General features: G+C 40.8%; 2 protein-coding genes and 1 pseudogene across 2 annotated transcripts; 1 reads left to right on the forward strand and 2 right to left on the reverse strand.

Annotated features, from left to right (window-relative positions):
* Positions 1-17,884: 17,884 nt before the first annotated feature.
* On the forward strand, positions 17,885-18,591 carry LOC139736111 (putative nuclease HARBI1; annotated as a pseudogene).
* Positions 18,592-20,718: 2,127 nt separating this feature from the next.
* On the reverse strand, positions 20,719-34,265 carry LOC139736123 (uncharacterized). Its single transcript, XM_071646854.1, has 7 exons — positions 34,137-34,265; positions 33,079-33,225; positions 31,705-31,818; positions 29,591-29,702; positions 24,651-24,759; positions 22,001-22,058; positions 20,719-21,229 (listed from the first exon to the last, which is right to left on the reverse strand). The coding sequence occupies exons 1-7, from the start codon at positions 34,263-34,265 to the stop codon at positions 21,047-21,049; spliced, it is 852 nt and encodes a 283-aa protein (XP_071502955.1). The 3' UTR covers positions 20,719-21,046.
* Positions 34,266-43,128: 8,863 nt separating this feature from the next.
* LOC139736112 (uncharacterized) lies at positions 43,129-50,091 on the reverse strand. The gene is made up of 5 exons (XM_071646843.1): positions 49,842-50,091; positions 49,037-49,192; positions 47,858-47,950; positions 47,399-47,558; positions 43,129-46,494 (listed from the first exon to the last, which is right to left on the reverse strand). The coding sequence occupies exons 1-5, from the start codon at positions 49,989-49,991 to the stop codon at positions 45,878-45,880; spliced, it is 1,176 nt and encodes a 391-aa protein (XP_071502944.1). The 5' UTR covers positions 49,992-50,091; the 3' UTR covers positions 43,129-45,877.
* Between the last annotated feature and the right edge of the window lie 21,998 nt (positions 50,092-72,089).

The raw sequence follows: 72,089 nt of genomic DNA on the forward strand, positions 1-72,089 counted from the left end.
CGCATCCTAAATCCGATGTGTTATGTTTGTCTGTTTTACGGTAATGGCGTGGTGGCAGCGCTCGGATCGTTTTCCACCCATCAACCAAGGCTTGCAGGCCACATATGGCCGACACATCAACAGTTAGATACAGTAGCTGTCGTGATTTTTGCGATTTGAACTGGCTGTTCATCACCTCCATCAGCGTTAAGCCCCCGTTCCACTATCACGATTTGGACCCCGATCTGTCCCGATCTAGCAGATCGGGAGAGAGCGGCAAAAGCGTACGGGGATCGGAAGCATCGTAGCAGCAGCGTGTGGAGGTCGGGGTTGGAGCGGGCAGTTTTTCAGATCGGGAAGAAATTTTGAACCGGTTCAAAATTTCTTCCCGATCTCCCCGATCAAAATTGACATATTTTTAATCGTACGGCAAGCGGGGAGAGCGAAGTGACAGCGTAAACGCAGCGGGGAGAGCGTAATGACGGCGTAAACGCAGCGGGAAGAGCGTAACAAGGTCTTTCTGAGCGTAGTAACATCGGCACAAGAACGGGAAGTAATTTTAGCTGTAATTTTCGAAGAAGAAGAAGAGATGAAGAAAAAGAAGAGAAGAAAGCAGCGAAGCAGCTACCCAAAAGGCGAAGAAAGAGAGACTGCACGTGATGCTGAAAGAGGAGGAAGAGGACATAGCAGAATTTTGAAGAATATGAAATCATCTACAACTGGAGGAAGACGGACTATAAAAGCAAGGACATCAAGAAAAATCCTTTGAAAAATCAGCACGTCTTTGTTTATACAATGCATTGCTGCAAAAGAACCGTGAGTTGAGGAGGCTCTTCAAGTTCAAGTTCAAGTTGATTTATTTCACTTCCAACAAACAAATAATAAAAAATACAAAGAAACGCTCATATACACAGACGTCATGAAATCAGTACCACAATGCGATGAACAGATTAACATTGTAAAAGAGATACAGGCAAATTATCAACAGAGATACAAATAACAGTTACGTCACTGTGGTAAATGCATACAAAATATTGCTGGAAATGGAGGGGACTGCTAAAAAGCAGAGCTTGTAGTATTAGAATGCAGTCCCCTCATAGAGAAAAATATATAATTGCAAAAAACAACAACAACAAATTTCCCTAAGCGGTAGCAAAAAAAAAAAAAAAAGACAGACAGAGTAATACACACATATGCACACAAACGGACGCACATTAACAAACACATGGCGGCTCTCTTGTAAGGAAAAACTTGATGAGAGGATAGAAAGATATAGTAGTGAAGAAGGTAGTAAGTCCGAGGTGGACAAGGGGGGGGGGGGGGGGGGGGGGGAGGAGGGGAGAGGAGAGGGAAATGGTGGGTCATAACCAGGGCACTGGAGGCACAGAAGCACGGGCTCGCTGATGAAGAAAAGTGAGAATAACGAAGCAACAACAACTTTGAAAATCAAAAGTAAAAAAAGAAGAATGAATCTTCGAGGTCCACAGTATATTTCTTCGGTTCTGCATGCTAATAAGTTGACTGACTGCTGACCCACAGTCGAATCGGGGTACATCGGGGCACATCGGGCACTTTCCAGGTCTCTGAACGGGGTAACAGCGTGATAAGATCGTATAGACCGTTCAGAGCGTAGATACAGCGTGCATTGATCGGATAACATCGGCAACATCGCACTGAAGCGGGGTTCCCACTATCGTGCGATCCATTGCGAACGCCACGATTGGACATTCGTAACTGATCGTGGAAAATTTGTTGAACTCGTCTGAAATTTCACGTTTGGATACGAAGTTATGCGAGTCAATACGTGTTGGTACGCTTGGATGCGATATGGTCACGATTGATCTATTTCAAGCGATACGATCTGTCACGATCTGATCTACCGTTCAAATACGATCGGACAGAATTGTCCTGATTGAGTTCACGATTGGTACCGATCTAACATGACCATGACGATCAGGATCCCCGATCTGGTACGTGCAGCAACGTACTGATACGTTCCAATACGAATACCGCGAACCAATACGGGCTGCTGAGATAAGATACGATATCTTTTACGATTGGGATCAGAAGCGACCCCCATTTAAGGCGCGATTGGACCCGAATGGGAATATTATAGTCCGGCTGACGATGGATTTCATTGTTTCCCTTAAATTATGCAGAGTGATTAGGCCTATTAATTTTATCCACAACCATTGATGATGGCAAGGCTTGACAGGTTGACGATGATGACAACGTAACCTTTGCAGTATTGCTAATGACGATTATGTTATCAGAGAGAAAGCAGCACCCAGGCCAGCCATAACCTCAGATATTCCCTCGTCTAATATTAAACGTAAAGAAATTAATAGATTATTAAATCGACATGCTCACCCTCCCCCCTCACAAAAAATTAAATAACGAACCCAAATACATAAGATCAGATGATTGCCCCTCTTCCCCAGAAAAAAAAAACCCAGCAAGACAAAATGACCTTTCTCATCAATATATGAAGAAAATAATTATATGATGAAATGGAAGCCAAGAAAGAGGATTGGATCATTTTGAATGATATGTAACATAGTATTATGTGTTATATACGCTCGATATAAGAATGTTGGCCGAATGGATAGTATTGCTTATGTGTTCGATTTCATATTCGCAAAGTGTATGTATCATATGCCTTTTTATTTCAAAATGTCGTTATCTCATGAGTTATCAAAAGTTTGGTCTATTCGGCTTGATTTAGTGTTTTACTTAATGTTTAACATAACTGATACACACACATAACAGAATAGTGACTCCCTAATCAAAATGATGTCACTTTTTAACAGAAAAGGAGGTTTTACGCAAAATCGTTTCGCAGGGGTATATTGCTACACTTATTGAACTAGAGAGGGGCCGTCAAAGGCGGCAGACCCACGCCTAAGTACAAAGTCGGGGTAAACATAATGTGCATTCGGTCATCTACCAGAATTCGGCCACTTAATTGCCAGTGTGCTTTATCACCAGCCAGTGAGTTCTACCAAAGATCGTACACTGAAGTGTACGATCTTTGGTTCTACAGTCACATCACACGCAAATCACATAATTACACATACGGTATTAACACTCATTCACGTACAGGAAAGTCCTTAAGTCTCCTCCAAAAATCCATCGAAAATCCCAAATTCCACCGTCAAAAGTGCAGAATCGGAACTTTTCCAAGCGCGCGCGAATTAAGTCCAGTTTTAAGAGTATTGTCTACGCGACGGGTCGCGGAAAAAGCGCTAAAAATCGAGAAATACGCCGTTTTCTTGCGGGATATTTTGATTATAGCAAGCCGAGAGTGTGATGATATCAAAGGTCGTATGAGTGTACGATCTTTGATGGTATCCACAAAAGCAAAAAAGAAAAACAAAATTTACGTACCCCCTAGGCAATTACCCCTATGATTAGTGTCTACGGGAATTATTCAATGCAAGGGTTGAATGCAAATGTCTACTGCACCAGTATTCGGCCACCAACGAGCGCCGCAACGTCCCCGGTGCAATTTTGCACCAACAGTGTAGAGCGCGATGCATTTTCAGCGGCCTTGCACACGCATTGACATTGAGCACGCATATCGTGCAGTGTGACTGCGACCGAGCAAAATGCTCCTCCAACGAAAAAAACAATCAATGTTAATTTGAAAAATCATCAAATATCAAAGGTCGTATGAGTGTACGATCTTTGATGGTATCCACAAAAGCAAAAAAGAAAAACAAAATTTACGTACCCCCTAGGCAATTACCCCTATGATTAGTGTCTACGGGAATTATTCAATGCAAGGGTTGAATGCAAATGTCTACTGCACCAGTATTAGCCCACCAACGAGCGCCGCAACGTCCCCGGTGCAATTTTGCACCAACAGTGTAGAGCGCGATGCATTTTCAGCGGCCTTGCACACGCATTGACATTGAGCGCGCATATCGTGCAGTGTGACTGCGACCGAGCAAAATGCTCCTCCAACGAAAAAAACAATCAATGTTGATTTGAAAAATCATCAAAATACGGGCCAGTTTGTGATGACGGAGAACGAACTTTCATAAATCTAGAAGGACATAGTCCCTCAAATAGGCCTAAACGTAAATTTCGGAATTCTTACGAACATTTGAGCAGCGAAGTCGGATCGTTGGGGAGTTTATGTCTTCGTATGGTAGCGGAAAATCGCAAAGTGAGAAACGGGAAATTTTCGGAATGGTCACTATACCATGGGGTCAAAACTTCAAGGTCACACAGAATTTGCAAGGGTCAACCGATTATCACCAAAATCTAATCGATTCTTTCCTGTCATTATCCAAACATTCCCTGAACATTTCGTGCAAATCCGTTTTCCCGTTCTCTTGTTATCTTGTACACAAACAAACAAACAAACAAACAAACAAACATACAAACAAACAAACAAACAAACAAACAAACAAACAAACAAAAAAAAACAAAAAAACAAACAAACAAACAAACAAACAAACAAACATACGGAACCCTTTACATAACCCCCTGCCGATTTTCATCGGCGTGGGTAATAACTAACTGTGAAAACTGATAAGAGTGATCTTCATTGTCATAATCATACGAGTGATCTCACATCCACGACAATGGCCACTTTTACATTTGCAGTAATAATGAGAATTGAAAATGACCATTTCCTCTAAAATTGTGCTCTACCAAACATACAAACAATACATTGAAAAGTGTCAAAATAGATGTAAAGGGGTCAAACGATGGCTGATGAAACAACAACTCTTAAAGGGGACCTCCGGATGATTTTCAGACTTTTACATTTGAACAGCTATAAATCAGTTAAACTGAGTACAGAATTTCAGAATTTATAGTGATTGGGATAAGGAATGAGAATGTTTTCAAAATTTATAACAAATTGCAATGAACAAGGATGATGACATGCCAGCCTCACCATAAGCATGATAAGAATGCATGAGTTGGGGCTCAAGGAAGCAGAACAAAAGAAGAAGGCATGCATTGATTTTTCACAGGTGAACTTGTTGAGCAAGTGGTATTGTAATGGAATTACACTGCTACATTTATGAAATATATGAGGCTCTGATGTCATCAACACTGTTCAGTGTAATTTGTTTAAGATTTTCAATTTATTGGTTTCTCTGCTCAAGGACCACAATAAATTCCACGAATCTATACATGGAGCTGTTGATTTATGTACTTCATGATGTGAAATTATGAAAATCGTCCGGAATGCCCCTTTAATTACTATGTACAATACACAAACAGCAGGATACTGCACCACCCCCCAAAAATACTGTGTAATATACTTTTAAAAATTAACCATTTGCCTTTGATATGTACCCATTCAAGCACGATTCATTAACATATTCTCATCTTTGTACTGACATTAGTCAATACGTGCAGACATACAATTGCCATTTTATTTTTGCTCATTTTTTGTTTTCGTTACAAAAGTTATCCCATATCCTGTTTTGTGTGTCTGTATAATGGTAATAGCAACTCATTAATGAAAACATCATTAACATAATGTATGAAAACATCTAAAAATCTGTAATACAACTTTAATTCTATGAAATCATTAAAAATTAATTTTGATAATGTACCTTTAAAATTACGACAATTAAACCCCACACCGTCATACAATTTAACGTTTGGAAATGATAATCTAAAGATGCAGGCTACCACCTATATATCAGAATACAAAATAAATCAATTTATGAGTAAAATAAGGGCAAATGGGCAAAAAATTATAATAATTATAAGCGGAAGCGAAGTGAAAAAGTCGATCCCGATCGACACGATTAAGAAGCACGATTAGAAGAGATTTGCTGCGTTTGGATACGATCCTAGACGATCTGATGCGATGATCACGATCAAAAACTAATCGTGTTAATCGTAGAAAATTTTTGAACCGTCCAAAATTTTCCTACGATTAACGCGATTGCCACGATTGACCTTAAGATCTGATACAATCCGATAAGACCATCACGCTTGCTGCACGATTAAGACCACGATTTCAATCGTGGGGCCAATCGTGATAGTGGGAACCCCGCTTAACAGCGTAGCTACATCGTTCTATTTAAAAGCGTACCGGCAGCGGCAGAGATCGCGATGTCTAATTCCCGATCATCGTAGTAAGAGCGTAGCAAGCACTTGGTAGTCGTAACTGCAGCGTACTTAGAGCGTTCTAACATCGTACTGTGTCCAGATCGGCTCAAGTTTTACCCGATCCTTCCCGACCTGAGAAAATCGTCAAATCGTAGCGAGAACGGCATAGTGGAACGGGGGCTTTAGCGACACACAGGTAACGCTTTGATAGCCCCACGTATACATACGATACGATGGCGCGGTCAGCTGCGGATGCGCCCGCACAATGGCGCTTATGTCGGGACGAGACTCCCGAGTCCTTCCTAGCGTGGAAGAGTAGTCTCATGAGCACACTTCGTGCATACCCGGAATTCTCTCCATTCCTAGCGGAGGGGGTTTCTTGGAAAAGGAAGTCGAAGGCAAATCGTTTGCGCGGTTTCGTCGATGATTCCTCTGACTTGTCTGGCGGCAAGACAGCCGCGCAGAAAGTTCAATTGCTAGAATTGATGCTAGGTCAAATTTCAGCTTTCTGCCCAATCATTTCTCGAGGTTCGATTGTCAATAATTCAACTTCCCTGGCAGACATTTGGCACCTGGTTTGCATCCACTATGGGTTTGATAGACAGGTAGTTGATCATGACATACCGGTACGTAACTGTGATTTTGTTGATGGTGAATCTGTTGCCAGTGATGATGAACCAGTTAATGATGTTGGGCCATTAGAGGATTATAATGATAGTGAACTGAGAATCATTGATGAGTCTGAATACGAGATTGGGCCCAGAGCAAATAAAGAAAGCAATCATGATTGGTTGAATGTGAGAAGTGTAGATAATGGGATAAGTTATGCCAGATCTAGTCACAATTTGGATGAGTCACAAAGTGAACTGACTAGCAGTACCAGTTGGGATATGTCTGTTGGACGTGTTGTACGTGTAGCTCTACCCATTGGTTGCACAGGATATAGATCTGTTGCAGACTGTGATCATGATCATACCGCTGTTCCCCCTTATGGTCTAGGCCAACATGGCACGTACACTGACAAGAGGTTGGTAGTAGATAAAGTCGAGCTCCCTGATGACATTCCCAATATTCCTGGTGATCATAAGCATGTGGAGAGTGTGTCAGTGTTAGATGAGGGTATTCTCGGATATTCTCATGGTCTTGAACTCGCTCTTGGATACGACTGCCCTTGTCACATGTTGGCACATTTTGGTTTGTCAGAAATCAGTAATGTTGAGTTTACTGCCAATGTTGACAACTGTTTTTGTTGTGTTGGGCCAGTAGAGAAGGGTGAAACTGTCAAAGAAGCGGAGTTTTGTGGTAGCGTCCCTGTATTGCAGGCTCAGTTCTCTTCTTCTTGTGTCGATGAGTCCCAGTGTTCTGTAATGCTGCACTCTAGGCGTACACACACTCGGCATTCACACTCACGCAACATGCACGCTGTATTTGGTAGCGAACATCACGATTTCGCCATCACGCAGAACACCGGTCCAGCCAATGCCTTGAGCACACATCATCCAGATCTGTACGTGGACCAGCCATTTCCACGTCAGCCATCACCGCTCGATAGTCCACCCCCCACACTGGGTGCTACTCACAAGCACGTTACGGCAGACGGCCAGCTCTATCCGTGTGTTGATGCTCCCCAGCCCCACACAGACCAGGTCCAGCTCATTGCAGTTCCTGATCATCCTTGTCTCTGGGATACACGTCCACAACATCTCTGGCGCAAAGCAGCGCAGTCGTTCCTTGATGACGCGCACATCTTCATGTACCAGCCAACCAGTCCCGTCCACCCCACCCCCATTATGGTCGATGTCGAGGGAACTCAACTTCAGCTTGATATGAATCAGGCTCCTCCAGGCCGCCCTCCTGACACCCCCGCTGATGGGACCCACCTTCAGCTCGATGTGAATCGGGCCCCTACAAACTGTCCTGATTACCCTGCTGATGGGACCCACCTTCGGCTCGATGTGAATCGGTCTCCTCTAGGCCGCCCTCCTGACACCCCCGCTGATGGGACCCACCTTCAGCTCGATGTGAATCGGGCCCCTACAAACTGTCCTGATTACCCTGCTGATGGGACCCACCTTCGGCTCGATGTGAATCGGTCTCCTCTAGGCCGCCCTCCTGACACCCCCGCTGATGGGACCCACCTTCAGCTCGATGTGAATCGGGCCCCTACAAACTGTCCTGATTACCCTGCTGATGGGACCCACCTTCGGCTCGATGTGAATCGGTCTCCTCTAGGCCGCCCTCCTGACACCCCAGCTGATGGGACCCACCTTCAACTCGATGTGAATCGGGCTCCTACAAACCCTCCTCCTGATACCCCCGCTGATGGGACCCACCTTCAGCTTGATGTGAATCGGGCTCCTTCAGACCGCCCTCCTGATATTCCTGCTGATGGGACCCTCCGTCAGCTCGATGTGAATCGGGCTCCTACAGGCCGCCCTCCCGATACCCCCGGCTGCCAGCAGACAAGCGGTTCTTACTCCACCCCTCCTGTTCCTGACACCATTGCGACCCTTTCTCCAAGCCGCCCCCCTGATGTCCTTGACTATCACCCTGCCTGTGGTGCTACCTTTGTTGCTGTCAAGGGTAGCTGTTGTGGAACCTACCTCATGTGTGACAACATGTCATCTCCTCCAGGTCGTCCTCCGGACATTCTGCAAAATGACATCACCACCACTGCAGCACTAGGGTTGCTGTTACTGTATCTTTGCATACCAATGAAGATGCCTGAGATCATCTGCACTATCTTGCCACAATATCTCGTAAGTGTCTCGGTGCTAACTCAATCCATGTTTGCTGCCTTGCACTGATCATTGTACAGCATGTTTCTGGCACTGGACTGTTAACACATGTTTTAGTTGCAGGCTTTGCCTTTTTGCTTTGAAATGTTAACGCATTTATCAGAAACGATGATGTATTTTTGCATATTTTTGATAGTTATGGTAGCCTGCCGGCTGTTTTGTATGTTGATTCATTTCTTCATACCACTTTTGACTGAGCAGACAGTTTTGTTGAAATCCTTCTTGCTTGTTTAATACACATGCATATGGTGCTCGGATTTATATATTATGTGTATGTAGGTTCTACATATTTACCAATCATTTCCTGTTTGTACTGAGTGTTGGTAAAGTATGACTTTATCATTTGTGCAGGTTGTCGGAATTTTTGTGTGTACTTTGTTTTATTGTCTCTTACGCTCATACTCGTACACTTGAAAAGAACTTTCTGTGAATTTGTTGATGGTTTGTTTAGAATATTACAGCACTACTGTAATGTTGTTAATGGGATTTTTTTTTTCTCCAATGGGAGGTATTTTATTGACCACTGTATTTTTGAAGGCTTTAGTGATATAAGTATTTTGGTGTATCGTTTATGTACATGTCGTATGCTGTGATGATACAGTTTTGATTAGTTTTATGTCTGTGGTTATTTTTTCTAATTCACATTCCTGAATAGTTCAGGGGAAGGGATATGGAACGTGCTAAAAGAAGGGAAGAGCGTATAGCTAACAATGCACTTATAGACGAAATACAGTGTACTTGTTTTATGGGGGCAAATATGTATAGAAGTTCGGGTAGTGAAAGAACAGATGAGATAAGGGAAGTAGTGTGTGTGGATAGGACCAATGAAGATATTATGACAGAAGAATAAAGAGAAGTTATGATGTGTATACAGAAGCCACAGTGTTTTGATAGGACAGAAGATTATAGAGAAGTTATGTTGTATTGATAGGATAAAATGATTAAGTTATATGTTATTAGAGGGAAAGAATGATGTTATGATTTAATGGATAGTATACAGTAATTGACTACTGTCATAGGACAAAAGAATGTCAGATGTGGTGAGGTACAATGTAATGACAGGACAGAGTAATGTACAGAAATTTTAGTGTAATGAAAGAAAATGCTGAAAGTTGTATGGATGAGAAGAAGGGAGATAATTTTATGAGTTATTCGCAGTTTTTTGATGCATTCTGAATATGTTAAAGTGTAGTATACAGCACTTACAATACATAAGTGTATGTTGTATTATATTTTGGAGATATACAATGGTTCGGTGAATGTAGGGTTTTTTATTTAGGGGTTCCAGTTTGGGCTTACTGGATTGATAAAAACAGTTCGCATACTATCCCCTCTCCTTTTATGGAATACGGTGTTAGATGTTGTGTGATGGTACATGTGTATTGTGATGTTAGCGCTACACTCGTACTACGGTCAATCCTTGTTTTTTTGGTTTGATTGGCTAATTATATAAATTGTCAGAAGATAGTAGATATTGGATGCATACAAGTACTGCTTGAGTTATTTTGAACGTGTCTGTATAGTATGTATGGCAGTACACCTGTAGCAGGGCTCGACCTTAGCGGGAGCCCGGGGACCATTGGCTCCCCAGAATCGCTACGGGCTCCCCAGAAATGTATGAAAAAAGCCCGGCTGGCTCCTTAGGTTTTTTTGCCGTATAGCCTCAAGTTTCAAGACAGAATCATATTCTATGTACACACTCACACTATTGTCGAGCGCGAGCGGCCCCGGCGCGCGCAGCGAGCCCTGACGCTCGAAGTTATTATCCCTGCAATTGCAATATAGACTACACACTGTACATGTTTCATTCTCCAGCCGGCCCACGTTGCCCGCATGTGTGTGTGTCTGTGTGTACCCGACATGTGTGTGTTCGTATCTTCTATTATAGAATAATGTGCGCACATACAATTCGCTGCTTGCGTACTGTGTACACCGAACGGAACTTCGCGCGCCTGAATCCCTGTCGCCTACGGACCCTGGATGTTTACATCGATCGCCGTGGTATCCCCATGTGTGGCCGGCTGGGGAGCGTGAGTATAAGAGCTTAGCTACACACTGTAGCCAGCTGCCACTATAAACAGTACCCTATTTCGTTTTGAGTCGGGGTATAAGCGCTCCGTTGTGCAATGTCTGCTTCTTTTTCTCTAATTCTTCCGCTTTTCCCTTGCCTCCCAAGTACGAAATGATTTTTAGAGTGTTGTGTGTGTTTTTTTTGTAACGTTATTGCATCATTTTTCTGCAAGGAAGAGGTGAGTTTCTGTTCGTGTATTGATGTGCACTGCAGTATATGTGCAGGTGAAAAGCGTTCGAACTTTCTTTCCCCGAGTATCGTGGAAACTCGATGTATTTCTAGGCCTATTAAAGGAGATCTCATATTATAACAGAATACTTATAACAAACTATTTTCCGGTCAAAATGAATTAATTTCCTTTGTTTTGTATCGTTTATTGACGATCCCAAGGATCTCGTCGCAATACAGAGTTTCCAATGACTAAATGTGTATTAATTTTCGCGTAGCTTTCGGTGCTGCAAACTTTTGCTAGGGCCTAATCTAACCCAGGGACGCTCCGTGTACACAGTTATACTCCGTGTTGTTTGGGGCTGGTCGCAGTTATGGCCTAATCCTACTACTAAAATTATCGTTCTATTTCTGCCGTTTCTCACACCTCGTTTGGTACGATTTCTTCCATTTTATATCACTTTATCCGTTTCCTTTATACTTTGAAATATCTAAACGTAATTCTTTCAAGTGTCTCGCACTGTTATTTTCGTAACGGCGATTTCTCCCCTTTGCTGCAATACTTTTTCGAATCGAAGCGACGCGTGTTGTCTTTTCTAAATATTTGTGTTGTTGGGAGGTGTTGATACTTTGTATTTGTTATTAATTTTCCTCGGTTTTTATCTCGAGGGACCGTGCGTGTTTCTTAATGTTGATAGGAAAAGGCTAAAATGATCTGAGTGATGTCTGATGGTGATTATGAAAACTATGCTGGTATAAAAAGACGGCTTACAAGTGAATGCTGAGCTTACGTGCCGTTCGTTTTATTTCACTTTCCCTCTTATTCTTCTTTCCCCCTTACCCTTCTTTCCCCTCCAAAGAATGATAAACAAAGAAATTACATACACACAACAAAAAGATCCACGATCTACCAATCTTCGTAAAGTTGAATCTAAATATTCAATATCAGCAAAGAATAAGGGGAAAGCATGAATTACAATAAATTTAGAGCGAAGAGATTGTGAAATACTGAATACATGCGCCCAGTCTCTTCGGCTCAAAGAAACTGACACCCACCCCTCTCCTCTTGTGGAAATTTCCACAAAAGCAGGTGCCACACCCAGGTGCGTGGCAGACGAAAGAATGCGCGCACTGGAATAAACAGCGTGTAAATATCCTGGAAATATCGATCGAAGAACCAGCTCATTGGTTGAATTAAAGGAATCATTGCAAAGATATCGTGATTCTATAGCCTTTCTTTTGGCGCATTATAGCAGGAAACATCAAACAGTCGAATATAGTGTACTTAATCGAATATCTTATGTTCCCTGAACAATAAAAACGGATCGATTAATCAGTCAATTAAAAAGGCAATCACAGAAATACTTTAAAGGTCTCGTATGCCCAGACAAATTCACTATGAGTAGGTCCAATGAGATGCAGTCATCACCTGGTTAGACAGCAAAATCATGACAATTAATTTCAGTTCATGGTCATCATACCGTAACTGCTTATTACTTATCAAAGTTTTGGCTATCAACATTCGTTCGTGGGTGTTTTTTGTTTGTTTTGTATGTTTTTCCTCGTGAAAGACGTAATGACTTCTTCGTATCGAATGTAAACTGCATGTTTACCGTAAACAAGCCATCGGCTCAGCTATGGCGCATTCGATCCATCGGACTTGCAGTAACCTCTTAGGCAGGAGCACATGGCGCATTCCTTTAAACTTGAAAGTACAACCACGTGTTTGCACATTGGCGCAACCACACACAGCGCGGCATTTTGCGATCATCGTTACAGCAGACTTTCCGATTCCAGTCAGGGTAAAAGAAATTGGAAAGCTGGTACTTTCGGAAAATACTGATGTTTAAAATCCAGTAATATTAAAAAGCCTGAAAACAACGCATGATTATGTTTTATAGTAAACAATAGTTGGAAACACCGAACAGAGTTTTGCATTCACTCACACAGAAGCTTTCTTGAGAAGATGAAAGCATTCCCCCTCCCCTGCTAGATAGTGGAAGCTTCCATAACCAGCCCAGCAAGTTTCTGGAGGTACATACATGCACTTGTAGTCTTGTATACATGCATTGAGAGAAAGCAATCAATCAACGCTGAACATTGCGTAGTTTGGATTCTTTATCGCGCTGGTGACCAGCTCGATACGTCGGCATGTGTCGTAATGTTATGTTAAAGAGCTTGTAGGCCTTAAAGTCGACGAGTTTAATTCAAAATGGCAAAAAGAGGGAGATGGGAAAAATAAAGATTCTGGTGGAAAATATGGATTTTGGAGCTGCTGAGTACGGATTTGTGCTTCCAAAGGTTGGCAGCTCTGCTGATCAATCAACATGTGGTGTTACATAATATTGTTTCTAACCCAAACCTTGCAGCTAAAAAAGAAGAAGAACCGAGAAAGAAAGACAATATGAACAGACCAGGGTAAGAAATTACACAAGGGAATGGGAGAGGGACCACACAAAACACCTACACACACACACACGCAGGTGCACGGCAGGCACAGGTACACCACACACACACACACACACACACACACACACACACGCACGCACACACACACACTGTGACTGTGCTGAAACCTGTTAGAGATTAAGAACAAGGTATCTCAGGCTTGTGTCTGTGGAGAAATGCATGTTATATCTAAATGAAATCTTCACCAGGTTAATACATGTTGTAACAGACCTCGGTACTGCTGATTGTGACTGAGGGAAACGTGGCTCTCTAAAACTCAATTTGGCTCCCTAAAAAGGTCCCTGAGGAGCCCGGCTGGCTTCCTAGAAAAAAAGTTAAGGTCGAGCCCTGTGTAGTTCAGAATATAGTACCTCACAAGTTTTTTAGTATTTTTATAGTTTATACAATAGGCCTGTATATACGTGAAAGGTAAAAGATGACATATTAAAGAAAGTTTGGTGAAGTAAAAGGTTGCTTTGATGCCAACATCATACACGTGTGATTTTACACGTCTTATGTGAGGTTGTGGAACACGTGACATTATATTTATTGTTAGTTATTTCTAATAGAAAGTTCTGTCTCAAAAGCAGCACATGTTTGCACTACGTACAGTACATATTGCTTTTAGTTTGTTGGAGTACAAAGTGTTCCCATATGTATTCATTATTCATGGTATGCACATGTTTGCACCATTCCCAAGAGAGGAAGGAAAAACAGAAAGAAAGAAAGTAGTCACGCCAGTATATATTGTGTGTTGTTTAGACGCCCTCTAGAGGCGACTGTATTGTAACCATGTTACAGCCTGGATCTCCAATAAAGTGGAGTGTTCTTTTCGCATCCTAAATCCGATGTGTTATGTTTGTCTGTTTTACGGTAATGGCGGAGAGGTGGCCGCTAAGGCAGGTTTGACTGTATTTTGATCTGATACTTGCCATACAGGCGAATCCACTGCTATTTTACTGCCGACTACAGGTATGTTTGAAAAATACATGTAGAAACAACGGGTCAGCAAGAACAGAACCGCTAGTCTATCAATCTTCAAAACGGAGAATCTGAAAATGTTGCAAGAAAACAAGACGCAACCTTGGTACATGTACACATGAGATAGATTAATCCTTGATGTATGTTGTTTTCATGTTTGAAAGTGTTCTCCCTACTTCTTCCGCCCTGTGAGTTGCATGTCCTTTTTAACATACGTTCTTTAATCACTGAAACAAAGCCACATGATCTTGCCAGCGATGAACCCCTGCTGGGATGGCGTGCTGCTTGGCGTGTTGGGACACCTACTCCCCACTACCTTTCGCTAAAGGAAAAATTTTATGGTTGTTTGCATTGTCATGTAAATTGTGTGAATGTGTGAATGAGATACTTTTGCATCATAATTTAAGTCCAAGTCTCAATTTTGAAATATGAACACATGAATACGCCATAGGACATAAAGGCAAGTATGATTTATTGCATCTGATGAAGCACGTTTCTCCACATTAGTATTTCTGGGGCTGGGGACAAATGAATAAAAACCCTACACAAACAAATAAAATCGTTAAAGACTGCGATGTTTGCACACACAACTAGGCACCAATGCACAGTGCACTACAGGTACAAAATATAAATACATGTACAATGTAATATGTTGATGTCCAGGTAATGTTACGGGGGGGGGGGGGGGAATCGCGTCTGGGACATACAATACATGTACATTGTACAATGTATAATACTTTTTTTTTCTCTCTCTCTCTTTCTTTTTTTTTTCTTTTTTCATTCTTTTTGAACATTTTGACTAGTTCTCTACCTGATTCTGAAGTCCCTAGACTGTGTCTAAAGGCTTTGATGAGGACTGATCAAGTTAGAGTAGGCAAAGGGTAAACAAAGCATGCCTTACTGAAATTTACATTCTTGATAAAATTTTGATTCTCAAGAAATCTCCTTACCTACACATGGCACGTTATGGTGACATTCTGTAATATCATAATGAAAGAATAACAAAATTTTCCACGATATTTCACGGTGATCTCATCAGGACAAACGAAAAACATTGTGTGTAGGTTTACAGTACACACTATGCAATAGATCACACTCAACATCCTGCAATGCACCTTGACAAAGACCAGCAAATAAAGTGGATCGAAGATTTGTCAACCGGCCTCCTGAACTTGCACCAAAACTTTGCTATACATAATATAGGGTGAGCTTCAGTCACTTCTGCTGGGGTCTGAGGGCTTTTCATCTTTGTCATGGTTTGCAAAGTTGGACGATACACTTTGATGAACTTGGTGATTCATTTGGATTTTGTAACTTTGATAAAGGACATTTCATGCAAATCAACAAACATTCTGTGATCTTTGGCCATTTTTACACCTTGTAGGTAGTGTATTTTCGTCTTTTTCTCTGGAAAAAGGTTTGAAGACGGTAAGATACATGTACATCATTGCCCCAAATCAATAATATATGTAGGCCTACAGTGAATGGTTATCGTAAAGGCATAATTTACCATTTGCAGATGAAAACAAAAACCCAGCTTTAATGCTTCAAAATAGTTCTAAAATGTGAGCTAGGGATAGAAACAATCAATGTGAAAATTTGAATCAGTATTATCAATGTTAAGTACAGATGTACATGTATAGTTAAATATACAAAATGTGAACAATAGTTATAATAATAAGACGGTAAGATACATGTACATCATTGCCCCAAATCAATAATATATGTAGGCCTACAGTGAATGGTTATCGTAAAGGCATAATTTACCATTTGCAGATGAAAACAAAAACCCAGCTTTAATGCTTCAAAATAGTTCTAAAATGTGAGCTAGGGATAGAAACAATCAATGTGAAAATTTGAATCAGTATTATCAATGTTAAGTACAGATGTACATGTATAGTTATATATACAAAATGTGAACAATAGTTATAATAAAAAGATTCTAGACTAAACCATCTACAGTTATGGTTTATAGGGAAAAAAGAGATATCTCCGTATATTTTAGCCTTTATTGCAACTTTTTTACATGGTATGATGTTTTGTGATAAACTGACCTCCACACATGTATGAGATCGTGATATCTCAAACATATTTAAAATCTATGCTCCCAATGGTAAACAGGACCTTTAACCATCTGAAGTGTATAAATGCTATGGAGAATGACGATGCATATCTTATAGGAAACAAGTTAAAATTGTAGCAACTGATGTGTACACAACAGAACTAAGTAAGCATTGTTTTTTTAAGAGCCAACATGGTACTGCAGACTCCCCAAAACAAATTTACTCCAGAAGAGAAAGTCAGTTTGGATAGAATGCAAAGAAAGCATCAGCTTACATACATATGTAAATTTGAGCAAAATGAGACATTAAAGAGACCGACTGAGCCTAGCTCTCATCTGAATAGCGCAACACTTGCCCGACTTTTGGCCACGATTTTGTCGTGGCAAGTCGTGCCATTTTGGGGCACAAACTGGAGGTTCCGCACTGTTCAAGACTAGTTCACACATATTGTACTTCACGACGAGTTCACGAATAGTTCACGAATGCGTGCCCATCAGTGTCCACATTGACACGAACTGGCACGACGAGTTCACGCATAGTTTGCGCATAGTTTACGCACTTCCCGCATTGGCACGACGAGTTTGCACAATTCAGACGGTGTCGTGCCGACTTGGGCACGCCATATAAAAAGGGGGCCTCCCCAACCCCTGGTCATTTTTGGATTGGCTGTGGAAGAGACAACATGCTGAATGCCAGAGACACAATCATTGCAGAGAAGAGAAGATGCCTATACCTGGCAGCTGCTCTAGCCAATGTCGAAGAGCAGCAGAAAAGGCTGGAAGAGGCAGAAGAGCAAGAAAAGGTAACCCCACCTCGAAGAAAGACACAAAGGATAGTGTGGGTCAGGGAATGGTTGACCAGAAGGCACGAGTTTGGACAGTATGACAGTCTACTGACTGAACTCCACAAGGAAGATCAAAGGGGCTACAAAAAATTACCTCAGAATCACACCTGACCTGTTCCAAGAGACGGTTGAGAAGTTAACTCCTTGCCTCCAGAAGCAGTCCACCTTCATGAGGGAACGGCTTCAAGTTGGACTCAAGCTGGCTGCCACCCTCCGCTTCCTAGCCACTGGAAATTCCTATCCAAGTCTGCAGTACAGCTTCTGGGTTGAAGCAAGTACCATGTGCAAGTTCATACCGGAAATGTGTAAAGCCATCATCGCGGTCTACAAGGACAAAGTGCTGAGCTGCCCCAAAACTGAAGAGGAGTAGAAGGAAGTTGCTGCCAGGTTCAGCTCCAGATGGAACTACCACAACTGTCTGGGGGCTGTGGACGGCAAGCACATCGCCATGAAGAAGCCACCCAATGCTGGCTCTTACTACTACAACTACAAGGGCTTCCACAGCATTGTGCTGATGGCAGTGGCAGAATACAATGTTACCTACAAGTTCCTCTATGCGGTTGTTGGGGCAGAGGGTGGTGCGTCGGATGGAGGAACATGGAGTAACTGTTCCCTGCATGATGCTGTAGAAGGGAACAGAGCTGGAGTGCCTCAACCAGAACCACTCCCTAATGATGACCAGCCAGTGCCCTATCACTTCGTAGGGGATGACGCCTTTGCTCTCCGAACCTGGATGATGAAACCATTCTCCCAACGGTCACAGGTCCTACGAGAACGCATACAGCTACAGGCTGTCTCGTGCCCGACATGTCGTGGAGAATGCCTTTGGAATTCTGTGTCAAAGGTTTCGGTGCTTCTTGATGACGACGCAGCAGCACCCCGACACCATCAACCTGATCACCATGTGCGCCTGTGTCCTGCACAACCTCATCCTCATCAGATACCCACACGTAATTTCAGAAGTGGACCGCGAATATCCGGACACACATGATCTGATCCCTGGTGGATGGAGGACTGACCGACACCTGCAGGGGCTGCTGCCTCTAACCGGCCATCATACCCACAAGGATGCAAAGGATCAGCGAGACTACTTGTCACATCATGTCCCCTGCTGGTGCTGTCCCTTGGCAAGAAAGAATGGTAGTAGCTCCATGAGCTGCATCCACAGTTGTTCCATTTTTGAAATTAAAGAAACGAAACTCCCCCCCCCAAAAAAAAAAGAAAGAAAGTACTGAAGGAATAGAAAATAAAAGACATAAAGAAAGGAAGTCAGAAAAAATTAAAACACTGAAAAGAAATCATGAGAAAAGATGATTCCCCCCACCCCCCCAATAAAAGAAAAAAACAACAAAACTCCCCTCCCAAACTTCCCCCCTCCCAAAAAAAAGACAGAAAAAGGAAACAAAACAAAAAAAAACTGAAAAAGAAACGAAAAAAGAAACGAAAACAAACAAAAGAAAAAAAACAAAAAAGAAAGAAAAAAATGGACAACGAAAAAAAAATCCCCTCCCGCACAAAAAAAGGAAACAAAAAAAAAACTAAAAAAGAAAAAAGAAACAAAAACAAACAAAAGAAAAAAAGAAAAAGAAACGAAAAAGAGAAAAAGAAACTAAAAAAAAGAAAAAAAAGAAGAAACAAAAAAAGACACGAAAAAAGAAACGGAAAAGAAGAGAAAAAAATAAAAAGAAACGGAGATATGAAAACGAACAATAAAAGAAAAGAAGTCCCCTCCCCCACTCACCCCCCAAAAAAGAAAAAAGAAACGAAGAAATGGAAGTAAACGAAAAGAAAAACGAAAAGAAAAACGGAAAAGAAACGCAAGAAACGAAGGATTTCGTTTTTGGGGGGGTGAGGGGAACTGTTCGTGAACTGCTCGTGAACTCGTCGTGAATTGCTCGTGCCATGCGCAAACTGTTCGTGAAGTGCGTAAACTAGTCGTGAACTGCTCGTACCATCAATGCGTGAAGTACACGTGACCGTGTCAGTGGGAAGGCATGGCCACGCTGCGATGCACACCAATACGTGAACATGTCGTGAACTACTCGTGAACTCGACGTGAGCTATTCGTGAACTATTCGTGGCAGTTCGTGACAGTCGTGGCATGGCGCGCACTGCCACGCACTGGCATGCATCCTCCCGCCTCGTCCCAACGAGTTCACGACGAGTTCACAAACAGTTTGCACATAGTTCACGACTCGGTCGCGAAATTTTGTCGTGACCAAAATTTTGAATCTCGTCCCGACATGGCACGCAGTCACGACGGGTTTACGCACACTTCATGCCAGTTTACGACTAGTTTGCGCACTGGCACGACTCAAGTCGTGCCAATGCGTGCCACAGAGAATCATGCAAGTGTCAGCCTAGCTTTACTGATAGGGCCTTGGGGCCCGTGCCCTCCCCCCCCCCCCCCCCCCCCCTCCCCGCCCACCACCCCAGGGTTAGCATGGTACCCATTTGAACCAATTTAGATCCTTTATAAATTATACCCTATTGCATCACTCGCTTATCACTCCTAACTGATCTTGCACATGAAATCTTATGCAAGTTTCTTTGAAGATGTTTTTTGTAAACCAAAACAGTTATACAAAACATGTTCTTTACACATCTTAATTAAGAACAGAAATTCGTCATAGATTAAATTAACATGCTATACAAGCAGTTTTGGCCTATTCCTTCATTAAGTAAATAGGGAGTTCACTGTAGGAGGTGCTGTACTTAATGAGATCACAATTGTAATCTTGCATGCCATATTATGGAACCATAACATTATGATCTTTGCACAATTTTACTCAGAATTTCACATTTATTACATTACATTCACAGTGGTTCTCTTTGGTGTAAACTTTGATGAAATTTTCATTGTGAGACTAGTTATGATCATATTCATTGAAACATCAGCTGTGCATAATTATGTGAGTATCCTTTTGACCCATTCCTTGTAAGATTATAAAATCTCTAAAACCCTTTGCACAGATTCATCAGGTTCCTGTGTAATGGGATACCTGTCCACATGCAAAAGGAAATTCCTACCTGGCAAGGATTCAGAAAGTATTTGTCATAAACCCAAGGAAGCTCTTGACAGGAAAGCTAGGCAAACTCTCAGCAGAGGGCTTTATGCCACTGTTGGCAGTGACCCAACTTGAAGAGGAATGGGTGACAAGGCAGGTGAGGCTTGACAGGGGCGGAGCTGTTGAAGGCTAGAGGGGGCCTCGGGGGGTGTTGTAAGAGAGTGTCTCAAACAACCCAATAACGAATTGCTAATAACTGGAAAACATCCTCCTCTTTGATGATGCAGACAATGAAGATAACAAGAAAGATGACGATGACAGTGTTGCAGCCAATGATAATATAGGTAGAGATGATGAATGACACAATGATGGAAGTGATGGATTGTGTTGGAAGGGGGAAAACGATGTCACCATGCAACATTAAGACGTTTGCTATTGCTTCAAATTATTGTTCTCACTATGTCCACATCAGCAATAAATTGTTCCCAGCTATTGAACATCATTGTCCGGAGAGGTAGTGCCAATGGCAATTATCATCATCATCATCATGACAGCAGGATGAGAATGGCAGCTACATGTGCAATGTTGTTACACAATTGCAGTTATCTCGAGGTCTTTGTTATATGATGGACTTCATACTTGGTCATGTTTGCATTTAACCACTCATCAATGAAGTGCTTGCAGCTTCTGGTCATTTTTCTCTGATCATCCCCTCTACTGGTCATATCAGTTCTCTCATCAGTCTTGTCACTATTTCCACACAGAGATGAGTGAGATATCACTTCCTGTAAGGAATCAGAGGAAAGGTAGTGGCTGATATATTACAATTATAGGTCTCCAAACAAATCTTTACAACCACTGGATACAGACATACAAAACATGTACACATGCCCATAAAACATACTTGTAAATATAACAAAATATAAAACAAAACAAACATGGACACAAACTCATTGCTTCTCAATCTCTATTACATTTCATCTGATATAACAAAAGATTGATAAAATAAATAGATGAATAGCTCTATATTTCAATAATGAAATACTGCAAGACCAGACATTTTTGCATGTGTGAAAGCTTTGCAAATCTTGTACGGAGCCAAGATTCACGAAATGAAAATGCATGCAAAAGAGTTTGTCTACACAATGCAGTGAATGCCAGTGAAAAGTTTCATGCTGCGAATGTTTCTGGCTTTGCAGAACACAATAAACATGAATGCCTCATAAGTTCAACAAAATGAAAACAAAAATATTCCTTCATCATAACTTCTATATTTGGAATAAATCAAAACCAAAACACTGTTATTATCAGAGAGATGATGAAATAATCAAGTAACTACACACAACAATTAGGGAATAAATCCTATTAACACACAAATATAAAGTCAATTAATAGTAGCAATATGCTCTTTCAGCCTACTGTGTTCAAAAAAAGAAGAAATTAGTTATTTGCTGAGGGAGTGATTAGTGCACTTAATGTACATATGTGCTACACGTTTTGAAGAATACACGTCAAATTGTAGAGAAGACTGAACAATTATTCTTCTGAAAACTCACCAGTCCAGAAGGATTTGTTGCTACTTCATGGAGTTTGTCACTCAGGTACTCCTTTGTACTTTGGTAAAATAGTGAAAAAAGAAATTACATTGAATTATACCAGTACATGCTGTGTAACATCCAAACAAAACATCTATAGTTATTCAATTCTGTCTATGCTTACTACATGTTATAGTGACATTAATGAACACATGCATTAATGAACACATGCATCAATGTCAAGATAAAACATAAATCTCTCTTTTGTTTCATCAGCTTTCCCTGCAATTTCAAGTATGTACATTGTACTTGCGTACATCATATGTGTATTTATATTTTTGTGTAAATTTGCTATTCTACATCCCCTCCAAAAACACAGAAAAGAAATACAGTGACCATGTCACTTAACCCTAACTGCACTGGGGGGGGGGGGGGGGGGGGGGGGGGGGCCTGGGAGGCCCCCCTCCATACTTTTAGTGATTGCATCGCGACCGCTGGGAATTTCGGATTCTCACTTCATGACTTTTCCCCCTGAAGTCTTGCGCACATTTTGATACCACATTTGTCCATATCGGACCTACCTAGGGGGTGTTATGGGCCAATTAGTATGCGCATGTCCTTAAAACGGCTAATCGCTGCATATATTTGTGTACAGTTACATACTGTCAATAGACCATGGCTTGCATTACTTTATAAATTTTGCTCAGGAATTGGTTTTCCACTTGGTTCATGCTTCTATATTGTTCTGAAATAAATTGGGCAAAGTTTAGAAACAATGATAAGGAATATAAAACAATACAAAACATAAGAGATAAAAACAATACAAAACAAAACAAAAAAGTTGTTTCTTTCTCGTTTTTTTTTCTCTCTCTGAGGGGGAAATTGAGTTTTATCCACATAGATGATTCAAATAACTCTTATCCTTCCACATGATTTACTGGGCACTCTTAGAAAACAATAAAATACATAACAAATGTAGACAGTAAAAACAAAAGAAATAAAAACATTGGAAAAAAAAAAGAATAACAGTGATATTTTAATAATTCTGTAAAGTTAATTTCAGAAATGTTTTATGAGTATGGCAAATAACTTGTTTGATTTTTCTCACATTTCTATACTTTTTGTATTCATTGATTGTTCTTATATTTTGCACGCAAAATCACATATAAGCTAATTTTGATTTAAAATATCATAAATTTACATAAATTTGCATAAATTATACTTCAAGTTTACAATATCAGGGACATTAGAATACAGTTGAAAAGTATGGTAGTGCCCATGGGTCCTGTAAAAGGATAATTTTACTTCCAGTTTCATTTTAGTACGTCATACATTTCAAAAGTATGCAAAAATTCATAAGTAGTAAATTTGCACATTAATAGTTTATGCAAATCTGCTGTACTTATAGGAATAGATAAGAATTGATTTATTTCACATTTGGGAAACATAATTCTTCATTATTACACAGTTTTCACGTAATTTTGTTTAGGCTGAAATTATGACAATATCCCCCAAATACATAAAATACGCATTATGAATCATTAATTAGCTAATTATGCAAAAAAATTGCATAATTGATTAAAATAAATTACACCATCAGATTCAGCACGCGAAGATCTATCAGCATGCAAATTTTCAAGTTCATCGGACATTGCGTTTCCGAGATCAAAGGGGAGGGGGGCCTCCCAGGCCCCCCCCCCCCCCCCCCCCCAGTATTTTCATGGAGCCAAATAGCCCAGTACAGTAAGGGTTAAAGCAACTAACATCATTCATATAAAAATGCAAAAAATTCTAAAATCACTATAAACAATTTTGTCCACATTTAAGCGAACGGGCAAATTGAGCCCGAATTTGGCAAAGGTACAATAAAGAATAATGCTATCTTATGATTACCTTGATAAATTGTTATGGCCAACTGTAGAAAAGGTTGCCTTTCTTGTAAGCTAATATCTGAAGTCATCAAAATGTTTTTTTTTCCAACCAGAATCACTATGACCAAATGTAAAACACGTCACCAATGACCTGGTGAGATGAATTTAGTGAATAATACCATTTTTATTGAAAGCATATTCCAGATTACACAGATTCACAATAACTGTATACATGTATTAACCATGTAAATGTCAAATACTGAATCAAAATGAAATGCTGTCATTTCATTATGTCAACTAAATGAGCAGTAATCTTAATGTACGTGAGGCCTAAATATTGAAACTAAAGATGACTTGCACATGAGGGTTATCCCCTTCATGCAAACTAAGAAGTCTGGATTTTTTCCGTGTATCAATTGGTCAACATTTACCAATAGCAAACAAGAAAATATAGTTTGTGCTGTACAACGTTTACAGAGATTTGCAAGTCTTGAGGAAAACAGGTTAAATGCTAATATGAAAATTCTTTATTTTGACACTTAAGAGCCCAAGATCTGATTATCAATCAATAGGGCCCTTAACACATTGCTCTAAGCAGTTTACATCAATTGTGTTTTCTTATTCAACAGACAAAAGTTCAATATTGTCCTGACAGAAACATTTCTCCCCTCCATGGGAAGCAAATTTTACCCTAATGCTTCTTACAACACTGGTGAAATCATTCAGCAATGCACAATGAAAACCTAAAAGGTGCTCCCTTCAAACTCCTGGATAGAGAAGCACAACTTTAACTGCCTCACCTCTCCAATGAATACGTCTGAGACAGATGGTGATGAAAATGTTCATGAAATATGGTGGCATCAATCTTCATCTTCAGGTCATGAAAACTCTCTGTTGGAACACTGCATTCTGTAAGAATGTAAGCACAGCAGTGAGAACTTCTCTTTTTGTTTCACAATGCTCTTGTGAGACATGGAACAGTAGTAGCCTTTTATTCAAAATATGTGGTGGTGGGTAAAAGAAGTACACAAGTCCTCAATAAAAGCACTAATTTCCTTGTGCAGGTAATTAGTCCAATTCATCCTTGAATATAACATAATTATTCCTGGCATCCCCATTCAGTAGCTCCACAATACATGCTACTGCAGAAACATCATACAGCTGCACTGTACTTGACTTGCTCTTCATCAAGAATGACATGAAACCACATTATGAAAAGCATATTAGACACTTTGACTGAAAAAAATCTCCTAGAACAGAATTTGTTTTGTTTTCATTTGGTGTGAAATATCCCTACAAAATCATAAAGGCAGTCTCAGAAAGCCAAGAGTCCTGAAAACATCCACAAGGATGTGAGCAGTAAGAGAGGAAAGTTGAGACAAGGCAATCGCCAAATTGTGTCTCGCCCATTCGCGTACAAGGAATTAATATTTTTTATAACTCCCAGAAGTTAATCGACCTGCTTATGACCTTTGACCTTGTGGTGACCTTCAACACCCTAAGGGACATTTACCGTCCAAGTTTGGTCACAAACGGACAAAGGGATCAAAAGTAACGAGCCATAATCGAAATGCGCCATAAAAACTTAACATTGGGCCCTAAAAATTTGTTGACCCCTTTCTGTGACCTTTGACCTTGTGACGACCTTTAACTCCCCAAGGGACATCTACCGTCCAAGTTTGGTCACAAATGGACATAGGGATCAAAAGTTATGAGCCACAATCAAAACGCGCCCTAAAAACATAACATTGGGCCCTAAAAGTTTGTTGACCCCTGTCTGTGACCTTTGACCTTGTGACGACCTTCACCTCCCCAAGGGACATCTTCCATCCAAGTTTGGTCACAAACGGACAAAGGGATCAAAAGTTATGAGCCATAAACGAAATGCGCCCTAAAAACTTAACATTGGGCCCTAAAAGTTCGTTGAACCCCGTCTGTGACCTTTGACCTCGTGACGACCTTCACCTCCCCAAGGGACATCTTCCATCCAAGTTTGGTCACAAACGGACAAAGGGATCAAAAGTTATGAGCCATAAACTAAATGCGCCCTAAAAACTTAACATTGGGCCCTAAAAGTTTGACCCCCGTCTGTAACCTTTGACCTTGTGGTTACCTTCAACTTCCCAAGAGACATCTACCATCACCAAAGTTTGATTGCCATTGTGGCAACATGTGCTGAGTTACGTGTGATATGAGAGTCTTGCAAGTAAACTTTAACGTATGACCTCAAATGACCTTTGACCTTATCATGTGACCTGTTACGGCACCATAACATGAAGGTACCCCCAGTGCATCCATCACCCAAGTTTGATTGCCATTGTGGCAACATGTGCTGAGTTACGTGTGATAAGAGAGTCTTGCAAGTAAACGTTAACGTATGACCTCAAATGACCTTTGACCTTATCATGTGACCTGTTACGGCACCATAACATGAAGGTACCCCCAGTGCATCCATCACCCAAGTTTGATTGCCATTGTAGAAACATGTGTCGAGTTACGTGTGATAAGAGAGTCTTGCAAGTAAACTTTAACGTATGACCTCAAATGACCTTTGACCTTATCCTGTGACCTCCAACGGCACCATAACATGAAGGTACCCCCAGTGCATCTATGACCCAAGTTAGGTTGTAATCCAAGCAACTTATGTGAAGTTATTAGTCAAAAGAGAGTCTTGCAGGTAAACTTTAACATAGAAAAGAGTCTTGCACATACTCTTTAATAAATGACCTCAAATGACCTTTGACATCATCACATGACCTCCGACAACACCATAACATGAAGATACCCCTAGTGCTTCTATCACCCAAGTGTGGCTGCCATTGCTGTAACAGTTGCCAAGTTATGCATCATAAGAGAGTCTTGCAGGTAAACTTTAACATTTGTGACGGACGACGGACGGACGCTGTTGCGACACGGATTGTCGCCCCGTCACGGATTGTCGCCCGGGCTCGGGGTGGTTCCTCCGGTGTTAAGCTTTGGTGGGATGGGTATGACTGGTAAGTTATGCGTATGTGTGTGTGTGTGTGTGTGTGTGCGTGTGCATGTGCGTCTGTGTGCGTGTGTGTGTGTGTGTGATGTGAGCTGCATGATATGTTATGTGTATGATTTGTTGTGTGTGTGTGTGTGTGTTTGTGTGTGCGTTTGGAGTATAATAATACAATATGTAGAAACTGTGCATGTGTGGTGGTTACATAGTGGTCGTGGTTTGTTTGTCTGTGTGTATACGTGTGCCTGTATGTTTACGTGTGTATGTGGAATATAGTGGCGCTACTGTGGCAATACAAACGCCTTCAGAGTGTATGAGCACGTGTTTAAAGAATTCACACCAGCGTTGATCTAAAAATAGTATGGGTGTGTCAACCAAATATCAGCGGTGAGGTGGGCTAGGCGAGAGAGAGACCGAGAGAAAATACATACGAGGGAGGTACCCTCCCCAAATGTTATTTGTCTTTGTTCATTTTTCCCTGCAGTCATTTTCTTCCATCAGTCTTATAAACTAGAACGTCCATACCACTATTCTTTGTCCCAGAATAGGTTTGGCATGCTTTATGCATGAGCGAATAATTTCCACACGCCGTAAAAAATTTGTCAATCGTTACTTGATTTTAGCACAAACGAACTGCCATTGCACACCACTAATACATACGTAATACAAACAAACACCAACAAACACTCAAACAAACCTCATAATGCAAACAAACCAACTCAACACTTTTTTCCTTGATATTTATTGATTTCATTCAAATCATTCATAAATCGACCCATTCTGGGTACAACATGAACAAAAAAAGTTACAAATGGCAATTCGAAACAAAAGCAAATCCATGTGTCAATTTATACCACAAATAATCTCACTTAGACCAACCCTACTAATAGACCAACCCTACTAATAATTTCTTCACGAGAAAGTTTTGACATGTATAGGGCCCTACCAAACCTATATTCCTTGAATATATTGGTTTGGATCATGTAACACCTTCTTACTTAAAAGGGCATATATGTACATTAAAAAAAACACACAAATATATTACACAAATCTAGAATGAAATCAGTCATAAAAAACCCCACCACCCCCTCCCCTCCCAAACCGAAACAAATCTAGGGCCTACATCTATCCTAAATATTAAATCCTACCAACATCCGTCATACCATTTATAACTATCCTTCTTCAAATCCAATCCCCAACCCACCAACCCCTGATTAAACAAAACCTAAATCATCCCACACCCACATTCACCGACCCAAATACACACATACATACACACACACACAAAGGTTCGTTATTCCGAAGTTTCGTTTCTTCCGAGGCTTCATTTATCCGAAACACACAATTCCCTATACCTAGTGGTTCGTTGATCCAAAAATGAAATTCGGAATAACGAACCTTCGGAATAATGACCCTTCGGACGAATGAGCCTTCGGACGAATGAGCCTTCAGAATAACAAACTTTTGCAATATCGAAATGTAACCCCCTTCCCACATACCGACGCACACCCGAACCGATACCACATCCTTCCTGATGAAACGATTTCCCAATGTTGATAAATAAGACATAATGGACCGTATGCAGAAAAGCAGCATCCGCCCGCACGCAAGCTCCACTCCGAATTCATATACAAATCTGCCAAACAAACTCATCAAATTCAAGGCTGCAGATAAAATCAATATCAATGTTTATGCCAGCAACAGCTTACTAGGTATCCCTCCCCACGCGCAGCTAAAAAACACATACGCAAAAAACTGACATAATAAACACATTCTTCCATCACACACACACACACACACACACACACACACACACACACACGCACAAACGGACACTAAATTATCATGTGCACGCGCACATACACACTTCCTTGAAACCTCACCATGACTTTTTACATGGCATGTTTGCATGGATGTAGCCATGTAAGTTATGCGTTAGTATTTCAATGATTATGTCCAGAACGATATTACCCAGCAAAATGTGCTTCGAGGGCGGGCGACAATCCGTGTAGGGGGCGACAATCCGTGCCGCCAACGCCCATCACGGATTGTCGCCCCGAGCAGGAGGCGACAATCCGTGTCGCAACAGACGCCATTTGGATCCCTTAGTCTCGCCTTCACCTCCGGTGGGCGAGACAAAAAGGGGGTGTTTCTGTTGTTTGTTTGTTTGTTTTTTGCTATTAATTTGTTCCAAGCAGAATATCTTAGAGAGGGAGGGAAGAGAAAAAAAAAGAGAAAAAGAACTCTCTCTTACAATACTATTTCTCTCTCCAACTCCTTACATAAGATAATTACACTCAGAACTAACTGAGTTACACTCAATACACTCAGAAGTAATTGTCAGCAAAAGTACCCTTTTTCTCAACTTCCCAATAGTACAGTGTAACCCATCCTCCTCCATCCTAGCAGTCTTTTCAAGGACTAATACCACTGGTGGAACCAGCAAAAGATTTTATCAAGAAAATGAGATATATGTATAATTATCTACAAAGGAAGTTTCAGGCAAGTTATTTAACAAAATCAAAATTCAAATGATAGGTAGCATTTCCATACAGCAGAATGTAGCAGCAATTTACCTCAGTTTTTACTCAGGGAATTGAAACAGTTTACAAAGAATAGCTGACACACACAAACACAATTACTATTGGTATAACAACTGTTGCTGGTGTTGATGTTGGTCAAGTCTGAGTTAATTCACAACATCAATTCTAGATTCCCAAAGTAACATTGTAGGTCTAGACCTGCTATAATTACCTTTGAGGGTAGATGACCCAGTTTTTACCCTCTCAACTGTCTCTGAGGTGAGTTCTTTCATCTTGAGGAGCGTCTCCTTTACTGCTATGGTATGCGCACACACGGAAGCATCCTGAGACAAAAGCAATTCAAATTGCAAATATAAAAGCATCCATAGGGGGAATATACAGAACTACCAAGTCTCACGCATTGTGAGTGAGACTCAAGCATTTAGGGTCTGTCTCACGATCTCACGCATGACACCCATTTTTCTCACACATTGGGAGCATAGCTGAAAGGATTAAAGTAAGAGTTGCAATTGAAGGCATATTTCCCTTTTGTCTTTCAAAATAAGTAAAAAATAGTCACTTCAGTATGCACCAGCATGCACCATTAAGAGCTAAAAACTGATAAAGCTCCCAACCGTGGGAGGGCGGACACCTCCCTCCCACACCCTCCCTTGCTCAGTCGCTTCGCTCCATCGCTCACGCACGTGCGCGCGCACCGAGATGCCGAGTCATGAAAATCTCACTCATAAATTTTTTTTGAACTTGGCATCTATGGGTGTACACAAGGGGAATTCGTTCCAAAGGGGAAATTTTTGATTCCCCTTAACCTGTTGATGGACTGATTTTGCTACAACACGCATTTCCCATAGACACCTGCCCGAGTATACTCGGGACTCGTCCTCAACGGGTTATGGTTTTGACAATGTTTTTCAAAGCCTTATCTTTGATCTGGTGCCTCAGGACTACTCCACAGTAGGGCACAGATGGCATAGTGTGAATAGATTGAAGACTCTACCATCAATACAATTTAGGGGAGATTGGCAGGGATGCAAAAAAATGAGTGTATATATTGGATGTGCATTGAAAATGGATATATATATATATAATATATATACACTAAAGAAGTACCCCCCCCCCCAATTGAAACGGTGTAACTTATGAATGAAAATGTTCTGAGCTAAATAATTTCCAAGGGGGTATTTCTACACTTATTGGCTAACTTCTGTGTGAAAATGAGTGATATGTTGAGTCATGCACGAGTGACCACACATTAAACACAAAATGGTCACTTTTCAAAAGTCATAAAAGTGGGTGTCTGTGAATATCTAAGTGTTGTTGTTGTTTTATCATCCATTGTTTGACCCCTTATGCTACATTAATGTAGATTTTAGTATTTCTTAATTGCTCCATCTAAGCAGTGTGCTTACTCAATCACAATAGAACAACTCCCTTACACAACATGTTTTGTTGAATGGTGGTAACAATATCTGTTAATTTTGTAAATAAACTGAATGAATTTTGCAGCAAAGAGAGTATTGAACTAGCCATTTCCCCCTAAAATTGTGCTCACCTAACCTTAAAAACACATGAAAAGTGCTAGGATGATGTGAGGGGGTCAAAAGATAGATGATAAAACAACATCTCTTAAACATATACCAGAAAACATGTTCTACAGACCCTAAAAATGACTCTTGTAACTTTCGAAAAGTGACCACTTTGTCTTTAATGGGTGGTCACTCATTCATGGCTAAACCGATCTCTCTCAGTTTGATGTGGAAGTTGGCCGATAAGTGTAGAAATACCCCTGCCACATAATTTTGCTCAAAACATTTTTGTTAAGTTATGCCATTTTGATTGGAGGGGGGAGTGACTTCTTCTTGTGTGTATATATCTATACATATAAATTTACACATATGCAGGGCTCGACATTAGCGATGGATTGGTGTCAAGCCACCCAATTTATATTTTGTTGACCCATCAGTCAACTAAGATTCAAAATGGATTGTTACTTTTGCTTTTAGTGTGGGCCACGGAAATTTCAGATTAGAAGATTTTAGTGACCCGAACGGGCCACCAGCCAAAAAAGTTAATAGTGTTGAGCCTTGACAATATAATACATATTAATATATACATACATAATCATATCACTTTTTGTGATTAATACAAGAATAAGAAATGTGATAATTCAAATCAATTTGGGCAAAGTTTGATGAGATATGCAGCTACAGCAAATATCAGGACAAAATGAATAAATCCAAACATAAACTAGTAAAATTGTCAATTTATTTTCTTGTGTAACAGCCACTACTGGAATGAAATAATACTCTCTGCCAGCTAAGCTCTTACCTCATTTAGCATGTCCATGCCAGTTGTTCCATCAGGAAGGGGTGGGAGATGGTTATATTGGTCCAGCACCAGACTGTACAGCTCAGCACTGATGAATGGATTTTGAAGCAGAATCTGGAAAAAGGTTCGGGAAATCAGTCATTCGATAGAAATACCAACATGTTACTTCCGAAGTTCATGTTAAAGTTGATTTCAACAAATGCGGATTAGAGTAAACTCAAGACCCCCAAAATGCTGTGAGCTTAATCAGAGTGGACATGAAATAAGCTCAAGTTTAAGTAGCTTTCATGAAACAGTGATATTGATTGCAGTGATACAAGCTAAATAGATTAAACAATGCACATGAAATATTGTATCATGATAATCACAATGTTAGTGGATAATTTAGCAACTTCAAACCCCTCCTCCATAAAAGTTACATCGCTACATTACTACAAGGCTACAATACTTTCATGCTACAGAAATAGCATATTCTTTTTGAAACAATCTTAAATGAGTACATTAACTAAAGGAAGATTTGCATTCAGGTCTGTGGTAGACTTCTGAGATAATGGCACCATCACCTTATCTAGTGTAGTTTGCATGTTGTGTAACCAAAATCAATGTGGTGTGAAAAACATAGTCATGCAACTTTAAAAATCAAAAACTTTCTGAACATCATGTCCACTTTTGATGATGCAAATTCTACCAATATTTGCTTCCATAGTCTTGCCATAATTTATCAGAACCATTAAACATAGAGTGGGAATTCCCACACATATGTATACCAGTACATGTACAAAGAAACATCTACATACATACTATGACTTTCTGCAGAAATATAAAATATTCAAAATCATAAGGATGTTTGACAGTTATCAGACTTATTTTAGCTTTGTTTGCTGTTGTTATTATCTACCAGGACTAATAAGCATTTTCACTTGAACAAAATCTTTTCCTTTTGACATTTTACAGAGAATATCTGGTTCAAATATGGAAGCAAAAATTTTACAAAGTATTTTTCCTTCTATCATAGTAGTACAGCACAACTGCATTGTATGTCCATCTGAGTGCAAAACCAGTGCCAGAGGACTTAAACCCCAGGCCTCAGACTGACAGTCTGTTGTCTTATTCACTGAGCCACAACAGCTCCACATTGTAGCCACGTGTAATTTGCATGTGACTTTGACTAATATAATCATCATTTTGCAGAAACATTTGAAAGCTCAAAATTATGACTCTTTTTTTTTCATTCTTTCCTTCGATCATGGTGTTTTGATGAAAATATTAATGTTCTGTTTGTTTGAGTTTGCTCTCTTCTTTAAAGGCCACTTGAACATGGAGTAGAGTTTGGCCTCTGATGGGTCCCGAACCTTTCATCATTTGCTATTTTACCTTAAGAAGGAGTCTCCTGGATTGAGAAAGCTGCTCAAACATTGTAGGATTGGGTCCTGGTGCAACCCTAGGCTGTGCATGAATAATGCGCAGTCCTTTGCTGAACTGGGTGACAGCAGCTGGCTTGCTACTAAGCTTTTTGTGAACCTGTATTGATCAGTATGGTAAAAAATTATTTTTTCAAACAGAGATCAGTACACACAAAGAGCATAACAAAACCATGATTTGATTAAGCTTTCCCACAGTACAGTCAAACCTGCCTTAGCGGCCACCTGTCTATAGCGGCCACCTGTCTATAGCAGCCTCTGCAAAATCCCCCCGAGAGTGTTAAAGACCCTGTGTATAGCAGTGACCTCTCTAACGCGGCCAGCGGCCACAAATTTTGTTTCCCGCGGTAGATATTAACCTGTCTATAGCGGCCCAAAACCCAATGGAGCCGCAACCAAGCCGATAATTCAGCGTGTTTTTCTGTTTTGTAGCCATGCGGGCAACGTTCAGTGATCGCCACCGCTGCATTCATCCCTCATTCAGTCATAATAATGTACTATTGTAAAGCTTTCTTCACGACAATACACATGCTACTGTGCAACAATTTCATATACACCGGCATGGTTAAATGCGTGAAACACACGGTGTGTGCATATGTACACACATACATGTACATGTAAGCAATGCACACAAAGTTGGATTACCTGTCTATAGCGGCCACCTGTCTATACAGCCACTATTCCCGTCTCCCTTGGGTGGCCGCTATAGACAGGTTTGACTGTACATCTCTTTCATTATGCTAGAAAAGTGAAAATATGTTGAATTTTCTACATATTTTGTTTATAAAAAATATCGTTCTTCATGTGTGAAGTTACAAACTGTAGTAGTCTTCTCATCCAGCAATGGCTGCATCAAAACTTTAGAAATTCATAACTTTTTAATGGATTAGCTGATTTTCCCTAATCTTTCACTCATGTGTTCTACATGTACTAATATTGCTGCATTCACTCAATCCACCTGTGCAAAGTAGTATATTTGGGTTTCATCCCCCTTTAATTACACGATCTTACTGTTTCGAAGTACTCTGCCCACTGCATAGCCCTCTGCAGCGCTTGTCTATTCCACTTTTGGGCTGTTTGGGTCTTAGCTGCCTGAATGAGATCAAGAAAGATCTGTGCATTTTTCATAACCTCATTCATACTTCCAGCAGGTGTCAGCAAATCTGAATGAGACAAAATACATCACAAATAAACCATGTTATTGCAGTCTACACACTGTAGGTTGAAACAAGCGAACATGAATTCCAAAGTGAAGATGAACAAATCCTTTGGGACTTAATTAGTATCTGTATAAGTATGCATTATTATTTGTCTCAGAAACTGTATTGGCGCCCACACCAAGGTTTGACCACGCGCAAAAGCATATAGGTTTCTACATGTAGCAGGTGGTCAAATTTTGGATGGTATTATGGTGGAATCATGGGCAGCTTGCTTTAGTAACAGTCATGTCCACAGTTTATGCAGTAACTGTGAGAAGTGTTGAGAAGAAACACTCCAAATAACTGTCCAAATAAAGTAGTTTTCTTGATCAGTGTTGGTTCAGTCAGTCTATTACAACGTACTACTACTAATTCTAAACCGCCATGAAATCTCTTCACTTAAATTGCGTGAAATAAGCGATTTGGAACATAGACCTAGAAGATATGCACATGCCCTAACCAATCATCGCCTGTGGCTGTACATCATTAGCAAAGTTAGCAAACTAAACTTGTAGTCGAACTAAATGTTAGACACCTTGCCTGGGCGGGGCACTATTGTGAATCATGGATGGTAACGTTAACACGGTGGGGTTGAATTCACGAGTATAAACAGGCAAGCCGCCGTAGTATTTACTACAGTACGGACACGCAGTGGTGGGGCCTATTTCACGGGTATGCCTAGCCTGACCAGACCGCTGTGCGAAGCACAGACCGCTGTGCTTCGCACAGCGGTCTGACATGCATTAGTGTTCAAACGTTGTAAACGACCGTCAAAATCACATAAAATGCCTTTAATTTTGTTTGATTTTAAGAGTAAGATAATTTTTACCACTCACCTACAGCGTATTTTCCTGATGGTTGAGTTGAATTCGGCATTTTGTTGGTATCTAGACCTTACTGTTGAATTTTTCGGAGTAGATTGTGCGGTGGCATCTTTTCCTTCGAGAGCTTCACAAAATCAGCAATCTACCACGCATGCGCAACCGGAAGTGGTTGCGTTTTACGTACGCCCGTGCGTTTTATGTGTTACGCACGTAAAGCTACAGCACTCGTATCCGCGCGTGCTGCGCCGGCAATGATTTGACCTTTTTATGGGTCACCCCGACTAGCTCATCACTTCAGCCCCGACTACCTATGTTGTAGTATACGAGAGTGAAAGCCATTCAAATAACATGCAGATGAGGAGTGAAGCAATACGGACGTTTACAGACCTGACTTTAGCCACGGATTTCGGTGAGTTTTAGACGTACATATAATTAAACAAAACATCGCATACCGATTATTGAATGATTATCATTGATTACGGTGATTCCTTATATTTTAGTTTTCCACGATTAATAAAGATATTCATGAAGGAAACGTACACCCACCGCTGAAAAATAACAACGTCTGCGAGGGAATAGACGTGCAGCCGCTGTCGCTTCACGACATCGACAGCGGCTGCGTGTAGATATCTTGCTCTATAGATATGCCTAACTTATTGTAACTAGCTCTATACACAGCCCTGTCGCTGCACCGTTACACAAGTCACAAGTCTAAGTCGCGTCTGGTCGGGCTAGAGTACGCCTGGCTAGATCATATTAGCATGATTAGCATTAACTGCGACCAGCCCGAACGTGAAACGGGTCGGGCTCCCACACCGCCACTGCCACGCACAGTAGACTCTACAATTTCAAATGAACTGTCTGTGTGCCAGCCCTGGCACAAGTCTACTAACATGATAATGTGTACGTGGGACTGCACAAAAAATCTATAAAATTTATTTCCGATTTTTTTATACGGCTATTACTTTTGGTGTTTTCTATACTTGCCTGATTTCCACAAAAGTTTGAAGCTAGAGGTCTATACGAATACACGTGCGTCAGTGACGAATTACTATCAGTTATAGTACCAGGTATTCTTCCCTGCAAAGACACAACTCACGTCACCCGAACTCAATTCTTGCCGCCGTAACGGCGCTTCGGCATTTGGCATTAATTTTTCTTGAATCGATTGTAATACGCCCTCTATAGACGGTTTTGTTGTTTTATTATTATCATATTAATATATATATATATATTTTTTGTAACACTGACCAGGAAGAGTGAAGTGTGAGAGATGGGGGGGGGGGGGGGATGGAGAAGACAAGGAGATTTTAAACACACGCATGCACACTCTCATACACACACAAGTTATGTATGGAATTAAGAGAGTGAATTAAACAAGACTTGCCTCTCAGTCAGAGTTCATCATCCACAACAGCATGTGTGTGTGTGTGTGTTCGTCCCTCGTTCTCGAGGATGACCAATGACATTACCGGTACTTATCATTTTTTTTTTTTTTTTTTGGTAGTACTTAATGCTGAATTGTAACTTTCTGTCCTTCGACATGTTGTTGTTACCTTACAACACACTTTTGACAAAGTGTACTTCTGAAACTTTTGTAACTGATTTTGAAGCTTCTACTGTGGCCCATTAATATAAAGAAATTTTTCAAAATACTACTGTATTTTTACTCTTCCAGAACAATGGTGTAGGACAGGGCCTGTTCATTGATCAGGGGCTGCTCTCCTCCAAATGAATATGTTTATATCCTATACTAGTAGCTCTACCAATAATATAACAAGAGACCCGCGGGTCTAGCGCTCACCTGAGTATCGCAAGTTCACCTTTTACGCAGTCACTAATCTAAATTATTCACAGCTCTACCAAATTTTGACGAGGCATTCTCAAGTGGAAGATGAAAATGTACAATAAGGGCCCAATTTTTTCAAGATTCCTTAATTTGGGGGAATTGGGGCCCCCTGGGGCCCTCTGGGTGGGGCATGGTGCCCAGTTTGATAAATTGAGATCCTGACCACCTAGGGATGCTACCTGCCAAGTTTGACAAAAATCCATCATGAGGTTTTCAGGAAGAAGATGAAAATGTACAATTCAGGCCCCCATTTGGACCCTTCCAACCACCCCCCCCCCCTACCCCCAAGAGGGGCACCCCTGGATCTCCTATGAACAAACTTGAAACTACAGTCATTAATGTACTCACTCATAGTATTATCTCAGCTCTATAACTTCTGATTCTAGAGAAGATTCTTAAAGATTCCTTCATTTGGAGGGTTTGGGCCCCCTGGGGGCCCCCTGGGTGGGGCATGGTGCCCATTTTAACAAATTGAGATCCTAACCCCCTAGGGATGCTACCTGCCAAGTTTGGTGAAAATGGGTCATGGGGTTCTCAAGAAGAAGATAAAAATGTACAATTTAGGGCCCATTAGGACCCCTCCTCACCCCCCCCCCCCCTGGGTCCCAAGGGGGGCACCCCTGATTCTGCCATGAACAAACTTGAAACTACAGTCATCAATGTGCTAACTCATAGTATTAACCTAGCTCTATCACTTCTGGTTCTAGAGAAGAAGATTTTTGCGGATTCCTTAATTTTGGGGGGTTTGGGCCCCCTGGGGGCCCCCTGGGTGGGTCATGGTGCCCATTTTAACAAATGGAGTTCCTAACCCCCTAGGGATGCTACCTGCCAAGTTTGGTGAAAATGGGTCATGGAGTTCTCAAGAAGAAGATGAAAATGTACAATTTAGGCCCCATTAGAACCCTTCCCCACCCCCCTCCCCTGGGTCCCAAGGGGGGCACCCCTGATTCTGCCATGAACAAACTTGAAACTACAGTCATCAATGTACTAACTCATAGTATTAACTTAGCTCTATCACTTCTGGTTCTAGAGAAGAAGATTTTTACAGATTCCTTAATTTTGGGGGGTTTGGGCCCCCCTGGGGGCCCCCTGGGTGGGGCATGGTGCCCATTTTAACAAATTGAGTTCCTAACCCCCTAGGGATGCTACCTGCCAAGTTTGATGAAAATGGGTCATGGAGTTCTCAAGAAGAAGATGAAAATGTACAATTTAGGCCCCATTAGAACCCTTCCCCACCCCCCTCCCCTGGGTCCCAAGGGGGGCACCCCTGATTCTGCCATGAACAAACTTGAAACTACAGTCATCAATGTACTAACTCATAGTATTAACTTAGCTCTATCACTTCTGGTTCTAGAGAAGAAGATTTTTACAGATTCCTTAATTTTGGGGGGTTTGGGCCCCCCCTGGGGGCCCCCTGGGTGGGGCATGGTGCCCATTTTAACAAATTGAGATCCTAACCCCCTAGGGATGCTACCTGCCAAGTTTGGTGAAAATGGGTCATGGGGTTCTCAAGAAGAAGATAAAAATGTACAATTTAGGCCCCATTAGGACCCCTCCTCACCCCCCCCCCCTGGGTCCCAAGGGGGGGCACCCCTGATTCTGCCATGAACAAACTTGAAACTACAGTCATCAATGTGCTAACTCATAGTATTAACCTAGCTCTATCACTTCTGGTTCTAGAGAAGAAGATTTTTGCGGATTCCTTAATTTTGGGGGGTTTGGGCCCCCTGGGGGCCCCCTGGGTGGGTCATGGTGCCCATTTTAACAAATGGAGTTCCTAACCCCCTAGGGATGCTACCTGCCAAGTTTGGTGAAAATGGGTCATGGAGTTCTCAAGAAGAAGATGAAAATGTACAATTTAGGCCCCATTAGAACCCTTCCCCACCCCCCTCCCCTGGGTCCCAAGGGGGGCACCCCTGATTCTGCCATGAACAAACTTGAAACTACAGTCATCAATGTACTAACTCATAGTATTAACTTAGCTCTATCACTTCTGGTTCTAGAGAAGAAGATTTTTACAGATTCCTTAATTTTGGGGGGTTTGGGCCCCCTGGGGGCCCCCTGGGTGGGGCATGGTGCCCATTTTAACAAATTGAGATCCTAACCCCCTAGGGATGCTACCTGCCAAGTTTGGTGAAAATGGGTCATGGGGTTCTCAAGAAGAAGATAAAAATGTACAATTTAGGCCCCATTAGGACCCCTCCTCACCCCCCCCCCCCCCCTGGGTCCCAAGGGGGGCACCCCTGATTCTGCCATGAACAAACTTGAAACTACAGTCATCAATGTGGTAACTCATAGTATTAACCTAGCTCTATCACTTCTGGTTCTAGAGAAGAAGATTTTTGCGGATTCCTTAATTTTGGGGGGTTTGGGCCCCCTGGGGGCCCCCTGGGTGGGTCATGGTGCCCATTTTAACAAATGGAGTTCCTAACCCCCTAGGGATGCTACCTGCCAAGTTTGGTGAAAATGGGTCATGGGGTTCTCAAGAAGAAGATAAAAATGTACAATTTAGGCCCCATTAGGACCCCTCCTCACCCCCCCCCCCCCCCTGGGTCCCAAGGGGGGCACCCCTGATTCTGCCATGAACAAACTTGAAACTACAGTCATCAATGTACTAACTCATAGTATTAACTTAGCTCTATCACTTCTGGTTCTAGAGAAGAAGATTTTTACAGATTCCTTAATTTTGGGGGGTTTGGGCCCCCCTGGGGGCCCCCTGGGTGGGGCATGGTGCCCATTTTAACAAATTGAGTTCCTAACCCCCTAGGGATGCTACCTGCCAAGTTTGATGAAAATCGGTCATGGGGTTTTCAAGAAGAAGATGAAAATGTAAAAAGTTTACGCACGACGGACGACGGACGACGGACGACGGACGACGGACGACGGACGACGCACGACGCACGACGCACGACGCACGACGGACGCCGGACGAAGGGCGATCGCAATAGCTCACTTGAGCCTTTGGCTCAGGTGAGCTAAAAATACAGTAGATTCATTATCATGGACATTGTGTTAGAAAAGTGACAGTTTCTGCCAGCGTTAGATCTCAATTTCTCCTAACATAGACCATGGTTGAAAACTTGCACATTGAAATAGATTAAATATTGGAGACTTTGGTGGATGAGAGATGGAGGGGGCTGTCTGTTTGGACATTGCTTGTGCATGTGTGTGTGTGTGGGGAGGGGGGGGGGAGGGGGTGGGTGTGTGTGTGTAAATTCATGACAATCAAGAAAAAAAAGTGTGTGTGTGTGAAAAATCAAGTCAAAGCCAAAGCCAATTTGTTACATTATCACACATCATTATGCAAGCAGCAATTCAAAGTAATAAGCTAAATTACAATATTCCATTTTAATTCAGATATTGATCACAATACATTTAAAAAAATGTTCATGCTTGAAAGCCGACATCTCACCTGGCAGATGCAAAATCTACACTGATCAGCGCTGCAATCTGCAGCAGTCTACAAAAGAACAGGATCAAACTGAGCATGATTTACTTTGATTATCACTTAAAGAAATACAGTTATGCCATGATATAAGACAGAAGTATCTTACAGATATTTCTATTAAGGCTTACATAGTTACATATTTTGAAATTTATACATGTACATTGTACACACACACATATTGTATATATATATATATATATATATATATATATATATATATATATAAACATATGTAATTGTGAAATGAAGACAATAGATGTCGCACGATGCCAGCTGGTGGTAGAAACTTTCAACCTTGGGTCTTTCTCAGCTTTATTGTCTGTTTATCAAACATGGAATGGAATCTTGAGCATACCTAACCATGTGGAGTGATGAACATAATGAATCAAGTGTGATATCAGCATGAGCTAATATGTATTTGGTAATACTGACAAGGCTCCTCCTACCCAGCTAGCATTGTGCCACATCTATTGTCTTCATTGTCACAATTATATCATCCTTCCTAAGATGACAAAAGCGTTTGGTAAAAATATCAGCATCATAACACTACATGCATTATTAAGATGACTGAGTGACGCCGAGAGTGACACTCGGCATTCTGCATTGGTGCATAGAATATCTACAAAGGAGTTTCCATCTTGTCTCGTATCAGTAGCATTATGACAAAAAGCACAGAATACAATACAGGAATGTTAATGACAGTGGCAATGCAACAAACCTGAACAGCGCACTCCCGTTATAACGAACATGGTTGTAACAAAATTCTGCTTACAACGAAGTAAAAATTTATTTATTTATTGTTTCTTTGTTCGGGTATAACAAAATTTTCATATAACAAAAGAAAACTGCCGGTCCTGACGTCTTCGTTATAATGGGAGTCCGCTGTATAGCTACAGGTATCGGTTGAAACAAAACCAGTCATAGACATACAAGCTGTACATGTACAGAATACATTACAAGCACAGCAAACCCTGCACAAGACTTGGTCTGAAGCATTTTGGGTGAGGAAGCATTGTAAATGAATGACTGTTTACTTGCTTTTTCATAGTCTATTATTCACACAGATGCATAGCATCAACTTTGAGCTTCTACAGTCATGATACAACAGGACAAAGACAGATATTTACAGTGCTTTGACTTTTTGAAAGTAGATCAAGAGCATCAACTACATCACATTTCAAAAATGGGAAGTACTATAAAATCAAATACTGGAAGTGTTTGTGTTTTCAGGACTCTGTAATCATTGTGCAATTGTCAAGAGGTAGGCATTCAATTTCACAGATGCAGAATACATTTGTAACCTTGCATCCCAAAACCAACAAAACGTCACCAGTTAGAATTATCTTATTCATGGATTGTAAAATATTCAAAACAGTTGTATAAGTATAACTCATCAATATTGGATGTTACTGACCAAGACTGTCAGAGAGATTCTCAGCTTAATTAAAAATATCGCTTATGATAATCATTGGATGTTATTAACCAAAGTGGTGGAATGTCCAACCTATACATGTATTATCATTATCATGCTTGGAAAAATGGCTTTAAAGTAGACTACTGCCTACTGTAGTGTACTGACTGATTCAGTGTGATACCCCCCCCCCCCCCACACACACACATAAAGATACAAAATGCCACAGCAACTGCAATGAAAGCATTATCAGATTATCCTGAAACTTGGTATGCTTGCTAAGCACACTGTATTAATGATTTCAAAGCATCAGTGCTACTGCAGACTGTTTTGAAAAGGCTTTAGTTCAATCTTTCATTTGGCTCACAAGAGGAAAGTTACAAAAAAACATTGCAAGATAAAGAAACATACAAATGTGTATGTTTGGTAAAACCTACTTTCACATTATCCTTAGAAGTGTCACAGTTCGAATTTAGATAACAGAAATATCATATCAAACACATGTACTGTCAGACCTACTGTGAAATTGACCGGTGTGACTTTTTCTAGAGTTTGTGATGCTTGGTAACATTATGTAAGGAAGGTTGGACAATCTCTTGCTTTCGAATACTGTTTGACAATTGATTAGTTACATCATAAAAGAGATTAAAGATGGCATTTTCATTTATCAAACTATAAGAAGCCAAGAAAATGAATAAATAAATAAATAAAAGGGGAGGTAAACAACGGCACTTAATAAGAATTCTTACAGAAATATATTGGCTTCCCTTGAAATGACAGGAGATGCTTGCCAAAACATTGAACACTTAAAAACATTGGACTCTTTAAAGGATACTACTACATTGTATATACTGAATAAACAAAACAAATCTTATACACAGAGGAGCTCAATATTGCCGGGACTTGCCCAAGAGTGCAGTATCTAAATTCCTGCATGCAAAAATACATGCACCACACACTGACATAACTGTATGCTTGCCATTAACTATATTTTGTGCAATAACCAACAACATAAACAAAAGAAATTTGGCATACTAAACACACAAGCATTGCCAGAGCACTTCTTAACATTGATTTTTCTTTTCCGCCAAAGAAACACAGCAAATACTTGCCTTTTTTGCCTTTGTGTATATATTACTGTATTTTCTGTTTGGAGGTGAAGGCTTATCCTTACACAGATTGTGGGAAATCTGCAGGGTTTTTGTTTTGTTTGTTTGTTTGTTGTTGTTGTTGTTGTTGTTGGGTTTTTTTTTTTTTGGGGGGGGGGGGCATCTCACTTTGCAAGCCTACTCATGGAGCTCAAAGCATGCACTCAAACAACACTGAGAGTGGAAGGCAAGGTGAGGAACTTATCCATTACCCAATGTTTCATATTTGTGACCCTGCACCTCAAAACAAACAAAAAGTCGCCAGACATGAATTTTTAGTTAAGACCATATTCTGAAAGAGCAGACTTCAAGCTTTAAAATGATGTATAACTCAAATCAAATGGACTCTCCTAACCTATCTAAATATTGGAAAGAAAGCACAAACTCAGGAAAAGTGGGAACTGAGAAAAGAGGCTCTGAAGTATAGTGTCTATTCAAGCGCTTAATCTTTACCAAACCGTGCTGGCTGTGCGATGAATGGGACAAAAAACAGGAAGTAAACCACCAGAGTAACAACAATGAAGGGATTATCAGATTAAACTGAAATTGAGCATGCCTCATTAACACATTCTTTCCATAATTAATGCCAACTTTCAAAGCAGTAGCACTATCCTTTCAAAAGTTATTAGAGTTGAAAGTTAAGAGTGTGGACAAGGTTTTTCAGGATTCTAAAGACACACCTAATCACACTATTCCACCAAAAATGTTCGAGATAAACTGCTTAAAAAACACACTTTCCTGCCTGTTTTACGATACCAAATTTTAGCATAATGTAAAAGAAGACCCATTCTTTCAGAAAATATGAAAAAGTCAAGTTCGGCTAGGTTGACCCATTTCACTTATTTTCAGTCCTCACGCAAAATCAGTGTGTGCGACTTTATGTTCGTTTTGAGGTGCACGGTCACATTTGTTCTTCAGTGTTATCTGGGAAAATTGTACATTAGATGGTCCACAAATCACCACAAATTCTTTTGATTTTGTATGCAAAATCATGTCATTACATACAAAAATTTTACCTTAAAGGTACTAGCCCACATTTGCAAACCCACGAAAATCAAAACTGCATAAAACAGGTCCAATATGACTTCAAGTACAAGTTATAACAGTAACATACCTCACCTGTTGCTCTTTGTCTATACCATTCGATAAAAGAGAGAAAATCATCGTTTTAAAATCAATTTTCAAACCAGGTCAACCCGACCCAAAATCGAATTACGAGCGCGGGCTAGCTACGTACTAACTGCGACCAGCCCCAACGTGCAGCGTTGGGGCTGTGCCGTTTTCGCATTCAGATCGAGGAGTTGTACAAAACGGGTGCTGTTTCGGCGCTATATTTCCTTAATTTTTCAACAAAAACTACTAGGAATACTTACATGGGTCGATTAAACCTAAATGATTAATTTCGGCAACTGTTTGATGCATTTCATTGCTTATGATGCAGAAAATGTTGTCTTTTAACGCGAATATCTTCAGCTCACCGATGCTCACTGAAACTCACAATCACTTGCACAGGCGCACAGCAGGCATGCAGTGCAGTGCATTGAGAGCATGCGTAATGCGTACTAATGGATATAGCAGCAAGTCTCTCCACTGTTACATTAGGGCAGGCCGCTTATTACTCCTAAAAGAATGTAGAAAATTTTGCAGTTTCTAGATAAATGGGTGAGAAAAACCAAGTCGAAAAGGTAATGTATTAATTGTCACTGTGTTTATGATAGAAATTTAGCCGTGCTTTATCTGTGAAGTCGCCGTGAATGTGGCAGTGATTTTTGCTCCCGCTCAGCTGCGAGGTAGCCGCCAGGACCGCGCCTTGCGGCGCGGTCTCCGGGGCTAGCTACTAGTACGTACATGTAACTTACACATGTATCTCATGCAAGTAGTACGTACGTGGACCGGAGCTAGCGAGCGTTATACGCATGCATACGGTGCATTTTCTTTTATTTTTATGAAAGTAATGGACTAATTGGAACGAAATTTTGCACAGGTGTTACTGCAATCATACCCAAACTCCATGCTAACTATGAGACCAATTGCTGCAGGTTTACAAATGTGGGCTAGTACCTTTAATGAGGAATTCACATCACAGTTTACACTTTAACCTTTGGAGGACAAACTGATTTTGCTATAGCATGCATTGCCCAAAGACACCAGCCCCATTATACTTAGGGCTAGTCTTCAACAGGTCAAAGTTTATTTGAGCTCCTATCTTGGCGTGTTGCAAAGGAGTTAAAATACAAAAGTCCTAGGCAGGTACAGCCACTACAGACTGTATTCACATACTAGATGCCATATGTACCAGTTAGTGTCTAAAGAGTTTGGTCTCCAGATAATCAATTCCCTGTTTCCCAATAGTCATGCAAAACAGTTTGTAAGTTGTGGAGATCACATACGAGGATGCCTATTTCACTCATCTGATAAATGAGTCTTCAATGGGTATGTGACTTCCAGTCTGGCATAAAGACTAGTAATGAGTAGTAAACTCTTATCTTGGATTCTCAAAATTATTCACAGTGAGACCTGTTTCATGCTGTAAGTATATCTTACATTCAAGTTTGGACAACGTATAAATTATGCTGATGGTTTAGCAATTTCAATGGTTCCATCCATCATATGGGGAAGCTGTATTCTAATTTTGATATAACTTGCCAGGGCTTAATAAGGTAATTAAAAGCGGCATTTCATGTAAAATTAATTCATAGCATGTCCTGGTCCAGGATTTTTAAATATCTTTTAATCTTGACCACCCACAAACACCCAATAAAAGAATTTACTTCCATGACAAGAAATTTAAATGGCATATGACAACAGAATACACTACTAACAATTAAGGATTGTTTGCTGACATTAATTATTGTCAACACTCATCAGCCCAATTATATGACAACAGCAGCCTGTCTGAAGGGTACTGATGTTGTATGCACCATGGAGTCAATCGGATCGCACCAATCGGGGGCAAACTCATCCTCCGCCACCCCACCCACCTGAAATCTCACCCTCCTATCACCCTGGTTTATCATGTGACCCTCACTGACCATGCCCTGACCTGGAAGATCCTCAATGCTGAAGCTGCCCCTCTCTCCCAAGAAATCTTTAAAGTTGCTAACAGACCATCCCTTCTGTACTTGAGGAAACACAAGCGTAAGGTAGGATAGACTGTGGAGAATATGAGAACCATCTCCACCACCACCACTGTTCATGGCGGTCTTGGTCGCATCTCTTCTTGGTATAAGTTCAGGGGCACTGTGCGACATGTGAACAACCTCTGGATGCGATATGAAGCCTGAAGAAGTGATGCTGGAGAAGGAACTCTCCGAAGAATCTGAGATTATGGAGTCAAAACTTTGACTTAAGTTTAGCTGGGGGAGTGGAGGTGCCTTCTTTTTGGTTTTTGCAAGGTCTATCTCTAGAAGTCTGTGTGATGCTTTCTCAAACCCAAGAGAACTTGCTTTGGAGTACAGTGCTCGTGCTTCACATTCATCTACAGGTAATCCTGTACAAAGATGTAAACAATACAAAGTGAGGCTGCAGTTAAGTTGTTTTTTTTTTTTTTTTCTTCAAAACATTCACAATGGAATCATGTAAGCAGAGGTATAGCCTGCTGTCACAATATGGCTTAAAATTATCAAAAATAATCCCCTGAACTTTACATACTCAGTTCTTAATTCCACCGATTCATTAATTTTATTACATGCCATGGTAAATGATTTTTTTTTTTTTTGTCCAAAAAAAATGGAAATATACCAAAACATAGAGACAAATAAACAGCACATTACACAGAAAGATGCATCACTCTGTAAAATATAAGCAATGTCCTATGCCATTGCTAATTGACACCAACCATACTTAAATTGGACCTTGGGATGCATACGTAAATGTAATTCATACACTATCAATGACCCTACAAATTAGCAATGACTTCTTATACCATTATTGAAAACCTTAACTACATTGAAAACTATACAATCACAAATTCAAATGTACAACATACTTTATAAGTAGAAACTTTTGTAATGTTGAAATTTTCACACATTCTGAAGGACATGAAACTAGCGTAAAAATTAAAGCCTGCAATCTTTGTGCATGTTATACATATTACTACTTTATATTTTGATTCCACAGAATGAAACAAAAGCAAAATTCATCTTACCTGCCCAAGAGCAAAAAATTTCTCCTCACGTAAATTTCTCCTTTTACAGCACACTTACATCACATTTATAATTCTACCATCACACCATCAAATAGCAAGCATACACCATAAGTACACTGAATGAACTGAATCCATCTGCCATTATTACAGGAAGAGTAATTTGGTCCCATTCAGAAGGACTTGCGCTCTACGTCTTTTATTCAAGAGTTCACTAATTTGGTGCATGAAACAGCTTTCTCTCACTAACCTCCAAGTCCCTCCTCGTAAAACATCCCAAGGGCATACAGAGCTGGGGCATGGTCATGTTTGCTTGCTGAATGGTAGAGGCTGGCAGCTTTGGCCTCATTGTGTACTACTCCCCAACCAAACTCATAGCACACAGCCAAGTGATACAGTGCTTCTGGTTCCTACAAGGCAAGAGAAAAAACAACAAGGTGGTAGTTGTTCAGGGTAATCTTTTGCAATGTTAATAAAACTTCTACAATTTTGTCCATGTAACTGTACTCTTAGGTCAACTAGAGTGTGGTGTGAGATTGCACTCTAAATCAAACATTCTATCACACCATTTTTTAGATTAACAGGAAAAGTTATCACTGTATGAGTTTGTTTGCTTTCTTTGTTTTTACCATATTCACAAAAAGGTTATAAAGGATCCTAAATAGCAGACTACTGAATTCACAGAATGACATGAAATGTAAAAACACACCTCTTTTGCAGCTGCTTTTCTCAGGTAAGGAACTGCTTTCTTTGAGTCAGGAACCTCTCTGGTCATGAAGTAGACACCAAGGTAGGACTGGGCCTGAAATAGTACATAAATATCGAAAACATGTATAAATTTTGTTGCCTACAAGAAGTTGTGTATAGTATTGCCATTAAAGTCTCTTTATCAAATCCTGTGTATGGCACATTCATCATCGAAATGTACATCCACTGCTAATGTTCAATATAAGCACTTTAAAAATTCATCTTTCATAAACTAATGTCTATTTTCCTCAAAACTCCTTAAGGATGGCATATAAATTCACTGAAATCATGAACATGAACAATGTCTTGGTACTGCAGAAAAAACTCAAGTCCTTGAAACCTTGAGTTTATATCTTATCATTGTCATTTCTTGGTCAATTTGGGACTGAAGGTCCAATTCATGTGATCTAAGTAACACTACAACAGCACAAACTGCAACATACGAACCATGCAAGTCCTCATTTTCCACGACAATCAGTCCTTTGCTTTTCAGAACCTGTATAATGCTTGCTAATGAGGAGCATGTCAGACTATAAGACCCCGTTTACAATGCAGGGATGGGCCGAGCCCAACCGAGCCCAGGCTGAGCCTGGCCTCAATTGCAGTACTCGGCCACGCAATTCTGTCCGTTTACAGTGGAGGGCTCTATCCAGGCTTTTAATTCAAACCTTTCAATATTTTGTCGTAGTGGTACTCTGATTGTAAACAAACGATTATTACTGGGAGTGCGCCAGTTGCAGTTTGGAACCGCATTTGGCCCAGTTTGCGTTTACAGTGAGAAAAGGCCGGGCTCGGCCGCGGCTTCCAGAGGTTGGCCAAATGCGCGGCTGATTTTGGTACCGCATTTGGCCTTTTGCGCATTTACAGTGAAATGAAGGCTGGGCTCGGCCTCAGCCAAGCCGGGCCCTTTCACTTACAGTAAATGGGGTCTAAATTATTGGCAATGTTTGTCATTAATTTCACACTGTCTGAGTATATCCAGAAATTCAACAATTCTGATGGAACTGAAGTGATGGAAATGGAAGGATCATTTGCTAATCTGATGGGCATATTGACAGTTGAATGCAGTCACATATTCTTGCTATATAAAGCCAGTCACACCATTAACCAGATATATCCCATAGAATTACTGGCCATCTACCTGGGTGACACCAGCACTAGCAGCCTTCATCATGAGAGCGATAGCCTGTTGTTCCGACTGCTCTACACCACCCTGCCCATATAGGTGGTACACACCCAGCTTGTACTGTGCATGGGGGTGGCCCTGATGGGCTGCGTGACGAAACTGGTCTGCAGCCTGAGAGAAGACAAGGAGTGGGGTAATTCACTTGAACATCATGAGTTGAATGAATAATCACAAGACCTGATACCAACAAGTGCTTTTATTTTGTAAGTCTTAGAAGTCTTGCCAGTGAATTGGCTTCGCTAATCATAACTATGTGCATGGGTACACAAAGGGACAGGAATTGAAATTGAAATTGAAATTGAAATTGAAATTTATTCATATTCCACATAGTGGATATTATATCATAAATATACAGAGTATAACACATAGTGGACATTATATCATAACTATACAGAGTATAATAAATACAAAATCTCATGATATTTTTTGATAAAATTACAACATGTACAAATTTGGAGGGGACTACTAGAAGCACTGCTTGTTAGATGTAGTCCCCCTACAGAATACAGACAAAATAATATCAAAGAAAGGCGAAGTGTTATAAGGAAAACAACATATATATATTATTTACAAGGGCACAACCGAACCCTGATATGGATATACATGTAATATTACACAGTACAGGTTTATGTACAAAGTGTTTCAAGTGTGCATTTATATGCCATTAGAATAATGAATGAAAGAGATTACAATATACCATGAGCGATATACAACTGGATGTGGGACACCAGAGCTACACTTGGTTGGGTTAAGAACCTACCAGCTTGTAATCCTGGGGTACCCCTTTTCCCTGGTCATAACATATGCCCAAGTTGTGCTGGCCTTTGGCATATCCTGCTGAGCTTGATGCCTGGAAATGTTGCACCGCCTCATCCTCATCCCCTTGGGACTGCAGGTGAATTCCAATCATGTTATTGACCTGACCCCAGCACTCCTGTGTGACTCGATCAAAGGTTGGGGTGAGAGACTCAGCCAAAGAGGGTGCATCAATGGAAGAGGAAGAGGATGAGAAAGAGGAGGAGGAGGAGGAGGAGGAGGAGGAGAAGGAGGAGGAGGAGGAGGAAGTGGTGGTTGAGCAAGCAGTAGGGCAGGTGGTGGAGGAGGTGGTGGTGGAGGAAGAGGAGGAGGGGGAGGATGTGTGTGAAGAGGAAGAGGAAGAAGAGGAGGTTACAGTGCTAGATGGATCGACTGAAGAATGTTTGGTTTTGAGGATAGTGTGGATGATTGGGGTGGAAGAAGGATGGGATGAAGGAGAAGAAGAAAGAAAAGAAGAAGGGGAGGGTCCCAAGAATACCACTCCATCTGATGAAAGCTGCATTAAGAGAAGAAACAGACATAGATTACACTTATAAATATGATTTAACTCAGAGGCCATTTTTCTTGCAGGCACAAGTTTCACCAACTGCACTGAATAATACCAAAACATAATTTCTCTTTATGAAATCCATCTGCACATTGTCTTTTAAAAACGCATAATTTCTAATTCATAACAATGGTCATTCAATAACGTTACTGCTCTCGTCCCACCTTCTTATCAGCTTCAATGTCACATGAAGTATGAGCCAATTTGCATGATGTACATTTTGAAATTTTCTAAGAATGCTTTGGATTGCTGCTGTTCCGTTCAGTAGAAATGAATTGGGATTTATTGCATATGGCCACTAGGAAAGCTAGGAATGCACACAACCATTTGCCCAGCATCTTTTATATTGCCTCCCACGAATAGGCAAAGAGAATAAAGTACCTTGCCTAGGATCCAAACTGCTGCCCTCATGATAACTGAACCAGGGAACTCAGGATCGATCGTCTGTGCTCTTATGTACTGAGCCGTTACAAGGCCACTTTGTGTGATGAAGAAAAGCTGCCTTGTTACGTAGAGTAATTTGACTACCGGTATGTCAGCTTAATCATTACGACCTCTCATTTCATGCTGCCGCAGCCTTTTCCTCTCTATTTTTGTGCAAAATGTTTTCCAAATGACGACAACTTTATCTGTAGTTGTGAAGTGCAATTCAAGAGGACTCAACCTGCATTTGGTCTGACAATGTTTAGGAATTTGTCTGAATGCAATTAAGGATGGTGTAAGATGCTGAAGTAAAGCCCAAAGTGGGTGTTACCTCTTCATTCCAGGCATCATTTTCACTAGAAGCATCAGACTCTGACTCCGGGGATGAAGAGCCACAGCTCTCAAAACTCTGCCTTCGCCGCTCTCTCTTTTTCTTAGGGAGGATGCTCTGAGTAGTAGATACAGGATGGGCCTGGGATGCACATGGCAACAGCTTGACAACAGAACCTTGGAGGCTATCACTCTTTTTGCGTTGGTCTCCTGTCGTTCCTGCATTTATCAGACGGCCCAATTGGAGTCCAAGAACTATAATGGAACCCTGCAGTACATGGGGAAATTTTGATTCCTTCTGTTCATGTCAACATTATGAAAAGCACACGACTACACATCACAATGAAATCTTTCATAAACTATGTCTCCAATATCTTCATCCTGGTAGGCAGCTGTGATTTCAAACAATGACAGCACTTCAACTTCACCAACAGTGTATGATTCCTGATAATGTAACTGTGAGACAGCAAAACATATTGTTACTGCATTCAATGTTAAATTTCAGGACTTATTCCCGAACACTCCCTTTGTAACTTTGACATCTACACTACATCTAACAGTTTATCAGTGTGTAATATATAATGGGCATGCTATACATCTAATAGGACCATCTACAGCTTTTTTATCATGTTTTCCGCTGAACAATGATGACACAGAATAGAAGACAAAAATCATTAAAATACTTTCCCACTCATTAAGCATCACCAGTTCAAAAACATTTATTCTTTAAAAAAGTGAAGCCATCTCAGGAACAAAACAATTACATAACAGATATAGAAGCATGCAGAATGACATTGCTTCTTTCAAACCTAATGCAAATCGTTCTATTAATAATACTTGTAACATACAGTAGTCTAGAGATCAAGGGGTGTATGCATGAGGGACAAAGTGGAAGTGTTATTCTCATTCTCCTGCTCATACAATATTGTCGATGAAAACCCAAATTGAGAGCACAGCCTACCCATCCAACAGCTTCATGGTATGAATGGCATCTCTTGAATGATTCCCATTCCATCTTCTGCTTGAAACTCCGCCTCCATTCTTCATCTGATCTTTGCTTGTGGCTACCAATTGTGTCTGCATGGCTACTGGTGTGAATCCTACAACAATCAGCAAGATAGAATGGAGGTCATAGACACAACAAGAGTGTGAGCACTTGACACAAATAAGACAAATCTTGAGTAACCAACCTTTTCAAAGAGAGTTCCTACATGCAGATGTAACACAAGTTACAAAGTTATGAGAAGTACCAGCTATCCTATCAAATGTAGAATGTTCCTAGAATAAATGTTTAACTTCATCAACACATATCAGAAAATTGATGAACCAGTGCACTTGAAATGCATATATTCAGTATACATGTCAGTGATCACATCATTGACATGTCAATGAATACATCAAACAGGTGTCTCACTGCTGCAGTGGCAAGCCTAAAGTATACGAACTATAGTTATCACATTAAAATTTTCATAGGCCACAACTTTAGAGTATTAGCATCGTAGGTTTATCATTCTCTTGAACAGACTAATCAATTCAGTTGCAATGAAAACATCTCAACGGAAGAATTTCATGAATTTGAAAACTACATCAAGTGTGCCATAAAGTAGCTGTCTCATTTATGGAAACTAATGAATCAAATTCTCTAAATCTAAATGAATTTCTAGTTGTCCAAAGAAGCGAATTGTGATTCAAACAAAATGACAGATTTATGATAACATTAGACACTTTAGCTCTTCTATGACATAACTGTTGTCCTTTCAATGCTAGGCTGAAATGATTTTCAGAATATGCTGAAGTTTGGTCATAGAGTACCAAAGCTGTGTAAGAACTGCTGTGATTGAAACACACCATACATGTAGGTGGACTAAATGTCGCAGCAAGTCAGGCCTCATTACACAATAATGAGTCTCCTTCATAAAAATAATAGCCATTGTTGATCACAAGCTCTCACCATGATCTTAGGACAGGCAGACCACAGGCCCTGTCAACAGCATCCGTCACAGCCCCACCATCTTGACATCTCTTGCGCTGGGCCTCTGCAACGGCCGTACCACGGTTGGCCCAGTGGTATCCACCTTTGTAGCAGGTCTTGAAGAGTTCTGCAGAGATAAAGGGCAGGGCCAGATAAAATGAATACCTTTTCTTCCTCCTTCCTTAAATTTCATATTGACATTGTTGGGAAGCTGAACCATCTACACATGGGCATAAAGAATCCCAGTAGTAGGTGCCAAACACATCCACCGTGTCCATAGAAACCGACCACCCTCTATTATGGCACTGCGCATACAGAACGAAAATGTACGCATGGGACTACGCGCAATGGAGTTCGATTCTTCACTGGGCTATGCTACCGAGTAAAATGAGGCGAAAACAAGTGTACAAGCATTCGCTCTAAATTACCTAAATTTAGCCAAATCTAATTAGACCTAGACATCTACTTCTCTCATGTATTAAACTACCTCTGCTGACTCGTTAGATGTAGAGTATCCTTCCGTAATGAATTTGATTATTTTGACCACAAAATTGTCATTTATACGCTGCTCTTTCAACCTTCGCTGCTTCATGCACACACATGACGTAATCATTTTGTCGCCCGCTAGCTACGGCCGTACGGTCAAACAAATTTCATACCAGACAAACTTGTAATGAAACTTATTTTCAATTGCCGACTCATTTAATTTATCTTAATTATGATGACAAGATTCCTAATGAAATTCAATTTAAATTCATCAAACAGTCCTTCAAAAGTAATTGAAGGATTCAAATATATTCAAATAATATTGGGGGGAAAAATGACAGTTAGAAAAAAACAACAGCTTGTCGGCAAAACGCATTTATGTGCGCTTTATACGTACCATAATGTTATTGAGGGCAGGGGTGGTCGGTTTCAATGTACAGGGCAACTGAGTGCGGAAAAAATAACACCCCACGCGTTCGAAGCCGCCATCTAGAGCGCGTACCTCAGATCGCATTTTCGGTGCGCGCTTGTGAATCCGGAGTATTTTCTCCACATGTAAGTAAAATTTCAGGCAAATTGTGAGACTTATCATGTTTCTATTGATAGAAAAACATTAGGTGGTCGATGTGTTGGACACCCAACCATACCATATTCTGTAAAAACACACACACACACACACAAAACAAAACAAAACAAAACAGAACTTAAAGTGTCAATTTCAGGTCATAAATGTAATGTGCAATGGCCCTATATGTAAACCCCTGGATTGCCATGGATTGTACTCTAAGTTGTCTACACAGCATAGAAAAGAGCACATGTGCATTCATAAAATAAATGATAATCCTTTAGACTTAGAGCACATCAATACCTCTACATTTTTAAATAATGCTTGTACGGTGTATAATAGTGCGAGGAGGAAATAATGAATTAAAGCAAGCTGCCCATAATTCAACCACAACACCATACAAAATTCGACCGCCTACTACAAGTAGAAACCTATATATGCTTTTGTGCACGGTCGAACCTTGGCAAGGGAGGTCGAACATTGATGTGGGTGCCATACCTAAATTAACTGCGGTACATGTGATGTAAATAGACACCCAGAAAGTCAAAGACTTGTAGAGAGAGGGTCATTTAACGGATCTAATCCTGAGCCAGGGAACCAGGGAGCAAGGGCCGGGAGGTCAGTTTATGCAATTTGGATATAATTTATTATCATGGCATTATATTGGCATACAATAGACCTAGCCCTTGGGGAGCTCCAGGCCCTACGGCGGCTACATCATACCTGTAATAAATGTAAATTTACTTCTGTTTTTTGGCATGGACATGAAAAAAACGTGTTAAGTCTTGAAGGTAACAATTTAGGCCTATACCAAAGTACAAGACTGGCTCTCCGCCGAGCTCCCTTGTCTTGACCTTGCCATCTACGAGTATATAAAACGTCAGTAAAGGTATACTTGTATAGCTATAGGTCTAACGTTACGCCACTTTTACGGTATTACAGGAGAAATCTCCATGATTGTTTATCTCATTAACTAGTTGAGAACATGGTTGAAACTTACTATGCGGCAGGTTCTGAAGGACCCTGATCATGTTGACTTCCCTCTATAACCATCTAGGTCGGAAATCTTGGCAGGGGGAATGAGAATTCAACCATTTTTCCAAGCTTAAGCAGTCTCTCCGGGTCTATTTCTCTGATCCGCTCGTGTCTGCTTCTCTCTATATCCGACGCGACGAAGCTCGCTCCTCACCGCGTACAAAAAACACCGGCACCAGCTACAACACATACGATGAATGCTACTCCAGTATTGCTAACACACGTGATCACAACCTTCTAAACCCGGCGCATGATGTAATCGCGGAAGTAAACAAGTCCAACATCGTGTTTCATTGGTTCCGAGTAGGGTCCTATACAGATACTCATGTGTTTTCTATGTTTTCTGCGGGAAATTCAAAAAATGTTATACTGAAGTAGGGACCTACCGTGAGAGAGCAGTCCGCCGCCTGCAAGATGTCATTTTGTTGTAAATAGGTGCACCGGCAGATATTGTAATTATTCTAGAATGCTGGGAAAGGTTCCAGGACTGCTCCCCCAGAGGACAACTCTCCTAGTAGGGCAGATATGACTTTTTGTAGCAAAAATACGTCAAAATGCTCACATCCGGCGGAAAGTATGAAATTTTGCAGATAGGGGTATTTTGGGGCGCTGATTTCAAATATTGCCGGATCCAAGAGATCTGACCACGGGGTAGGCCGCCATTATACTCCCACCTGACAACTTCCCCGGAGGACGTCTCCCCCGGAGGACTACTCCCCGGAGGACTACTCCCCCGGAGGACGTCTCCTCCGGAGGACTACTCCCCGGAGGACTACTCCCCCGGAGGACGTCTCCCCCGGAGGACTACTCCCCCGGAGGACGTCTCCCCCCCCCCCCCCCCCCCGAGGACTACTCCCCCGGAGGACCACCACAGAACTCTACACACCACTCCCCCGGAGGACCACTCCCCCGGACGACAACTCCCCGGATGACCAATCCCCTGGTCGACCACCCCCACCACCTTTTATGAAAGAATTCGATTTAAATACCTGTTGACGCTGATCTTTCAAGAGTGAGAGAGTTAACTTTAAGTTTGTGTGAACGTAGCTTAATTCATCTATTCATTCGTTCATTCATTCTTTTTCATAATGATAATTGAACTTCGGCTAAGTACGCGGAAATTTATTTCAGAAATAATGCAAAAATAGAGGTTCGGCATCATTATTCTGTAAAACTAAGGGGTCACCTCGTCCCTTAATTCCAAAATTCCCGTCAGCTGTCTATCTTAATAATGCGCTTTTAGCAATCAAATCTTATTTCTTATCATTTACAGTCTGGAAAAATATAAATCCCATTAACAAAAACTGTCAACTGTCAACGTGAAAAAATATCACACAATAGGAACGTCACAGTAATGTTATATTTCAGAAATAAGTTTCTTCCTTCCTTTTACATCTAGAGGAAGGTGATTTGTATGTTCCACAAACCATGGGCATGCGTTCTTTTGAAGACTGTTACAATGTAGGTTTGAATGTTATCGCATATGCGTCTTTGAGATACCTTAGTCAGGGCTCGACACTAACGGTGGCCCGGTGGCCCGGGGCCACCAAATATGAAAGTCGGGCCACCAAATTTCCAAAAAGGGCAAATTTGGTGGCCCGCCTCGGGCCACCAAAATTTTTTGAAAAGTATGTCAATAAATTCGTAACTTTTTGCGCCGGAAATTAGCAGTTAAATTTGTTTAAAGGATGGATGAAAAGGACTGAATGAGTGCCCGAGAGTGAGTGTTGCAAGTTTGTTGAAGTTTATTTATGAGTAGATATGTCCATCTTCTAATTCTTACTATCATAAAACTTAAATATTTGACTCATTAAAAAAAAAGGGACTTTTAATGTTTTTTATTGTTTCTTTTTTCGGGACACCAAATTTTTTTCTCGGGCCACCAAAAATTTGAATTTTAGGATTTTGGTGGCCCCATCGGGCCACCAAACAAAAAAGTTAGTGTCGAGCCATGCCTTAGTAATTTGTAAACTTTCCTTCTATTTGTTATGATATTACGTTATGAATAACTGATGGCCGGCAAGGAACCAAAGTCAACAAAATAAAAGTCATTGTGGAAGCGACGGAGCGAGCGAGTTTGAAAATTTTTGTATTTTTGCAGTCCAAACTTGCTCGTTCTCGCTTTATTATATCCGAGTTTATAAAATGGGTTCAAGAATGTAGCCAATAGGAAGCGCTGAAATGAGTCACGTGTGCGTTGGTTATTTTAGTCCCATTGCACTGCGTGTTATCCTATTGCCGATCGTCTGTGCGCGCGGCGGCTCCTTTGAATTGTAATGCATGCATAACGCGCTGTCAATCCTGTAAACAACTTCTAGTTCGGGCTGCCGGCCGGCCGGCCTGTCTTGTGCATAACATGTGTGGCGTACGTATACTCTTATCCGTACAGTACTTATATGTGCGGGATTTCCGAGTGCGACGTGCGTAAATGTTTGGGACGAACATCTTCGGACATCTTGACCCACAAAGGTACGTGAAAAATGCTGCTACTTTTCGACCCATTTTATAAAACAAATGATGCACAGGATTATTTCGTGGCGTTAGTGGAGATGCAGCTCACTCTCGGGTATTTACAATGAGTGCAACATGCACTCGGCTTCGCCTCTCGTGCATGTTTCACAATATTGTAAATACCCTCGAGTGCGCTACATCTCCACTAACGCACACTATCCTGCGCATCATTTGTATATTATTGCACGTTGATATTCATTTCAAATTGGTGTAGAAAGAAAACAAGAGCTCGGAGGAGGGGGGGGGGGGGGGGGCTAGACGCTCGACCGAGTATCACAGTCACCACATCTGACGCAATTTCCCTGTAAATTAAAGCCACTTCTCCATTCTTCTAGGAGGAGCCCCCCCCCCCCCCCCCCCTTGGGCCACATACCCAATAAAACTGACTTTGGGTCCCTATCCAAGAATGAGATTCCTACGAAGCTTTTTTTGACAACCTAGAAAAAAAATACGTACGCAGTATTACGAGTATTGCGTACGTACGCAGTACTATTACGTACGTACGCAGTACTATTACGTACGTACGTATTATTATTATTACGTACGTACGTAGTATTTATTGCGTACGTACGCAGTATTATTACGTACGTACGTATTATTATTATCATTACGTACGTACGTAGTATTTATTGCGTACGTACGCAGTATTATTACGTACGTACGTATTATTATTATTATTGCGTACGTACCTATTGTTTATTACGTACGTACGCAGTATTTGAGTAATGGCGGCAGACAGGGCAGAGAGAGACAGACTCGTACGTTTGTACTTCGATATACGTTTCAGCCAAAATGAAATATTATACAGTGAAATCCCGTTATAACGAGGTCCGTGGGACCGGCGATATTACCTCGTTATAACCGTACGCATAAAAAACAAAGGAAAACATAAGCACGACGTCATACCCGTCAATCAAACTGAAGAATATCCTTTGCGTTGTTATTACACAATTATGGATCGTTATTATTGAGACAATAAAGGGAAATTGTTTGTGAATTGATACATAAAAACGACGGAAAAAAGTAGGTGTTGAAATGCGTTAATTTTTTATTTTTCTTCCAAAAATCTCTTCGCATAATACTAGTTGCACATTATGTTCCTGACAAGAAGGTCTACTCGGCAGGATCATATTTGTGATTCTCTACACCTATCTCTTCCTCTTGTATCGAACCATTCCACAAGATGAATGCTTTTTCGTTTGTGAAATACAGTGTACAGTGTAAATTGACAATGAACAAAATCAGATTGTATAATTAAAAATGCGCTTGTTAAGTTTTTCTAAACACCAGCGCAAATAGAGTAACATACATGCGTTGTTTATCGTAATTTGAGAGGTATATATTACGCTGTTGGTGCCCAGCGGGAATAGGATGATTTCATGAATCATTTCGGCTGTAATCCTATACAATGTATGATCGTTGCGCCCGAAGGGATTACAAAATGCGTTCTTTATTTTCTTCCGAAAATCTCTTCGCGTTTTGTACACCCGTTCTTGAAAAATATGCGACAATGTTGAATTTGGAAGGTTGTGATCCTTTTTACGCAAGTCTGTACCTCGTGGACCATTCTGAAAGAAAGAAAAATCTTCATTGTGAAATGCAGTGGTAAATGATAATGAATAAACCCAGATCTATTCAAACTGTTAAATGCGTTTAATTCTTTCTCTGAACACCAACTCATTTAAGTCGATTAACATGCGCTATTCAACTATTTTTATACGCTACTGTCACCCGGCGGGATCGCGATGATTTCATTAATCATTTCGGCATTAATCATGCACACTCATATTTATATTATGTTTTGTTACATGATAATGAACAATCCCAGGGCCCTGTTGCATAAAACCCTTACCGCTGGACTTACCGCTCCTTTCTAGCGGTAAGTCTTCAAATTAGCGGTAAATTTTATAATCCTTGATGCTGATTGGCTGTGACGCCTAATTTTGACGGTAGTTACCATTGAAATTCAACGGTAAGTTTTATGCAACGGGCCCCAGATCTATTCAAACTGTTAAATGCGTTTGTTTCTTTTTCTAAACACCGATTCAAGTAGATTAACATGCGTTATTCAACTATTTTTACGCTACTGTAACCGAGGAGATCGCTATGATTTCATTACTAATTTCGGCTTTAATCATCAACACTCATAGTTACTAACCAGCAAAGCAACTGGAAGTCGGAACTAAAAATGGAAAGGATAATTATAATGATGAGTTGCACACGCATTCCAATACTATTGTCCATTTTGGCCACGAGTGTCGCTGCATGAAAAGTTCTTGAATGTGTTATTTTTTTTCTCTCTCGTTGCGCTGTGGTCTGACCTTATATCACGCACGCGTATCTCGCGAAAAACAAAATCAAATGATTTTATTCAATAACTAAATAGGAACATCGGATGGTATAGGGCCTATTTCTGTGTCTTATCGCGTGGTTTAGAAGAAAACATGAAATACTCTGCAAAACGGGAGGGACATGGATAGCGTGAATTTGGTTTTCAATGTTCCGTTTGTCGCGTGTTTGAAAGCGCCAAGTCAAGAAATGGAACTTCGCGAAGTGATGGAATGATTATGATTATGTTATGTGGTTTAGAAGAAACATGGAAGGAACGGTACTCCCGTTATTCGTCACTGATAATGGGCGGTAAAGGAGGATAACGGCGGGACTGAAACACGTTTGTTTCCAAGTCTTCCCGCTTCAGATGGTACGATGTACATGATTATGTAGAGATCGAGACAGGACGGGCACTAGTGCTGTGTGTTACTGCGTTCTACACAGACTAATGTAAAACGGGGATAGCGTGAATTCGCTTTTCAATGTTTCGTTCGTCGCGTGTTGGAAAGCGGCAGGTCAAGAAATGGAATCTCGTTGTATCCGATCAAATAGCGTATGTTTTTCTTTATCTTGATGCACCGAAAATGTCCTCGTTATATCCGGAATCTCGATATAACCGAACTCGTTATAACCGATTCGTTTTGCCATAGGTTTACACTTGTATGACTCTTTTTCAGCTATTCCTAAATAAATATAGTTTTCGCTAAAACATCGATCTGTTTTTTATGTTGTCGCCCCGAAACGGCAAAATATTTTCCATTGTATTTTTAAATTGTGAAGGGATGCATGTGATCCCCCCTCCCAGTCATCATCTTGGGATCTAGAAACCAATGCATATTCTCATTATGAAACTATACTAAATACAATAATTGATAATGAGATTACCACTTACATCTTCGTAGCAGAAAATACAGGAAAGAAACTATGCAACACTTTCGCACCTAAAATAGATCTGTTACAGCACAAAATGGGCATATCGGTATTTATTATCATAATGAGGTGACGATTTATTCAAATAGGAACGAAAATGATAAGGAATAACAATTACAGGAACAATTAAAAATGCATTCAAATTCATTATGATCAAATATAAACAATTATTATTCCAACTATCGTGAGACCTGGAGGATGATTGTACACACACCCCCCCCCCCCCCCTTACCTGAAATTCTTGGGGGATGCACCCCCCCCCCCCATCCCCCCGCTGTCTACGCCCCTGGAAACTGTAATATTTTGAGAGCAGTCTCAACTTGTGACTTCATGAAATATGCTCTGGTGTATACATTTCATGTACTATATGAATACCCCCCCCCCCTCCCCCGGGGGTGGGAAGGAGTATGTGTCACTGAGGCCTGTATCGATAGGGCATCCGCGTTCATGAAGACGAGTAACAGGATTGTTCTAACCCGGGAATCTTGTTTATCGGGGTGTGGCTATAGAGGGGGTACCACCACCTCCCCCTCAAATTTGTCGGCAAATGCTTCAACCTCTACTCCCCCCCCCCCCCAAAAAAAAAAGGGGGGGAAGGGATAAGAAAAAGAAAAAAAGGAAGGGAAGGAAAACAAAAACAGAAAAGGAAAGAAATGCATTTTTTTGGGGGGGGGCGGGGGCTCACTCGCTTGGCTAGTTCACATTGAAAAGTAACTATTCTGGTAAAAAAAAAACGAAAAAAAAACGCAGGATGTGAGTGTTTCCATTGGGTCTTCTCCAGGAATAAATAAATACTACGTACGTACGTAATGATACTGCGTACGTACCTAATAAATACTACGTACGTACGTAATAAATACTACGTACGTACGTAATAAATACTACGTACGTACCTAATAATACTGCGTACGTACGTAATAAATAATACGTACGTACGCAATAATACTGCGTACGTACCTACTATCATTACGTACGTACGTAGTATTTTTTTTTAGGTTGTCAAAAATGGCCCTTCGAAAGCTTCGTAGATTCCCACCAACCTGGGGTGAAATCTGCACACTGGTTCTGAAGAAGATGAAAATGGACTTCACCCCCTAACCCCCACTTTCACCCATCTTTAGTGGCCCCGTTTCCCAAGGGGATTCTTCTAAGTATTGCCGTGAACGACATAATTATATTCTTTATCTATAAGGTATCTACATAAAACATATCTTGACTGTAATGCTTTTGGGTCTAGAGAAAAAGATTTCTCATTTTAAGGGGGGGGGGGGGGGGGGTGGCTACCCCCGGCCCCCTGGGGACCACATGAAACACACAAACAACTTTGGGACCCCCATCCCCTATCAAAGGATGGTTCCCAGTAAGTTTGGTTGAATTCTGCCCACTGGTTCTGAAGAAGAAGAAAAAATGTGTTCCCCCCCCCCCCCGGAGCTCCAAGTGGGCTATCCAAGGTACTGCCATAACTTATATTCTTCACCTATCCACATACAATATATCTTGACTGTAATGCTTTTGGGTGTGGAGCACAAATTTCTCCCTATTTTCCGGGGGGCACATGCACAACATGAAGAACCTTTGGACCCTACCTCCTAAGGATGATCCCCACCAAGTTTGATTGAAATCCGGCCACTGGTTCTGAAGAAGAAAAAGAAAATGTGTTTATCCCCTTTGGCCCCCACCCCATAACTTTCACCCCCTACAGGGGCCAAAGGGGGCCACATTGGCTCTTGCCATGAACAAACTATAATCTTCATATATTAAGGTATCTACACAAAACATATCTGCACTGTAGGCCTACCTCTTTTGGGTCCGGAGAAGATTTCTTAAAGTTTACCCCCTTTTCCCCCTCAGGGGCCCTCCCCCTTGGCCTCCTGGGGCTACATGCTCCACATGAACGACTTTGGGTCCCTACCCTCTCAGGATGATCCCCACCAATTTTGTTGAAATCCGCCCACCGATTCTGGAGAAGAAGATGAAAAAGATTACGCACGACGGACGACGCACGACGCACGACGGACGATGGACGACGGACAAAAAGCGATGGCAATAGTTCATTTGAGCCTTCGGCTCGGGTGAGCCAAAATCATTCTGACGGGTGGGGGGCATTCCCCCCCCCCCCCCCCCCCCATGATGCCGCCATTGCTAGGCACGCATTTTAGCGGGAATAGCCGAAGACAGCCATGACCAGTGGAGGCTCCAGGGGGAGGGGGGGGGGCGAATCGGTCGCCCCCTTTTTTTCTGTCTGATGATTTTGGTTTTTTTAAAGTCATCACGCAAATTTAGTCATCAAAAAAAAATCGGCCGAATTTTCGGCCCCCCTTTTTGGAAATCCTGGATCCGCCAGTGCTGACGTTGTTCTTCGTTGCATGCAAGCCTAGGCCTATCGCGCATTCATCTCGTCCCTTCTCCTGGGACCTTGAAGCCAGCCAAAGCCATGGAGTGGATCACAACACAGTGAGGAGGGCGGAAACTTGCGCTCAGTGGTTACATATACGTAAAAAAAAACGTTACCTTGCAGGTGGTTGGGAGGGATTCGAATGCGAATTACGCCGAAAGAACGAGTGCAATGCCAAGATTCAGGTTAAGTATACAATAACATCCTCATTTATTTACTTTAAATAGTAGTCCTATATCTGGTTATAAGAGAAGGGACCAGTGAATCCAGTGAATATATTTCCTTACATTTTAACCTCATATTTTATAGGCCTATTGAACATAAAATGGAGTTTTTAAAACACTTCCAGTGGAGCTAAAGTGGTTAAATGGCCCATTGTAGCAAAATAATAATCGGTGTTTGCCTAACGGATAGCGCTTTTGTTTGTTTTTATTTCTGGAGGAAAGGTGCATCATCAATTGCTTTACGCTAAGAAATCACGTTCATACATGGCAACAATGATTTCATGATTGATCCAAGGATTATACATATTTTTAACCCTCAGGCTGATACTTTTTTAATTGGTGCATGATTATCACAAGTCTTGACAAAGGGTTCGATCTATTTAGGCCAAATATCACATGTCATATTAATTAAAAAAATTGTATGACTTCATAATTCAGAGTAACATAATTATATTGTTATATTTAGTTTGCTTTTTGTTTGTTTTGCATGTTCTAAAGTTGTTTTCCATGTTCAAACGTTATCAAATAAAATCATGTTTAACAAAACTCGTTTTTCAATAAAGTTTTTGGAGTAAACTCAAATTATCCCATCTTTGTGGCTGAGAGATTTGTGTTGGCCGTGTGGGTGTGTTTTCCCAGCGCTGTTGGAAAATATTACCATTTTACACGTTCAAGTCTCTTCAGGAACAAAATATTCATATTTTTTCTGTCGATTATTTCTCCTGATGTTCAGACAAATTCACAGTCAACATAACAAACGAAAATTGCAAGATAACATTACTGACAGTGACACACAGGATAGTGACTATCATAAGAATCTAAGATAAAAATCATAACCACATTAAAAATGTACTTCTATTAACACATTCCTTATCATAATCATGAATTGCAAAAAGAAAAAGAAAATCATCAAAGAAAGGACTTCTTAAAATAAAATAAAATGATGAAGAAAAACAGGATCATGCTAAGGAATGAACTCCGTTTCCCCTCAAAAGCGTATTTCACATTTTCAGTAATAAAATGGACCTGCGCTTCTACTTTTTCCGACATTACATGTAGCGTGTATAATGGTTAAACTTTGTGCTGAGATTTCAAAAACTTTGCTATAAAGACGGACGTGTCTTAAAGGTAACGCCAATATAAAGCAGGCTTTTATATTGATAGAATAATATTTGTACACAGATGAATTTACTTTTAATTTCAAGGACAAAAAATCTCTGTTCAGTATAGGATTTTCCCCCGGGAGACGTCCCCGGGGCAGTTGTCAGGTGGGAGTTGTCCTCCAGAGGAGTGGTCCTCCGGGGGAGTAGTCCTCGGGGGAGTGGTCCTCCGGGGGAGTGGTCCTCCGGGGGAGTGGTCCTCCGGGGGAGTGGTCCTCCGGGGGAGTGTTCCTCCGGGGGAGTGCACATGGTCCTCAGGGGGAGTGGTCCTCCAGGGGAGTGGTCCTCCAGGGGAGTGCTCCTCCGGGGGAGACGTCCTCCGGGGGAGTGGTCCTCCGGGGGAGACGTCCTCCGGGGGAGTTGTCCTGATACGCTGGGGAAAGCAATGCTGAGCAAACTCCAATGACCACTTCTATTGAACGCACCGACACCTAGTGCACCATAATCCAACCAAAGTATGGACATAGCTCAGACATCCCTGATCCTGGTAGCACCATCACTCCGTTGACACACCCGGCAATTCCAGATACCGTTTGCACGGGCTCTTTAGGGCGAAGAGTTGGCTCAGTCGGTAAGCGCGTCTGCCTTCGACCCATGCGACTTGGGTTCGATACCCGAGTCTCACTGAGCAACGGTCCTCTCGAGCAAGAGGCAAAACACTCCGTCCCTCGGATAGGACATAAAATGGAGGTTCAGTGTGTGAGAGAGTCAAAACTCATGCATGTAATTTAAGATCCCGCTTCTTTCATTCATCCAAAGAGCAGGGTGTTTAACCCAGTGAAGTGGTCCCGCCTCATATCCAACTGGACCCCATGCGAAGACCAGCTTTTATAGTGTAGCTGAATATGGGCTATCCAGCCAATCTTCTCAGATGGAAAAATGAACAAACGAACTCTTGTCCATCAGAGATCCTTCTTTCCAGATGCTACCAGGTTATGGAACACCCTCCCAGAAGAACTAGTCACCACCACCTCAATCTGCAAACCTCTTCAAGCAGGAGCAGGAGGTGTAGAGCATTGTTTTTAGCCACACAAAAAGCCTATAATACACCACATCAGACCTGCCAGATAGTACAACTTGTAAAACCCGGCGGTGGACTGTGCTTTCCAAGAAGAAAAAGGAGGAGGAATTAGAGGAGGAGGAGAAGAAGAGGGGAGAGGGGAGGGGGAGGAGGAGGACCAGGGCCCCGTTGCTATAGCAATAGTTCGCTAAAGTCGAGATTTCAGCAGCTGATGAAGTGAAGCGGTATAGCTAGGTCCATGCACAGAAATGATATTTTGATTAAAATGTGTTTTAGGACCATTGGAGTATTGGAATATTGGAATGGCTATATAAGAGATACAATACTGCAAAAGGGTGTCTCTCATGGACTCAAGGAATAACGTGTTTTGCTATTGATTTCTATCTTCTAATAAAGGAAAATCATACTAAAGATGGATGAATATGAAATGGGTCTATACGTATCAGTCTCTTTCTCCACATTAGACTAATTATATAATCGAAATCTTTACATATTGATAACTTAATCATACTTACATATTTGATGCATGTCTGTTTTATGGTTATCACTTCTTTGTGGTGTCAATGAGCTTGTTAGGCCCTGTTATGCTCTTCAACAGAAGTCTTGTACGAAAGCGATCGGAGAACTGGATGGCCATAGCACCTTCCTTTTGCCATACAAACATTAATTTATGAGCACTCTAACATCGCCCGCACGCAAACGAAGTAATCCCCTTAGACTGACGTTCGTTAATTTGAATCTAAACATTCCTTAGGGTTAGATAATCCAAACTTTTTTTTTTTAACGTCATTCCGAAGGTTCGTTTCCGTAACGTTATTGAGCACAAATTCAGATGTTCGTTAATCTGAATCTTGAGTAAAGTTTCATTATTTCGAAGGTTTGTTATTAAATCCGAAAATGACATAAGGTTCGTCTTTTCGAAGGTTTGATAGTCTAGTCCGAAAACGAGATAAGGCTTGTTGATCAGAAAATTAAGGAAAGAAAAGGAAGCATACTATTTAATTAAGTACCTATCTCTGTCAACTGTCTTGGTCGCTTGTCACTTATGTTTGTTACCCCATTATGGAACAAACACAGTGTAACCACACTGTGTTCACAATGATATGTGTAAAATGTGTGAATATAGTGTGTTCACAGTGTTGTCACAGTGTGAAATTACAAACTATGCGGTTCACCACATACAACTCACATAGTCATACACAGTTACCACAGCTTACCACTAGTAATGGTCACAATGTGTCATAATTTTGCTGCAGTATGTGGGCATGGTGTGTTCATAGAGTGTCATAGTATGAATTTTCAGACTATGTGGTTAACCACATACTTATCATATGGTGATATGATAGCCACAGTGTGTCACATACTGCAGTCTATGGGAATAGTGCCTCCACAGAGATGTCAGTGTAAAACGATGGACTATGATTGTGGTTTACCCTACTAGCCACATAGTAGTATACAGTTACCACAGCCACCACATAATAAACACAGTGTGCTATATATTTCGGTCTGTGGGAAAGATGATTATTGTGTTCACATAAGAGCACAGTGTGTATTTAAAACTATGTGACCTACCACATGCTAATCTCATAGAAATCACAGTTACCAAAGCTTACCATAATGACCACAGTGTGTCACATACTGTAATATGTAATATTTGTGTGCCCACAGATCGAGTTGCCACAGTGTGGAATTCTAGTCTATGTGGTTCTTCACCGAAAGTCACATATATTGTAATCACAGTTGCTACAGCTTGCCATACAAAAACCACATTGTGTCACATAATGCAGTATGTGGGAATATTGTGTCCGCCTTATTGTCACAGTGTGAAATTCTAGATTATGTGGTTTCTCACGCAAAAGTCGCAGTGACTCGTCATGTACCACAGTTTACCACAAAATAGCCACAGAACGTGTCACATGTTGCAGCATGTTGAAATGTAGTGTTGCAGATTTGTCACAGTATAGACCGACCCACAAGTGAATGGCGATGGGGTGTGTCATTAAAATTATGGTAATAATATTGCCGAAGAAAACATTCATTCACAATCTGAACGGGACGCAGGATATTTCTGTGGTATTTTAGGACATATATCACAGGACAATGCCACACAGCAGTACCACACGGGAGTACCACACAGCAAAACCACACAGTATTGCACAGCAGTACCACACTGCAATAGCAAACAGAAGTACCAAACAACAAAACAAGAGAAAATACAACAGAAAGTAGTGGACCACAGGAAAATACCACAGGATATTCCTGTGGCATTTTGTCACATATACCACAGGACTACCGCAGAACAATACCAAACAGCAGTACCGCACAGGAGTACCAAACAGCAAAACCACATGTAGTATGTGGCACAGCAATAGCATAGCAATACTTGATACCACACAGCAATTAACACGAGGCAAAACCGCACAAAATACAGTAGAAAGTACCACAGAAAAATACCACAGGGTATTCTTGTGTTTGTTTTTTCTTGATATACTATATCACAGGACTATCACAAGACAATACAATGTACCACACAGCAGTACCAACTGGAATGAGAAAAAAATAACAAACAAACCACACACATATTCCAGAATTTAATTGATAGATGAGTTATGCTGTGTGAATTCTAACAATTGATTTAAGCGGTATTTAACCTGGCCTATGCTCCTATGCTGAGGTGTAGTATGTGATACTTCATGTGGTATTTCTGTGATATTCCTGTGGTACAAATTTTTGCATAGCTCATGAATATTCATAAAAAGCAATCTAAATTTAAGAAAAACATAAAAGACTTATAAATTCAACGTATATCTATACGACTTACTTTGAACTTTATTTGAAATTGCCTAACAACATTATATGTGATGCCCAATAATTACCACACAAAATACCACGAGAGTATTCAATACCACAGGACTCAACAGTTATTGTACCACAGGCTCATGTGGTAATGAGAACAGCCAGCAAGCTGTGATATCCGTGTGGTAATGCACATATCCTATGGTACAAGTTTTCATTAAAAAATGCAAGTACGGCACGCGAAAATACCCGGGATATTCATGTGTGCGTGTGTGTGTGTGTTTTTTGTGGATCCATTTGTATACCACAGGACTACAACAGGACAATACCACACAAGAGTGCCACACATCAGTACCACACAGGCAAAATCACACAGTATCGCACAACAGTACCACACAGATTATACCACACAGGAGTATCACACATATTATACCACACAGTGTACCACACAGCAAAACCAGAGAAAATGCAACAGAAAGTACCACACGTAAATAGCACAGGATATTCCTGTGGTATTTTGGGACATATACCACAGGACAATACCAAACAGCAGTACCGCACAGAATCACACAATTTTTTTTTGGACATAATATACCACCGCCAGGACTATCACAGCACAGTACCACACAGGAGTACCACGCAGCAAAATCACAAAGCAGTACCAACTGGAATAAAGCCGAAAAACAAACAAACAAATTTCAGAATTTAATTGAAAGATGAGTTATGCTGTGAATTATAACAACTGATTTAATAAATGTACTTAACATGTCCTTATACTCCTACAGTATCACCTATTAATTGGGAGTGCTGAGGTGTGATACTTCATGGGGTATTTCTGTGGTATTTCTGTGGTATTTCTGTGGTACTCCTGTGATAATCCTGTGGAAATTTTTTTTACATAGCTCATGAATATTCATAAAAAGCAATCAAAATTTTAGAAAATACATAAAAGATTTCTAGATTTAGAGTATTTATGATGGGACTTAGTTTGAACTTTATTAAAGATTGTCTAATAATGTTATGATATTCCCAATGTCATAAATTTTGTTATTAAGGTGTAATTTCATATCTTGATAATAAAGTATTGTCTAGTTATTAACCATGCCTTAATACATTACGAATAGATGGCCTATATATATATATATATATATATATATATATGTACTGATACACCCGATGACTATAAACTAGGAATAGGATGACTATTATAGATCTATTTAGGACTAGAATGGTACTAGGCCGTATGAGTTGTTTGAGGTTATACATTAGGAGAAGGACAGATTATATAGGTAGGGACATGTTTGTCCTGAAATTCATCGCTCGGGTAAATTCTGGGACAATCAATAGCCATATTATGGCTATTGATTGTCCCAGATTTTTTTTTCCGGCTGTGATTGATAACACAGAGTGAAACACTGTGATAGATAACACAGTGTGAGACTGTGAGAGGCTGTGGTAGATAACACAGTGTGAGAGACTGTGGTAGATAACACAGTATGGGATGCCTGTTTGACATACTGTGTTACCTACCACAGTATCCACCCTGTGATTTTCCACAGTGTGATAGTAACACAGCATTACCACATGTCCCAATTTCACAGGTAACCATAGTGGGACATAACACAATGTGTTTTACTATGTGGTCACACTATGACTGTTCCATAAGGGATGTACACACCTGTACTCCGTTCGACGGCACACCGGAAAGCGTACATCAGTTTAATAGTCTGAGCCACCGAAATTCCATCCTTCCTCAGGGCAACGATTTGTCGGCGTCGCCCGTTAGAAAGCTTGGAGGGACTTACAAAAGCCTTAATAACATTAAAAGTGAACAAAGTGCGCCTTCATTTTTATACCGGAATGAGGGTACTATTCAACAATTTAGAAGAAAACAACGCTAGAACAAATCAAAACATCTTTACCAAAATTCTAACGATTCTTCTCCATGTTGCTTTATCTTATTATTATCAAAGTGTACGAAATATTCAATGAAGGAGAGATCATCCAGTGACGTAGCTTTGTCAACCGCACTTTATCTCCGAGGTTTCGGTGGCTCAAGCCTTGATCACGGCTGTAGACGTGTATGTGCGTGGCTTGGTGTGTTGCCACAAACACACACACAAACACTCACACACACGCACGAAATAATCATTTTCGTAAAGAAATGTTCTGTGTGTGTGTGTGTGTGTGTGTGTGCGTGCGCGTGCGTGTGTCTGTATGTCTGTGTGTCTGTGTTTTAAACTGATGTACGTTCTGGTCATTTATCAAGTCGAAGTAGATAATGTTTATTTACATTGGAAAAGAAAAAAACCCGGGAAATAAACTTACTTGAAACGGCGTATCGCCAATTGGTGATAAAAAAAAAAACGTGCATATAAATGTCAATATGAACCATGAAGTACCAAAAAAAAAATCATAAGTCAGACTGATTTACCTTATTTCTTTGTGTAACCTTTTTGCACATAGCATTTTAAAGATAGCTGGAAGTTATAGAAAGTATATAATCATCAAGACGGTGTTGAATGTGTTCCTCATTACCCAGGGTAATGGCGCTTGGCACATAAGCTTAGTGTTGGCAGGAGTACTTTCGTCGCAAATTGACGTAGATGCGATGTCTCCAAATCTATCGTCAATAAACTGAAAATACTTTTACTTTCCCTCAAACATAGCGTTTCACTTTAGCTTTCTTGTCGTACCGAGAAGTCATTTCACGGGCTCTCTAATTTCTGAATAAGTTCGGATTTGGGGATTAAACGAATGTTTTTTTTTTCAAAAGTTTGTTAAGTTATGTTTAAATTCCTTTCTCATGCACGCAGGATAAGGTCTTCATAGGGTAATCCACGTCCTCGTGCTATCTTTCTAACATACAGCAAAGTCCAAACAAACGGATTTAGTTATACAGAATGACCAAAACAGATTCTAGAATTACCTTTAACTGGACACAATGTGATTTACCTACTGAATTGACTAAGAAGGTGTGGAAGAAACTCTCCAACCTCCCTGATAGAATGACTTTCGAATTCTTATTTTTCAAGCACATGTATCGGGTTTGTGTGTGTGTGTGTGTGTGTGTGTGTGTGTGTGTGTGTGTGTGTGAAAAGGCAGTGGTGAATTAATCATTGAAGCGTGAAGAGCGCCCTCTTGTAAAAGCTGTTACTTAGTGAATCAGAACAACCTCTTGCTCCGTCTATGTAGCATGAACTATCAAATCTCAAACATTGATAATTATTGTTAGATCGACACATCACCAAAGTGCCTGGTATGTCATAAAATCATAAACATATTTTCGATAGAGCTTTAACTCGTCGTCACAACTTTTATCCAATATCAGGTGGATATATATAATATTATGCTTGCTGTGATTATCACTTAAATCGAAACCGAAACCCAAAGAGAAATGTGGATTGAGTGAAAGCAGCAACATTAGTCAACTGTTAGTAGAACATATCAATGAAAGTTTGAGGAA

The sequence above is a fragment of the Diadema antillarum genome, unplaced genomic scaffold (genome assembly GCF_040938485.1).
Source record: "Diadema antillarum isolate AM-2024a unplaced genomic scaffold, OU_Dant_1.0 seq00000622_RagTag, whole genome shotgun sequence".
Lineage (NCBI taxonomy): Eukaryota > Metazoa > Echinodermata > Echinoidea > Diadematoida > Diadematidae > Diadema > Diadema antillarum.

What these genes read in the sequence shown, in the direction of transcription:
- LOC139736123 (XM_071646854.1), bottom strand. Translation starts at nt 34,265, where the DNA reads ATGAATGAGGTTATGAAAAATGCACAGATCTTTCTTGATCTCATTCAG. An exon ending in CCAGGAGACTCCTTCTTAAG is followed by an intron (nt 31,819 to 33,078) that starts GTAAAATAGCAA and finishes ACCTTTTTCCAG; the next exon opens with ATTCTGCTTCAAAATCCATT. An exon ending in GCATGGACATGCTAAATGAG is followed by an intron (nt 29,703 to 31,704) that starts GTAAGAGCTTAG and finishes CTTTTGTCTCAG; the next exon opens with GATGCTTCCGTGTGTGCGCA.
- LOC139736112 (XM_071646843.1), bottom strand. Translation starts at nt 49,991, where the DNA reads ATGATTGGAATTCACCTGCAGTCCCAAGGGGATGAGGATGAGGCGGTG. An exon ending in CTAGTGCTGGTGTCACCCAG is followed by an intron (nt 47,951 to 49,036) that starts GTAGATGGCCAG and finishes GTACTATTTCAG; the next exon opens with GCCCAGTCCTACCTTGGTGT. An exon ending in TTACGAGGAGGGACTTGGAG is followed by an intron (nt 46,495 to 47,398) that starts GTTAGTGAGAGA and finishes ATCTTTGTACAG; the next exon opens with GATTACCTGTAGATGAATGT.